This window comes from Dysidea avara, chromosome 4, assembly GCF_963678975.1.
Source record: "Dysidea avara chromosome 4, odDysAvar1.4, whole genome shotgun sequence".
Lineage (NCBI taxonomy): Eukaryota > Metazoa > Porifera > Demospongiae > Dictyoceratida > Dysideidae > Dysidea > Dysidea avara.
Window position 1 is genome coordinate 42,659,660 of NC_089275.1, and position 61,111 is coordinate 42,720,770.

A 61,111-nucleotide genomic window follows, 5' to 3' on the forward strand; every position below is an offset into this window, starting at 1 on the left:
CTCTACCAAGATGCAACTTACACCATCGGATTCTCTATTAACAGGCGAATCCATTGATGGGTAAGTTTTGTCTTTCAGGAATTCCCTAGAAGCTGGGAAAAAGCAAAAACGTGAGAAAAATGAAGACGAACCACTCATCCAATGTAAGGCAACCTAATGCTCATATCTTCTCTCTCCTTAGGTGTACTGACACGAAACAAAGATATTTGAATTTCTCTAGTTTTGGGGATCACAATGATACCATAGTTTTGCTGTTATCACTTTGCTTCATCGTGAAACAAGCTCTCAAAATGTTTACGATTTTTTCGATTTTGTAAATATTTCACCCATTGCGTTTATTGCATTCTACTGTAAAATTAGGCTTGTGCTAATATATGGGGTTCTTGCAGATCCGGTCACATATAGTCTAATTAGTGGAGTGTAGGCCTGAGTCAAATATGCTTAATATTTTGCCAAAATGCTTTCAGGAGTTTCCCACAATTTTCACCTATTATGCTCTTCAGGTGTTCCCATTATGCTTGCATTATGCTGCTAGGTTAGGAACATTTCTTACAATTCCCTTGGAAAATTTTAATCAGTGAATGCTCTATTAGAGTATTTCACTACAAAGTGACTGTTCTATTAGAGAGTATCAATCTAAGGAGCTATGTACAATGCATTTGAGTGCTCTATTGCTAGTTGCAGTTTCTACTGATTGCTCTATTAGAGAGTATCAATCTATTTTTATGGAAGTAAACTCCATAGTTTGAAATATCCCCCTAATATGCTAGCATTATGCTGGCATAGCACTCCAGCCTATTATGTGTTTTATTATGCTGGCATATTTGACGCAGGCCTAGTGGAGTGCAAAAGAGACAAATTTTGCTAACATTGTGATAAAAGTACAAGGAAGTTGAGTTAGGTATATGAGATACAGTGCCACATCAAAATCATTGCCTCTCAACATATTACAAAATACATAGGTTGTGAGGTTATGAAGCCATACAAAACCATTCAAATATTTTTTGGCTTACAAAGCATGGATTTGTTTTAACATCAATCAAAATCTTTCAATGTGGTACGTATATAAACTTCCAATAGAAGTACAGTGTAATCTCAGTTATCCGAACCCCTTGGGACCAGGGGTAGTCCATAAGTCTGAAAAGTCCGTATCTCTGAAACTGTGTATACATATAACCTTAAAATAGCACAAAGAAAAATTAAAAAAAAATTAATATTACTACTTTAACAGAACAGTCACTACTCTAATAGAGCAGTCATTTCCGTAGTTAAGTTAAACGAGAATTCAGATAAGTGGGGTCCGGATAACTGAGGTTCCACTGTAATAATGCTTCTTAACATTATAACCTAGTGACCTGGATAAACACCTCCCTTGATTTGGATCTGGTCTCTGCTTGCCTATGTACCAAAATGCTAAGTGTCAGTATATGCTTACTATTGAAAGCTTTTGTGGCTTCTGCATACATTTTGTATTTCTTCTATTTGTTAAATTCTTTGTGCAAAACATGCATGATTTGTAATTCAGAATTCCATGAATCAAGTAAATGTACCAAGTTTGGTGTTTTTATCAAAAAGTGAACATTTTTATAGCCTATCAAAGAGTACGGTAGTACTGTTTAAGTAGGGATCACCCAAACTTACGCATACTGCCAAAAATGTCACCTTTTAAAAACCAGCTAAGAAACATCTTACGAGATGAAAATCAGAATAATTCTAATAGTCCATCTAACATCAAATGTAGCATTAAAAACGTACTGGTGGCCGAATATAGAATTTTTTTTAAAATCGCCAATACTCGAAATTTTGTTTCACTCACTCACTCACTCACTCACTCACTCACTCACTCACTCACTCACTCACTCACTCACTCACTCACTCACTCACTCACTCACTCACTCACTCACTCACTCACTCACTCACTCACTCACTCACTCACTCACTCACTCACTCACTCACTCACTCACTCACTCACTCACTCACTCACTCACTCACTCACTCACTCACTCACTCACTACATTCACAAGCCTAGAGGCCAAACAAAGCAATGCATGGCTACCATTTTACGCCACAATAACAAATTCACTAGTGGGATGTGCCTATTGGGGTTCCGAAGAGTGTGTGTCCTCTGCACCTTGTCTTTTTATCTTCAATCAGGCTACTTGTGTTCTTCTTCTTCATCCAATGAAGCCATATTGAGGCATTAATTTTCCATATCAACACTTTCTTTAAGCAGCATAATAGACGTCACAAAATTATTTATGGTGCTTAGACTACACTACTGTACGAAGGTACTGGTACCACATACAGTAGCTACCTGTATCTTCACGATAGGTTACAAGATCACGCCCATTCTTTATTCTACATAATTATTACCATCTATCGATCGAGATCACAATGATCACAGCCCTTTTACGCTAGCTACATTTGTGACCACACACCTTCAAGTTGGTAGAATGACTCAAGATACTCTAATACAGCAGTCACCCTAACAGAATAGTCACATGTTTATAACTAGCTGTATGCTTTAGCAAAAAAAAATCTAAACAAACTAGTATATTAAAAATTATAAGCTAAAAATGAAGTAGGGATCCAAGCGATACAAAATAGTGAAACAGGAGATGAACAATGGTAGCTATTACAGCATAGCTCAGTGGAAATCCCTACTTTGGCATGGTGTAACAATTATTTTGTGTTCAATGTCAAAGTAGGGATTTCCCACTAAGCTATGCTGTAATAGCTACCATTGTTCACCTCTTGTTTCACTACTTTATATCACTTGGATCTCTACTTCATTTTTAAATTATAATTTTCAATACTCTAGTAACTACTACAGTAAATAGAATAGTCAAACGATGTTATAGAACATGTTGTTGCAAATGCATGCTTTTATATAGGATGATTCTGCTTTAGGTTGATTCTGCACAAGATTGTATACATGCATAGGTGTACTTATTGCATGAGAACAGTTTACATTAGGAAAATTAGTCATGCACTCATGAAAATCACCACTGGCACATGCTTTTACCAGAGTACCACCCAGAAAGCATATGTGTTTTTTAAAAATTATTTTATTATTACTACGTACTTAGAGATTTATACACTAGCTTTGGTACCTACGTACCCTACGCTCAGGACAATTTTAGATTCACGTTACTTTTTAAACTTCATATGCATTGCAGCCAGTTCTTATACTTAGTTGTCGGTTTTGACTTCATAGATTTAAATAACCACCATTTTGCAGCTTGGTAGTGCTGATGTATGCATGCAGATGAAGCATCACACAACATACATACTATTCATGATATAGTACATAAATTTGAATGGTACAGATCATGAATGAGTACAAAACATAAACTATGCTTAAAACAAAGTTGTTAATCATCTGGTAACCTACAGAGTTTTAGCACAATTTACCAGTTCAGAGTACATGATACTCAATAATGCACAATCAGTCTAGTAATATTGATAACCTCTAAAGTCAATTCTGAAAACACACATACATTATAGCACTGCACTTCAGTAAAATTGTACAATGAAATCACAATTAATCTGTCAACTTTAAAATCCCTAAATGCATTATGAACAATTAGTAGTCATCAAACCTACGATCATCATCATAATCCCAGATGTTTAGCATCACTAGTTGGCCATTTATGTCTTTTATGCAGGGTGTACTATCAATACCAATGTAACTAAACTCTGGAAATGCTTCTGGATCTTTGTAGAACTTATCATGAACAATACGCAACTGGATGCTGGCTTTTCCAACATATCGATCACCAACTATTATAATCTTGAATGCATTATGGTACTCAGATCCACTGCTCGCCATTTCAAAACATGATGTTCCAACACTGAGGAAGATTTCACACTCTGTGTTGAATAGACATTAATAATTAACTGTAGGGAAATATTAAAAATTTTACATTTAAACACAGATCACATAGCTTATGATAACACTTGGAATCTAATCAAATTGCATAGATGTCTGATCAGCAGCATGTCCGCTGATCCTATCAATAACATTTGGTTGCTAGGAGGTGATATGCATTCTTATACAAGTATAACGAAAAATTAGAAATTTTAAGTTTGATTAGGGATCATAAATAAAGTAGTGAAACAAGGGAGGCCGCCTACACATGTTATACAAGTGAACATTTAATCTCTAATTCAATAACTGAATTAGGATTAAATGTCCACTAATATATCTGCAGGTGTAGGTGACCTCCCTTGTTTCCCTACTTTTTTTCTATGAATCCCTAATTGAATTTAAACTTTCTTATGCTTGTTTTGATACATTTTGTAACACAATTTTGATTGGTAAACTCGTGCACAGGGCCACCGAGAGAATGTGCCCAGGGCAAATTTAGAATGTGGGGACCCAATTATTGATATAGCTACTGTAGGTAAAACCTTTAATATGCCAACCTAGAGGGGTCTGAAGGCATCCCCCAGGGAATAAATTGTGAAAATTAGACCCTTTGAGATTGAATATGAGAGTGATTTCAATAGTGCATTCTTCGCATTTTAGTTACGTGTTTCTGACTCCCTGTATTCACAGGATTTAAGCCTTCTCACAGGTAACTAGTGGGATAACATTCACAGAATTTTATTTTTTATTTTTTATTCCTGGGCTAGATGGACTGCCCTTGCCACCACCCCCAGCACTAGGTGTTAAAGTGCTGGACACAGAATAATGACTGCTGTACTAGGGTGACCGCTATCTCGAGCTTGCATATTTTATAGCAAGCTTGCTGCCATATGCATGTTTACCACCTATGAAATTTTTAAACACTTTACCATTATTATGTTAGACAGTTTGTTAGAGTAGCTATTATAACCGAACATTTGCCTGACTGCTGTATTAAGGTGACTGTTGTATTAGAGTATATTAGCTTTGATGTAAATGTCACAAGCACCTTATATTTAAAGTAATGGCAGGGGTTTATCTAGGGGGGTGGGGGCCTGTGCCTCCCTGGGTTAGCTATTTCCCCCCTAGGTTTATATCTAAAGCCTTGAGAAATGGAAAGGTTTAATTGATCCCAAAATTGTATAATCAAGTGGTCAATATTCAATGGTATTACAGTAAATTTCACCAAAATTGAATATATTTATACCTAAATTTTCAAAATTTTCCTTAGGGAGCATGCCTCCAGACCCCCTAGATGGCTTACTTTGCTCCCCCTTCCCCCCAGCTTAGCATCTATAGTACGCAGCACCTGGAAACTGAACTCGTGCCCCAACTATCAATTACTGACTCAAAAGAAAGTGGCAGTAGTAGAGAAATAAAGGAGAAAAAAGGTAAGTTCATCATGATGCAAGCATTGCATAAGGCATGTCTCAGGTTATAGCGATGCTAAATAGTTAAGTATTCTAGCCAGTAGCCTTAACAATAGTCATGCAAGTTATATGCTTGGCTGAAGGCATTACGATCAGTCAGTCAGTCAGTCATACAGGCAGGCAGGCAGGCAGGCAGGCAGGCAGGCAGGCAGGCAGGCAGGCAGGCAGGCAGGCAGGCAGGCAGGCAGGCAGGCAGGCAGGCAGGCAGGCAGGCAGGCAGGCAGGCAGGCAGGCAGGCAGGCAGGCAGGCAGGCAGGCAGGCAGGCAGGCAGGCAGGCAGCAGGCAACAGGCACTTAAAAAAAAAAAGTTAGTTTTAGGAATTTATGCAATAAAAAATAGTGAAACAAGAGATGAATGATGGTATTACAGCGTAGCTCAGTGGGAAGTCCCCACTTTGGCATTGAACAAAATAATTGGTATAGCTAATGTGCCAAAGTAGGAACTATTCCACCGAGCTATGCTGTAATAGTCATGTATGATATTCATCTCTTTATTCACTACTTTTTATTGAATACCATAGATCCCTACTTCATTGCTAAATTAACATTTTTTAAAAATGCTAATTTGTTTAGTTTTGCTGTAGTACAGCTAGCTACAGTGTAACTTGTGACTTGTCTATTAGAATATCATACATGACTGTTGCATTGGAGTGACTGTTGTATTAGAGTATCTCAAGACCAAGGGCAAACTAGCTAGATCAGTAAGGGATGGGGTCATCTTGTTTACTGTTAAGTAAATAGCTAGATTGTTAAGAGGTGTGGTCTCCATACTCTATCACTATTAGTCCACCTAGACCTTTATATTGATGGGGTGGTCGCGAACCTATCATGAACAGGATCCCAATTGCAAAGTTGCAGATATCTAGCTAGCGTACCTCTTATAGTAGTGCTGGGACTGAAGCGCAGCTCTGAAATAAATCTGTGGTATCTAAATATGCTGCTGAAAGAAAGTGTTAATACAGAAAATTAATACCTCGAAATGGTTTCATTGGATGAAGAAGACATGCAGCCTGATTAAAAATAAAAGAAAAGACAAGGTGCAGAGGGCCTACACTTGTTGGAAGCCCAAAAGACAGATCATCCCAGTGAGTTTGTTGTGGCGTAAAATGGTGTCTGTGTGCTGCTTCGTTTGGCCTCTAGCCTTGCGACTGTGGTCAGGCAGGCAGTGAGACTAAAATTTCAGTTTTGGTGATTTTAAAATTCTATATCCTGCCACCTGTAAGTGTTTTAATTTTGGGGTGATCCTTACTTAAACAGTACTTGATAAATGGGAAAAAATTTAATCATACAGTACAATAGTACTGTATAGTAGGGACCATAAAGGAGTGGGTGTGGCCCATTAAAAAATCACCCAAAATCCAGCCCCACATTTCCCTGATGATGATGAGGCAGTATTGGTTGGGTAAAACTAAGCCCAAGCAAGTTTTCAGATCAACTAACACTTTCAACAATTGCAAGTTGCTACAGAAGTTAAAAAAATTCTACTGATTGACTGAGTAACTGACTGACTGACTGAGTAATCGACTGACTGATGCCTTCAGACAAGCATAACTCAATAACGGCTAAGGCTATATAATTTATGGGATTGATTTTCACTGTTCAATGCTGCTTCGGCCCAAGAGGTGCCTTTTGGCTACCGCAGTACATACAATGCATTCTTCATGGACTTACCAGTGTCCTCCTTCATCTTTGCTGACAGCAAAAAGTGTCAATTTGGCAGTAGCATTTGATGGCTTCCCTTTGTAATGGAAACCGTCCGTATTTTCTTAGTGGCTACTTTTATTGCAGAGGTGCTTTTCGAATAGTTCTTGATTCATACTGCTGTGTAATGGGTTGAACATAGCTGACAATGAAACATAATAGATACTTAACTTTTCAGATGATAATTAATACAGCTGGGGCATGCAGGGCCATTTCTTTTGAGGTATACGTGAGTTTATCAGTCATAATATTATTCACAAAAGAAGTTAACAAACAAGTACACTAAATAATTATTCGGAATTTTCAACTAGAGTAGGGACCATAGCACATTAATAAAAAGCACTGCAACAAGCTGGAGTAGCGCATGATATTAAATCATAGTAAAACAATAAGAAGTGTATAATGGAAATGCACAGTAGGGATATAACACTTCTTATTGTTTTACTGTGATTTAATATATGTACTACTCCAGCTTGTTTCAGTACTTTTTATAAATATTCTATGGTCCCTACTCTAGCTGAAAATTCTAAATTTTTATTGTACTTGTATATATGAACACTTCAGTCACGCTAAAAGAATTTTTGGGCACAAAGTTAGCGTGAAGGAGAAAGATAAGGCTGTTTTTTTTTTTTTTTTTTTTTTGGAAGATGTTTTTGAGTAAGAAAGCCTGAGCATGAATGGTTGTGTTTTTCCACCCAAAAGCTCATATAAGTGCAAGTACACTCCCATCATACAATACATTAATGGGTAACATCACTTATACATAAGTAACAGAGAACAATTGAATATATTGCTGCATAAGTGCCAAATACATGGCATTACAATACCACTGAATCACTGACAATACTTGCGATTGGTTTTCAGTGCATTTTAATAATTAGATTTTTTACTTGCTACACTTACAGTACGTATGTAGTACTAGTGCTGAAAATTTAATAATAAATGTGACTGGATTTTGGAAAAATCACCCTTATGGGCGCATTGTTGATGCAGAGAAAAACGTATTTCAATAATTTAAAGCTTTGTTACTCACCAGCCTTGGCAGCTACACGTTTGGATTTTTCTGCAAAGATGGAGCAATTTACAACCTCTAAGAGCAGCTAGTGGCCAAGGTAATCCCTATAGAGTTTCCCGCCATTTTAGATAGGTTTTTTCACTAGTGTTGCTGTATCACGAGTCCTCAAAAAGGAGTGGAGGGTGGCGGGGTGGGCAAGAGATAGACTACAAAATGGACGAGAATGGTAAATGAAGGCACCAGACCACAAAACAGCCTATCAGAGGCAGGGAATAGACTGAAATCTCACAAAACAGACATACATCACACATTCAGCTCCCTGCTCGTCTGTCCAGAGTGCATGAACCCCCCAAAGCACTTCCCTGTTGTTCACAGACCCGCACAGACGTCTGGAGTGGCTATACAGGCCGTCAGAGAATGGTCCACCAAAAGCAGACCCGACAAGTTGAAGGCGAGTTTGATATGGAAATTGTTAGCCTGATAGTGCAGCAACTTCATGCTGGTGTTATCTCACTTTTGCCTTTTGTGCGCACATGGTTGATTTTGCTAAATCTGGTCTCAAATTACAAGTCAGATTTAAACAACAAACAAGTCACATTCAGCTATGTACAAACAAGCCACTTTGTAAAGGATTCAACTACATTATTAATTACTATGTAGAGAGTTCAACTTCGTAACAAGTCACATAGGCCAACTTTGGAGCTTGCATTACAAGATATCTACTCAAAACAGCCAAGTTGTGAGGAAAGGTATGGACCCCAAAATGGGTAAAATGATGTGAAATCAAAGGTGGTAGCCAAGAAATGGCTGCACTGTCAACGACAGCATCACCACATCATTATTAAAATTTATTGACTTAACATTGTTGCAGCCATTTCTTGCCCATCATTTTTGACATTTTTAAATTTTACATTTATGGGGCTGTATCCTATTTTCACAGCTTGGTTGTTTCGAGTAGATATTCTTTCCCTAATGGAGAAGCAAAAAAACCTCCCTTAGCCAAACAACAGCCATTCAAGCCTGCAATCCTTTTATGATACTAATTGAGAAACACATGAGGGCACTATTTTCATTGGAAAAAGAACCCGAATCATATGGCTCCTTACTAACCTCAACAGTCTTGACCAAACTACCAAATGAGCTTAAGAAGAACCTAGCTAGAGAGCATACTAACTCTGAGTAGACGACTGAAATACTTATGAACAAAATTTTAAAGGAGAGCTTCAGGTATTTGAGACAAGCATTTACCATGGAGCAGGAGCTTCAGGGTTTTCTGTATTACCTGACACATAGGCTTCTACATTTCCTTTCACATAGCAACTCACAAACAACCACATCACTACACAAGCCAGTCTGAGAGAAAACCACCTACATGTGCATACTGCAAAGAACATGCATCCTTTGTTAAGGAAAATCATTTGTGTTTCAACTGTTTGGCACATCACAAGATCTCCCAATGCACCTTTAAGTACTGCTGTCGCAAATGTTCCTGAAAACATCACACTAGTCTTTGTACAACAAACACCTACCCAGCTTGAGGGTCACACAACACTGAAGCAGCCAAGGATGAGAATAAGAAGGCTTCAACTGACACAACGGCTTCTATTATGACATCAAGTAATGCTGTACAGCCATGTTTGTTAAAAACTGCTATCGCTCCAATTACCTTTGCAAATACCACCATTAAGAGTAACATCCTATTTGATGAAGGCTCCCAAAGGTCCTTTATTTCACAGGATCTAGCACAGAAACTTGGCTTGCAATCACATGCTAGCAGAAACACCTTCCTATAGAACATTAGACAAGGCCACTGTATCAGTGCAAACTATCACAGGACATGCACACAATGAGAATGAGAATTTCAAGATATCAGTTTTGATCAGAGCTGACCATTATTGGTACTTTGCGGAAGATCGTGTAATTTGTGGAAATGGCCTAACTGCAGTACAATCCAGATAGGGTTATCTTCTATCAGGACCACTTCCTTCAGGAACACATGTGAGTACCACACTTGTCCATATATTTCATGTTAGTGCTACCTTTACTGATACAACCTGCCATTTAGAGAAGTCTGGTAAGTACAAGTTTAGAATCTGCGGGTGTAACAACTTCACTATGGAAGACAGCAGATCAACAATTATTGGAGTCATACAGTCATACATTGATTCTTGTGTCACCCCTCAACATACTTTGTAAGATTTCCATGGAAACCAGAACACCCTCAATTACCATCAAACTACAGTGTATGTGAGAAGAGAACCAGAGGACTAGTATGAAAATTAGCAGCAGACCCCAGCCTATTACAAACATTCGAGCAGATTATTAGAACAGCTACAGCATGGGTTTATTGAGAAGGTCACTGCTGCTTCCAAGAAAGCACACTACATCCTACATCATCCAGTTAAGAAGCAATCTTCTACTACGTACCCCAATCAGAATTGTTTACAACTGCAGCTACCGTTTGTCCCCATCTCATCCTAATCTGAATGATTGTCTGATGGCTGGACCACCATTCCTTAATGATATGTGTAGCATTTTAATGTTTCCATGTCTACAAATATGGCTTCTCTGCTGACATAGAAAAGGCTTTTTTACATGTTGCCTTGAATGAAAGTGATAGAGATTTTACTCGCTTCCTATGATTATCAGATCACAAATATCCACATAGCAAACTTCAAGCCTACCAATTTAAGGTGGTACTATTTGGCTCAGTAAGCTCACCATTCATGTTGTATGCAGTACTACACCACCATCTAACCAGTAATCTGTCACCAGTATCAGAAGATATCCAGGCCAACCTCTATGTGGACAACATTATCTCAGGGTGCCATTCTGAGGAAGCAGCAATCCAGTATTACAATAGTGCAAGAATAATTATGGCTAAGGCTAAGTTTAACTTTCGTTCCTATAGCACTCAGCTTCAGACAACAGCAAAACAAGATGGAGTTGCAGAATTAGGTCACATTGTCAAGATTCTTGGACTACAGTGGAACATTCATTCAGATACTCTCTTTCTTGCTTCAAGGAACATTTCAACTGACACCCAAAAGAGATGTTTCACAAGATTCTTCCCGTATATTTGACCCACTAGGATTCATAACTCCAGTCATTATTCAAGCGAAGACCTTCATTCAAGAACTATGGGGGCACCAAATATACTGGGATGAACTCCTTAATGATGACCTGAAAAGCAAGTGGATAGCCATAGCTAAGAACGTGCAAGATGCTACTGTTAAATTTTCAATCCTCAGACACTATTCTGGACTCAATCAATCAGTCTCAGTGACTATCCATATCTTTGCTAATGCTAGTACAAAGGCATATGGAGCAGTTGCCTACTTACTCCAAGATAATCAAGTCTCTTTCATAATGCAAAAGACCAGAGTAGCACCACTCAAACATTAACATTACTCAGGGTAGAACTGTCAGCAGCTCTACTAGCTTCCAGACTTGCAAATTTCATTTTGAAATCCCTTCAGTTTCAATTCATCTGTGGTTGCCTAGTGGTTGGACAGCCAAATTGTTCTACACTGGATTACCAGCACTAAGAAACTTCAGTCATTTGTGTCAAACCGCATTAAAGAGATTACCATACTCTTTCCTGCTACTTCATGGCATTTTTGTCCAACTACAGAGAATCCAGCTGACCTGCTTACAAGAGAAATTAGTTCACAGCAGTTTATCTCATCCATCCTATGGAAATCTGGTCCTCAATGGTTAGCTTCACCTCAACAATGGCCAGTCTGGCCAGCCACAGACATACAAGCTGCAACAATAGCTTTTGAAGCAGACACTTCAGTTTCAGAGTCCACCACTATCCAAACCACCAGATTATGCCAACTAGTCAATATCAACAAGTACAGCAACCTTACTAAGCTATTTTCAGTCACTGTTTCATATTCAGATTTACTTTCAACTGCAGGAACCCTTAGCGATTGTGCAGTAAGCAAAGCTGTACACTTAGAGATAGTTACAGATTTAACTGTGGAAACCTTCCTACAAGCCTTTAGAAGATTCAGCAGCCGCAAATCCTTGCCTAGGCTCCTAATTTCAGACAATGCCCCTACCTACATGTCTGCAGCTGAGGAGTTACAGCTGTTGAATTCGTCCCACTCACTAAGAACCTTCACAGAAAGGATGTCATTATGGAGATAGATTTGTACCCTCGGTACGGTTTTTTTTTGGGAAAGACTGATTGGTTTGACTAAAACAGCTCTTAAGAAGGTACTTGGACGAACCTTTGCCACCTTATCCTCACTTCAAACTCTAATAGTGGAAGTAGAAGCAATACTTAATGATTGTCCCACTGACATATGTATCCCCAGATGAGAGAGATCCAGAACCGTTAACTCCAGCACATCTGTTATATGAAAGAAGAATAGCATCCCATCCTCACCCTATGTTGAAGATGACTATGATGAACTTGATGACCCTAGCTATGGAACTGAATCAGACCTCGATAAGAGAGCTAATGCACAGGCACTAATCATAAAGCATTTTTGGAAGAGATGGAAACTTGAATACCTGACATCACTACATGAGCTCCATAGGCCAACTGGAAACAATATACAGAAGGTGCAAGTAGGTGATGTAGTTTTAGTACACGATGACACTCCAAGAATTAGAAGGGACCTAGCAGTTATTGAAGATGTCATCAAAGGGTCAGATGGTCTAATTAGAGCTGCCAAAATCCGTACAAAGGGAGGAAAAACTAATTACCCGATAGCTAAACTGTATCCCCTTGAAGTATGCTCTACTGAATGTACAGATACACTAAACTCAACCCTCTTGACTTCAAATCTGATGGAAGATGGAGATAAAGAGAGTCAGTCAGAATTTCGGCCTGAGCAGCTTTGAAGGCACACCAGAAGTTCTCTGAATTGGCTAAAGTTCTAAGGACGATGTCGTGAACTAGTGATAAACGGACTTGGATTACTTAGTTCGTTATTACATCATTTATCACGTGTGTATATGGATATTGATGTAGTTAATTTAGTTGCTGCTACTAGATAAGTTGAAGTAGTGTGCCTGAGCGCGTGGTGTGTTCCTTGGCTTGTATCCTTCGACATCGCGAAGCAAATAGATCTGCACGCGCGCGTACAGATAGATCTGCAACGCTTCCAAACGTGTCAATCGAACCGGGCCGGGTAAAGCAGTTGTTCGTCGTATTTTCATCCCTTCCCCCACGTACGCTTTGTTGATTCAGTGCCCTATATATTAAATTAGCAGTCAGTCTGTTAAACTGACATTAAATAGCACCTATCAAAACACACGCTTACTCTAAGTATTTATAGACACATTATTACCACTTCTAGAATACGACATACCTTTAATTTGATCAAAGATAGACTGACAGGCTTGCTGAAAGGACACCGAAGAAACAGCCAGGGAGTCCGACACCAACTGGAATCCAACACAAATCACTTGGAATCCCAAAATAGAATCTGGAATTTGGGCAAGAATTTGGATTCCCTGATAAAGTGGAATCTCACCAAATGTTCTATCTGTTCTATAAGTCTGATTATTTCCGTATAAGGTATATGTGGGTATTACGAGTCATTTAAGTTTAAAACATTCCTATTACCTAATAATGTGACCCCAATTTTTCATACTACTTGTAGTAGGCATTTCAGCCCGATTTTTAAATTTTGGAAAAATGGGCTTTTTATATGCTCAATAGATAGAGTATTGATTGCCGATCTCAGAAATATATAGTTTATTGGGTTGGAATTAGCTACTTTGGCATGCACAGTGCTTAAAAACTGAAAAAAGGTACATTTTTTCTCCGGGACTCCCCATACATTTTAAAGGGAAAAATGGCACAATTGAATCAGAAAGCCATCTAGCAATCTGGACTATCTTGAAACTGCAGTTGCTTCTAGCTGCAAGTTTGTACATGTAATGAGAGTAACTTCAGGTCTTATTGGATCTCAGCAATCTTTGTATGCTTTATGGTGAGCAAATACGCTTCACCTACTGCACACTTCTCGATACGATGGTGTATACCCATAGGCAAGTGGCTATCTAAAGTTAGTAAAAACATCACGTTAACAACTTATAAAGGTAAACAACTAAAGTGGAGGTGCCACAATATCTAAGGTGGAGTTGTGGTTTCAATTATGGCATTGTTATGCCGACTTTGAAGTGGTTTATACTTTTGAGCTGATGACACAGCCATCAGAAAATTGCTCTGGAGCTGAAAATCGCTAACCCGAGTGAAGTAACTACGCACTTTAAAGTAAGCACCAGTGACTACCTTCCACCCGACAGTATGTTTTTAAAAGTTTTAAAGTATTCTACATACATTACAAGGCTTGAAAAGATTACAAAACAACACAAAACTTACTTATCTATAACGCGCACGATGAAACTAAGTATTTCATGATGATCAGCATGTGAACAAACCCCACAGCGATTTTCATCTTCATCGGAGCTCGGATGACGGAGCAATCCCAAGTTAAACACGAGTTGTTATTTTGTGCCAGGGTTCTATTGGGGAATATACGGAGAATTTTTTTATTAAAAAATCTCGGATACTGGAATGCCTACTTGTAGGCAATGGTGTGACCATAAACTACACTATCCTAAAATTTCAAAAATTATCCTACCATGTGGTGGGCTGTATGATCTTTTCTCTAAAGTACTGTATGTGCTCCTATTATGAGTCATATGGGGGGTATTATGGGTCACGATATTCATTACTTCATAAGTTAATTATTTTATATTCAATTATGGTAAATGTTGTGGAAATATTTACAGGCACTCTAATGGCATTCAAAACACCATAGTTGACTTGGTTTTTGCACTTTATATCTTCATGCTCCTTACTACATGGTAAGAAGTACATGTAGCTAATCCGAAGCATGCAGTATTCCTGCTTAATGAACTAAGTTATCTCTTAATTGGATTTGCGGTTAGCCTATGATCACTGTCTATGTTGATCTGAAGTAGTATCATCCATTTCTTTCTAAATCTACAGGATTTAACCCTCTGAGCATATTTTAAGCTATGCGACCCTTAATTCAACCTGACCCAAGATATCAGCATATACCTTAGCTTATCTAATCCAAAACAGCCAAGCTGTAAAAAAAAGTGTGCGGCCCTCAAAAAGGCTATGGTCAAAAAAGATGTGAAATCCAAGGTGGTGGCCAAGAAATGGCTGTGATGGTAGGTTAATGGTAAAAATTTTAATAACGACAATCATAGATAGTATATAAAACCACTATCTATGCGACAATTCAGGTGAATTTTTGTGCCGCTTGGTCTTGGCACAAAATTCACCTGAATTGTCATTATTAAAATTTTACCATTAACCTACCATCACAGCCATTTCTTGGCCACCACCTTGGATTTCACATCTTTTTTCACCATAGCCTTTTTGAAGGCCGCACACTTTTTTTTACAGCTTGGCTGTTTTGGATTAGATTTCATTTCTTTTTGTATTTGTATACCCCAAAATAGGCCGGCTTTGGGACTTTTAAAACCTATCTTTGTTTCATTACCACAGGGAGAAGAAAAGATGAAGTAGATGTACTTTAAATATTTTATCAGTAAATGTACAAATTATATATTGATTACAGAAATCTCCATGGCATTTTCTTTGTAACTGAACACTCTACAAGGTGACTTCTTCTAGATGCTCTCTCTACAGGGTGATTTGTTTGTAGCTGAATTCTGTACAGGTGATTTGTTTGCAGCTGAGATCTTTACAGAATGGTTTCTTTGTAACTGAACTCTCTACAAGGTAACTTCTTCTAACTGATCTTTCTACAGGGCAATTTGTTTGTGGCTAAATTTTCTACAGGGTGATTTCTTTGCAGCTGAACTCTCTACATGGTGGTTTCTTTGTAGCTGAACTCTCTACAAGGTGACTTCTTCTAGATGCTCTCTCTACAGGGTAAATTGTTTGTAGCTGAACGATCTACAAGGTAACTTCTTCCAGCTGATCTCTCTACAGGGTGATTTGTTTGTAGCTGAATTCTGTACAGGTGATTTGTTTGCAGATGAGCTCTTTACAGAATGGTTTCTTTGTAGCTGAACTCTCTACAAGGTAACTTCTTCTAACTGATCTTTTCTCTACAGGGCAATTTGTTTGTGGCTGAATTTTCTACAGGGTGATTTCTTTGCAGTTGAACTCTCTACATGGTGGTTTCTTTGTAGCTAAACTCTCTACAAGGTAACTTCTTCTAGCTGATCTCTCTACAGGGTGATTTGTTCGTAGCTGAATTCTGTACCAGTGATTTGCTTGCAGCTGAGCTCTTTACAAAATGGTTTCTTTGTAGCTGAACTATCTACAAGGTAATTTCTTCTAGCTAATCTCTCTACAGGGTGATTTGTTTGTAGCTGAATTCTGTACAGGTGATTTGTTTGCAGATGAGCTCTTTACAGAATGGTTTCTTTGTAGCTGAACTCTCTACAAGGTAACTTTTCTAGCTGATGTCTCTACAAGGTCACCATTTTGTAGCTGAACTCTCTACATGGTGGTTTCTTTGTAACTGAACTTTCTACAAGGTGACTTCTTCTAGCTGATCTTTCTACAGGGTGATTTGTTTGTAGCTGAACTCTCTACAAGGTAGCTCCTTCTAGCTGATGTCTCTACAAGGTCACTAGTTTGTAGCTGAGCTCTCTACTTGGTGGTTTCTTTGTAACTGAACTCTCTACAAGGTGACTTCTTCTAGCTGATCTTTCTACAGGGTGATTTGTTTGTAGCTGAACTCTCTACAAGGAAACTTCTTCTTTCTAGCTGATCTCTCTATAGGGAGATTTGTTTATAGCTAAACTCTCTACAGGTGATTTGTTTGCAGCTGAACTCTCTACATGATGGTTTCTTTGTAGCTGAACTCTCTACAAGGTAACTTCTTCTAGCTGATCTTTCTACAGGGTGATTTGTTTGTAGCTGAGCTCTTTACAGAATGGTTTCTTTGCAGCTGAACTCTCTACTAGGTAATTTCTTCTAGCTGATCTCTCTACAGGGAGATTTGTTTGTAGCTGAACTCTCTACATGATGGTTTCTTTGTAGCTGAACTCTCTACAAGGTAACTTCTTCTAGCTGATCTTTCTACAGGGTGATTTGTTTGTAGCTGAGCTCTTTACAGAATGGTTTCTTTGCAGCTGAACTCTCTACTAGGTAACTTCTTCTATTGATCTCTCTACAGGGCGATTTGTTTGTAGCTGAACTCTCTACATGGTGGTTTTTTTGTAGCTGAACTCTGCAAGGTGATTTCTTCTAGCTGAACTATCTCTTTCCATAGTTGCATGAACTCCCTACAAGGTAACTTCTAGCTGATCTCTCTACAGGGTGAATTGTTTGTATCTGATCTCTCTACAGGGTGACTTGTTTGTAGCTGATCTCTATACAGGTTACTTGTTTCTAGCTGATCTCTTGAACTCTCTTCAGGGTGACTGCTCTATTAGGATGACTGCTCTGTTAGAGTATCTCGATCTCGCACTTGCTGCACCAAGTTGGATTTCGTGTTATAACTCCGTGGCTTTAAGTCTGATTCTTCTACACCATTGATGAGCCTTTCTAAGATGATTACTCCATCTGTACAACCATTTTCAAAACATTACCCCAAGCGGTTTATCTGCATGGTAGGCGTGGCAAGCAGTCATTTTTTATTAGCTAATCTCGATTGCATAATTGTTACACAGTGTTGGTTTTTTCGTTGTATCTTCCTGGTTTTTAGCTCGATTTCTTTCAAACCACAAAAGATGTGAGGTTCAATAGTTAACCTATTCACCCACCGATTTTCAGCTTCTTCCCATACGCGGTTTACCCTGTAGGCGTGACAACATATTGGTGTTATTTTTCGTGAATAATCGCTCATAACTCTTTGCCTGTTTATCGTATTCTAGCCAAAGTTGGTACAGAGATGCGCCATTATACCCCCCTTCTGTGTGCCAAATTTCAAGGCAATCGTATATGGCGTTCGCGTTTTATAGCAGTTTTTGTAAGTGTGCGACAAGAGGAAGAAAAATAAGAAGAAAAAAGAACAAAGAAACTAAGCCAATTTTTGAAGTCGCATATCTCGGGAACGCGCAAAGCGATTTCGCTCAAATTTGGAATGTGGAGTACTGAAGTTGGAGGGAGTGTCCACAACAAAAATCGTCTTGTTTCGTCAAGGAAGCACAGAGCTACGGAGGTGCGAAAATTACGTTTTCTTTCTTCCTGTCAATATACTCACGGGTGTTGCGCGCCGGTTTCTTGGGCCGCACGACACACTACCGTGTGTCTTGATTTCTTCCGTATATTATCACGTGCAATGTGTTGCAATCCGTTTACTGTAGGGTTTCCACTCAAAATACGAAAGTGCTCATTTATATTATTTGTAGCGATTTTCACATAGGCCAACCTTTAAGATATAACAAACAAGTGTTAATTTGTTGTTAAAATATCTTTAGCGCTTGGTAACAGCATAGTTTTAGAATGCGTAAATGCTCAAAAAGTGGTCACGTGACCAAAGATCCCACAATAGTTCGAGTTACACACTTTGTGCATGCTACGGAACTACAAGATGTAGAAAATGTTACTGAGGTAAGAAACATGACAATTGTGTCCTAGTTCACCCTATGAACTGGCTTTAGCCATAATTATTGTTTTAATATCGCCTATTGAATTGCTGGTCACGTGACCACTTTTTGAGTATTTACGCATGCTAAAAACTACACTAATACCAAGTGCTAAAGCATTTTAACAACAAATAAATGGTTGTTTGTTATATCTTAAAGGTCAGCCTGTGTGAAAATCGCCAAAAACAACAAAAAGAGACACTTTCATATTTTGAGTTGGAAACCCTAACCGTTTAGTCTCGTGAGTGTCTCGACAGGTAAGTTATAATTACCGGAATAGAAACCGGAAAGGAAACGAAACCGGTCTATATATTTCAAGTTTGGAACTTACAGTGACGGATCTAGGAATTTTCAGAGGGGATTCAGGTTCAGGAAGTTTATAGTCCAGCTCATAGGCGGCGGAAAGGAAGGGGGGGGGCTAGGAGGCCTATCCCCCCCCCTCAGAATGATATCACGCAAAATTATCCTTCTTGGAGTAGGGCTGAAAACTATGATCAAGATCGAGATACTCTAATAGAGCAGTCACTCTAATAAAGCAATCACAGTATTAGAGCAGTGTGTAGCGAGCTATGTTAGGATTTTTATGTAGTTTATCAGTATAAATTCGTAGCTGGTGAGGTGGGCAGCTATTGTCAGCTGGTTGTGCTCTTTTTTTTTTTTTGGTCTTACCTTACCAAATGAGACAATGTAGTGCCTCAGTTCATTTCCGCCCCTGGTCAGCCCCCCCTCATATCAACTACTTCCTCCGCCACTGAAGCCAAGCACATGAACAGTTTCTATATGTACATTCAAGCATATTACTGTAAAATCGGTCAACATTTCTTAGCATCATGACACAGGTAGCTGGACTAAGCAGGTCAGTTTGTGGCTACATATCTTCCTATACAGTGACCTGATAACACACTTGGGACTGTAGTTCCATGGCCCCATTCCTGCCTAACAGAGGATCTATATATCCAGTGATGCTCACAACTCTTACCAACTCTGCAGAATTGGAGTCCATAAAAACTTGTATTTTTCTGCCCCATATTTATCAGCTATCACAATACACCAAAACTGAAGCCACAAATATAATCACGATGACGTAAACCTCAAACCAAAGGTACTCTACCTCGCTCATTTGGTTCCTAAGATCCAATAATATCCACTCTGTATTTCTGAACGTCTTCCCAAGGGCCATTCAAACTTTCTTCTGTTTCAATGGTAAATGTACTGTCCTCATCATTTGTTGCTCTTACCAAGTGATAATTGGTGACTATACCACAGTACCACCATACCAGCCAAGAACTCTGATACTAGTTAAAGTGAACACTGAGCTAAAGCCAAATATCACCTCTAGAGTTAGAAACAGAGGATATAACATTATATTTATTACTGGCCATTCATAGTAGCACAGGTCATACCTGATAGTAAACTCCATCTCCTGGAATTATAGTGAACAAGTTACAGACAGACACACAAACAGACAGACAAACACACACACACACACGTGAATAGTGTACCATCTAGCAGGATGGTATAATTTTAGTTGAAAAATTTTGCCTTGATTTCTCTCTATAAGAGCATTTGTCAACCATAAAAGCGTAGTACATTGTCATGTCGCCAAATTAAGTTACTTTCAAAGGTGCTTGGTTGCCACTTTCATGGACATCTTGATTGCTTGATTCGCTGTATAAAAGCCCCTTGATTAAGTCTTGAATCAACTGACAGTATAGATGTGACTACCCCTTGTTGTGGTATTTGTTTGATCCCTACTACATTAAGGTGTGCCACAATCAAAATACACCAGCAAAAAAATCAGATAGTTGTCAATGTTTCTTGGGGATCAGGCATCTAGCCTCCATGGATTGTGCTTACAGTGTAACAAGGTGCAGAGAGATTAAGTACTGCCTGGTACGTTTATTCAAGTACTGGTACTCTGTGTGTGAAATCTCACCTTGGTGATTTACGCCAGTACAGTCACGTGTTTTAACAACATTTATGACTGGATTTGCAAAAAGGTACCTTTTCCACACAATTTACATACTAGCAAACAATTTAATTTTAATTATGCAAGACTCAGAACAGTTGAGTGTAGCTAGTACGTGTCAAGTTTATAGTTTGTTCAAGTTCAGCTGGATCCTGAAACTAAAATAGCTAATAATTAAAAGTAGATTTTTTCTCAAGAGAGTTAACATTTCAGCCCACCAGATGATTAGTGGTGATAGCAAAGGTGTCAACAACAGACACACACAGTTTGGTTCCATTACAAGTTCAGGAAAAGCCTGTAATGGACAGTGCATTTTATGGCTTCTCCATAGGAAAGTATGGTGAAAGTTTTGATTGGCCATAAATATTATGCCAGACAAAAAGATTTGAAACAAGTTTAGTGGATCAAGCAGTACTACAAATTTAATGAGCCAAATTTCAAGATCGTATGTAATTGCATCCACAAGTTATTAAATGTTTCAGAGGATCTGCAGCTCAACACATACATACTGGTCTGTTAATGAAAGTACTTAAGTCAGGTGATCCAACAACATACTCTGGCAATGAGTTCCATAGTCGAATAGCTGTAGGCAGAAATGAGTTAATGAATTTGATGTGGTGATTTCTTGTTGGGATTCTAGATCTTTGAAGATAATCAGAGAAGTTTGCCGATACGCACTGTGACAGTTATTATAAAATGGATTTAAATCTCCTTGGGGTTATTTATCCAATAACTACACTTATACAGTGAGTATGTCATATTCCTACAATAATGTACTACAACTACATGTAGATAGAGTATGGACAGTGGTAACAAACAGTTTGTAATAGGCTAAAAAGACATAATTATATCACATTTCTTTGCTGGAGTGTTTGAACCCTCCACAGCACATCCTTGGTGTTCACAAACGTTTATACAGTATACAGACAGGTACCTGGCATGATTATACAGGCTGCCAGAAAACTGAAAGCAGACACCACAAGTTGAAGGTGAGTTTGTTGTGGAAATTGTTAGCAGAACATCATATTGGTTTTATCTCAGTTTAGGTTATTTCACTCACACGGTTGATTTTGCTGAGTCTAGTAACAATTGTGTACCAATCATTTGGGTGACCTATTGTGAACCACTATCAGGGACAGTGGGAGCTTCAGTCATGCAATCCTCTGGGTGGTAGATGAGAAAAATAGTTTATATCTCTGGAGTTATATGTAAAACCAAATAAATTTGTGCACTCATATATGTAAATAGCAATTTATTTGATGTGTTAAGTGATCAAAAAGTTTGGATACCTGTGCTTAGATAACTGAGGTTCTACTGAATATCAGTTGGTGGTTTCATATTTACTAGTGCCAGTAAAGTGATCTCGTTTAAAAAAACATGAAAGAAGGTTATTGTTTTTATGTTTATGCTGTGGTGTCACGTGTCTAGCTAAACACTTCTGAATCAATAATCCAATCATTTCTTTATCTGGTAGAAGTTACACCTACATAAAAGATAATTTACCTCATGTGACTTTCATTCAATTAACCATATATTTCAATACCATAATATTATAGTTACATAAAAAATTTGAGGGATGTACATTTTGGGGTTAGGCCTGCGTCAAATATGCCAGCATAAATAACATAATAGGCTGGAGTGCTATGCTAGCAGAGTGTGCTTCACACACTGTGCGGTCACTTTTACCAATGCACCACCCCCACCCTCCCTCCTTAGCAAAATACCCCTGCTTCTTTAGCAATCCCAACTGAATTGAAAATACTAGCTATCTTGATTTATTACCCTACCAAAATCAATATAATTATAGTGACACAACTAGATTTCTCACCTGGTTGCTATTCTCAACAAATTTCTCCGATTTGTAGTGTGGATTTTCTGACTGAAAATATGGGAATATACCCAAATTGTCTGCATATAAATCATTCACAATGACCACATTATCATTTGTGAGACAATCTACAGCTGGTTCTAATGGTGCGGAGTACTTCTCACTGCTATGTATGAGATTGCTTTCTTCAGTTTGACTTTCTCCAGTCTGATTATCTTCATTATCCTCTATCAAAATGAACATGAATATACATAATTATTGTAGACTATGTCTGGTTATGAAGTTTGTAAGACACTATGTCCAAACAAGTGATGAGCTTAACATACAGTAGTTTGTAAATTTGCTCAACTGTTAACACTGCTTAAAGGTTTTTACTGTACAAAGTTGTTAAGCTGTTTTACTGTAGTTGTACCCAGTTATACTGATAGTAAAATATCAGTAACTTTTAGAATATGGAACATGTTGTTTTCCTAAGTATAAAACTCTCAGTAAAACATCAGTGAATGTGCACGTGGTTTACTGAAAAGCTGTTAAAAGAGTAAATTCCAAAGTGTTACATGTACTGGGGATATACTATTCTAGTAAACTAAGAAACTTTAAGCAGTGTAATGCTGCTATTATCAATTTTACTGTTAATAACACATTTTATTGCTCATCCCTAGTCTGTGATCAGTATAGTGAGGCAGCATTTCAGAGCGTTGTTGGTTTGTTAATCACAATATCCAGATTAGATACCTAAGTTTGACCAGTTATTATTATTGCTGATTCCTCAAGTGAGAAATCGCACTTTTATCTACACTGCTTTAGTCTGTCCAGCTGCATTGTGACAGTAGGACTTATAATATGTAAATCTACCATCATTAGTCATGCAGTTTATAGTCTGGTGCTACTTTTCTCTTTGATGTATATTATTTTATTATTACACTGTTGTTGAATTGTGAATTTGAAGAGAAGTACAAGTAAGTTTTATTAGGAATCAGAGCACTTAAAACAGAATTTATCTGCACCCGAAGACCAGAGTGCACTCCTGTGATCTACTTACATTAAACTCCTCCTTTTTTTCTTATACTTGCACAAAACAAAAGCATACAAAACTATATTTGAGTTACCTGTAGGTGTGTCAGAAGTTGCTTGTGTAGCAGAACAATTCACCTATACCAGCATATACATACGAGTAAACAGCACACAACTTTGCATTAATAAGTATTACAATTCCTCATATGTGACCAGTCCTGCAAAAAATTGAGCATGTGAGTACATAAAATTAAATTTGCCTACTTTTTCAAGTTGTAATGACTCATAACTTTGTCATCATGTTAAGGCTACACATATTTTGTCACATATTGAATATTTACTTGACTTTATAATGCAAGATACATAATGTAAATATTCTGTCCCAATACTAAGATATGACCTGTTGTGTGATGGGGTGTAGGTTGTGCCATGTGCCCTGCGTATATTTGCACATTACACATGTATATACTGATTATGTAACACTTTGTGTTACCTAAATTACTGCAATTGGGAGGAACATGTCATGCAACATACGTGTAGTGAACAATGCTTTAGATCATAATTATTGCTAATCGCTATGATTTGAATGATGCAGGGCATGAACCCTCACATGCTACAAACCTGGATGACAAACTACACAACATTATGATTGGGCTTAATATCATTAAAACAATGTTGAGCTCAAGTGTCACTACATGTTAATTAGAAGTCTCACCACTAGTTGTCATTGTGCCTGGCCAATCACGCTGGGTAAATTTCTGAAAAGTACTATAATATTTCATTCAAGGTCTGTTTTTAAATGTGGTAAGCTACTGTATGTATACTAATTTTCTCTGTGTAAAGAGGAACTCCAAGCAACAGCTACGTATAACTTTTCAGGCATACCTGACTTAAGTTTGGCAAATCAGTATGCTAAGCAGGTTGGTAGCATGAGGTTGTTGGTGGATAAGAGTTTGACAAAATTTAACATGTAGCCAGCATTGAAGAACATAAAATAGTTAATGATTATTAACATTAGCAAATTCACTTCGAATTGTAAATTTGTCAAACTCTAGTGACGTAAACTCTAGTGACGTCAAACGTTTGTCATTTACAGTGTACTTTAAAATGTACATCTATAAGAAGTTTATCTTGTATTACCAGATTGCTTTCACCCATTGGGTGGCTGGAGGCAGACTATTCAATCAGCTTTTCCATGCACGTGCACTGGAATTATGCATATAAAATACGTATATACAAGGTATGCCACTGTATTACCAGAAACAAAAAACTGTATCCATGCTTTTTTTTCATCTCACAAGACATTGTCAGGAAATTTAGGAAATAATTGTATAGCTTCTTAGTGCCTAAAGCTATGAAAATTGCCAAGAACTATCTGCTTATTGTATAAGATTCTAATTTCTGAATTCTGCCCTGTGTTGGGCATGAAAGTAGTATAAATTACACGAGGTTCAGTAGATAAACTGGAGGAAAATAAAATGATGAAAATCGGTCTATTAGTGAAGTAGTTAAATTGTGGTGAAAACAGGAGTTTGAATTTTATGTGTATTATATAGAATCCAGGTTATCACACATTTGTCCTAATAAGTGCTATATATTTATGAAAACTTGATGCTGTTAGCCAATGAAATTGTCCAGAGAACTCCGTGTGAGAGAATTACAAGTTTATAGGAACACACTCACTAGATGTAAACTGCTAGCATCATGCATGTATGGCGAATTTGTGTAATTTTTAGTAAAGAACTGGATCACTCTGGTTGCTTCCATGGGATGTTGTTGCTGAATGCTAATCAGATTGTTTTGCCACTAAAGCACTATGTAACTTGTACTATTCTAGGCAAATGCATAGTATTTTAGGGGCAAGGCTTCTTTTAGTTTTAGATAGCTAATGAACTTTGGTATATTTGCTTGCACAGATTGACCATTCATCAATGGCGGATCCAGCATGGGGCATTTAGGAAAATCCTCCCCTTCCCCCTTGTGGAGGAGCCATACTCTTTTGATTGAAATGCTAAACCTTGTCAGGCCAAAAAATCATTTAAAATATGCATATAATTACCACTACTTCTGCAAATTGACTCACCTGAAGCCAAAGTCAAACCAACTGTCAAGCAATCTATCACTCAGCACCTTCAGGCACACTAAACACCTCTATAGCCTTGTAAACCGTTTTAAAGATTCACAACTATCTGTAAAGCCCAAAATGGCAAAAATTAATGGTAAGGTACTTTCCTGTTTAAAGCAGCTAACAAGAGAATCGTTCTCCCAACCACCTACAACTTAGCATGTTTGTGCCCCTCCCCTTGGCCAGCTACTGGATCCGCCCCTGATCGTTAACCATGCAAAGAGCATAAATTATGTTCACAGACTAGCGGATTTATGATCCTGGAGAGATTAATAATCTCATGTGAGATTAATAATCTGTAATGTGTTGAATAATCTGTGATGTGTCACACAACAGCATTATAGCTTTACAAAAATAATGTAATGCATATATAATTGGCCAGTTATCATGGTTGGCAGGCCATGGACATAAAGTGTTGAATAAAAGTGTGGTGGTTAAATCCAGGAACAGAAGTTAAACCTAACTAGGTTAGAATCCTTAAATATGAAATTCAAGGCAACATGGCTACATCCTAAAACTACAAGCATAGCAAAAATTGAAACCATACACAACTTACATGTTTATCTAACCTCAGTGTAACACTGTTTTTGCTTTAAAACATATCATAGAAGGCATGTGATAACACGTCACAGTATCAACACATCAATTTCAGCAACTGTCACACTGCTTATGAAGTCAAGAGCATCAAAGGTTGGCATAGAAGCTAGTTAAACCACACCTACACTCATAGGATATCTTGTTATCGACACCTTGGCCTTGGCTTGTCTCAGCCTCAGGTTGCAATCCTACTCATGGTGTAACTATACCTCATGCAGTGAAACTCTTAGTACTTTGTGGATAGCTATGTCACTAATTGTGGGTGGCTGATATTGCATCATGAATCCAAGTGATAACACTGCTTGCATTTTAGTGCTTAGGTGGCTTTCAGTTATAATTTTTGGCCTACATGTACACTTTAGCCTTCATTCCTATTTCCTTTGAAGGTCAGGTAAAAGCAAAAAAGCAACATCGATCTATTCTCTTATGGTGAGTACTGCTAACTCTGCCCCAATGAAACCCATGCATGAAGACTGCCAGACAAAAGTCATGGTGTAATATAGCTAGCACTGGTACTCTTTATCATGCTGTGTTTACAATACAATTCTCACAGCAATGCTTTATAACTACATGTAACCTCAAAATGATCATCATTACTATCCAGTGTGTTGAATGAAACAGCTGCAGCCAGCAGATTCTCTAGATACAGTAAGATATCACCCTAACTTAACACTTTGTAGAAAAAATGAGATCAAACTATTACCACATTCACTTGCATTATCTTCACTATTTGATGAAGTCTGGACAGCAACACTACTAAGATATTCATCAACAACTGTATGTGGAGTATCCTAAGGGGTATAAAACTACATGACTGACATATGCTCAGAAAGAAACCTAAAGTTACTAGTGATTCTGGCAATTCACTTGTATGCTTACTTCTTTTCACTTATGTACAAAATATTTACTATGTACGGCTTGAGTAATGGCTAAAAGTGCGTGTAAACAACTTACTGACATTCTTGAAGGCTGAGATGTCATTGATGAAATGTTAGAAACAATGTAAGGTAACAATACCAATAGGCAGCTCCCTCTAAAATAATAGATGATATTCAAAACCACAAAAAGCCGCATACTACCCATGTCATATTCCGTGATGGGGAATTCCTGTAATGTATCGGAGAAAAGTGAGTCTATGGATGAAGTGTTTTTGGTAAGTCTTTACTGAGAGTTTTATTCTGTATAGCAATGTAGTTACATATTCAATGTTAAATCTCAGTAGCCTATAAGAACAGTGAACAATTTCCATTTAATGCACATCATGCATGTGCCTAACTGATACCTCCAAGAAAGTTTCATACAAATAACCTATATCCAGATATGGAAGGATGTAGTGAAATACCCCAACACAATATTATAATAGCTAGCTTACTGACATAGCTGGACTGATAGCTATAGTTTCAAAATAAGTGTTACCTGTTTGTTCAACAATCTGACGATGTAGCTACACCCTATAGCTTATAGTGCTATATTTTCCAGTAAGGAAATATTTTTAGGTACGCAGTTTTTCTGTCCATCATCTTCTGCATCACTTAGCTATCTCCTCTTAATGCCTGATTGCCTGTTAATGTTAATAAAATGCACACCAAAGTGCAATACAGCAAATAACTGCACAACACTTGCTTGATTTATCAATATCAAACTGCTTATTTATTCCTCAGCACATGTACAGCTCTAAACAAAGTAGGTCTGCAGGGTGAAATATACTATCAGTATACACAGCAGTTTAGATTCTAATTGTACTGTAATACTGATAAACAACTTTATTTGCTCCTTGATCCCTTCCTATTAAGCACCAGCCTATTATGCTGGCATAATTTTGAGCATAATAGGTGCCTGAAAGCATCAAGCATAATGCTAGCATAATAGACAGAATAATTGTCATACTGTAAGAAAATGCATGCCGCAGAAAAAGGTTGACTTACAATAATAGAATGGTCAATGCCATTAATGTGGCAGTGTGCAGTAGTTATTGACACGACTGTCATTATAGTTTAAAATGCAGCCAATTTCTTAATGCACAACAAGTATTTTTACATTTAACCAGTTGTTCATAAGCGAAAGTTTATCATTATCCATTAGAAAGTAACAAAACATTGGAACTGTGGCAAAAATTTTGAGCATAATTATGAGCATAATAGGTAAAAAATTTTGAGCACTGCAACATAGCATAATAGGCAAAATTAAAAGCATAATAGGCTGGTGCCTACCTCCTATTGTGTTCAGAGCACAGCATAATTTACAACACATGGTGTAAAGACTGTTTTGTCAACCCACTTAGTTACCATTTATCAACTACCAAAAAATTTCCGATACCATTCCTCTGCTACAACATGGTGGAACTCAAGTCATGAAATATATTCCAATTGATTGCAATTATAATTCCTTTGTATTCTCTGTTAAGGACTTTTATCTCAACACTCAAAATAATTAATTTTAAAGTGATTGTAATTAGTTTTTTGTGTTTGTATGGCTGCCCATGTTTTTGTTTTTGTACTCTGTTGCTTGTATGTGTGCTCCAGTAGGGAAGAACAGCTCTGCCGGCTACTGTGAGGATAAACAATAAATCAATCAAATCATATAATACCAGTGTCTTCACCATTCTTAAATGAATACATAATTATATGTCCAGATGACACCGAGTTGTCACTTTTTTAACAATAGAAGAGAACATTGTGTGGGAAATATGAAAGTGTATGTATGTACAATTGAATCATGACTGAACTGCATTATAATAGCCCACCAATTTACTGAAACTTCATGAAGTACAGTTATGACCGGGGTCTCACTTATGACAGTAGCTAGCTACAGTGGAACCTATCTAAGCCGATTGCTACCCATGGAGATCAAATTGATCCATTTGAATTTACTGTGCAGCATAACAAAAATGGCTGTGCAAAGGGCATTGGGGCAAATGGCCCACCCTTCCTTCCTCTGCTCTTTCCTTTTAGGTAGATCTACGTATCCAGTAAGGGCAAAATCATTTTATTACTCAGGTACATAATAACATATTGAATACTTAAAAGCAAACATATCACCTCACATCTAACACCTTCCTGTATACTAAGAGCATCTAAAATAATTATCGAGTGGCAGATGTTTAAGCCATTAACAGCTTTTGTAGCAATTTTTAAGAGTTACAACCTTCTGCAATGGCAGCTAGCTAGCTAGCTATATAATACTATCTGGGCCCCCTTGGATCTGAGCTTGTTTGTGCCCCTATCTTTGCCAGCTCCTGGATTCACCCCTGTAAAACTGAAGACCCATTTTCACAAATCCTACAGTAAATGTGGATAAGGAGGATTGTTATGCAATAAACTCAAACATGTAACTACAAAAACCAACTGCATTTCTACCATAATACTACACTCTTCCCTATTTTAGTTTATACTCTCTCTACAGTGCTGCTGCATGCATGTGCAATGTAACAGATGTCAAGTATATGTTTGTGTGTACATAAGTGAATGTTTCTTTGTTTGAGAATTTGTGTTTGTGTCATCATACAAAAGGTTACACATTCCTACACAAAAACTCCTGCTTTGGCCAAATCTTGCACTATTATTTCTGTGATTGATGTAAGACTCTTGATTTGTCTGAGAACCCCAATCAATGTGGACCAAGATTTAGGGGAAGCACCTTTGTCAGTGGATAGCCAATTTTCGAAAAGTTCCACACAACATTTCAGTGGATCATCGTGACATTTCTCTCTAATCAACGTTTTATCCTCCATCCCATACTCCAAAAAATCAGCCACCAAACTCCAGTCAGCTGCTATCCTGGGAATCACCACCTCATGTAGTAACCTCATTGCTGGTCCTATATATTGAAGTACACATTAACATTATAATACAATGTATACAAGTATATTGTCACCACAGTGAAATATCAAATGTGTAATAATTATTGCTGTCAGCTATGCATGAATAATTGGGAATTGTCACAAAGTCAAATATTTGGTCACAGTTTCCCAAATAACAAACATAGCGTGAAATGCTTATGGGGGAATTATAAAATGCAATGGGTTTGATAGACATTGGTGGTTCTATATGACTTATCTAAATCACCGTGTATCATTGCTACAACAACAATAATGGTATCATACTGTACAATAGTACTGTATAGTAGGGACTACAAATGGCCCATGAAAAACATCACCCAAAACTCAACCTCACTATTCCCTGACAATGATGAGGCAGTATTGGTTAGGCAAAACTAAGCCCAAATAAGCCTTCAGATCAACCTGAACGCTTTTAACAAGTTTCTATGGATTTTTTTTTAAATTATTAAACGGAATTTTGTACTGACTGACTGACTGAGTAACTGTTGCTTTGAGACAAGTGTAACTTGATAATGGCTAAGGCTATGGGCTTGATTTTTTCACTGTTCGACGTTGCTTCAGCCAGGCACGTACCTTTTGGCATACTGCAGTACATACAATACATTCTTCATGGACTTACCAGTATCATCCTGTGTGTCCCATTTAGTGTTCCACTGATAATCGGATCGATATCGAATTGGAACCGATATTGGGCATTTTGGTATTGGTTATTTAGGTATTCCAATACCGATTAATAGCCACTCACGCCAATCGTCATCATCATAACTATCATCATAAATGCTATGCTGGAAAAACTTAAGATATCAGTACCAGGCTGCAAATAGCGTTGAGCATTATTCTAGCATAAAAGGTGCAGGAATTGCTTTGTTAAACATTGAGGAACTGCCGCTACTTACTATGATTGCATGAAAAAGATCGAAATACTCTAATAGAACAGTCACTGCACAATAAAATATTGTAATAGAGTAAATTGTGTGGCAATTATTGTTATCATTATCTATTTGTGACTGGATTTTGGAAAAACGATCCAAATCGCACATTAGAAGTTTCGAGATAAACGGTTTTAAAGAATTTAAGCCAGCATAACTCTCCAAGGATAGCAAGCACGCGTATGAAATTTACACAAAAGATGCATCAATCTGTTATACCTTTCAAGCCAATTCCAGTACTTGTAGCTGCTTGTACACTTTCCCGCCAAATAAGATAGAAAATCTGAGCAGTTGGACGAGCGAAGTAGTATCACGAGTGCTCACAAAGGGGTGGAGGCTGGGGGGTGGCGGGGAGGGCAAAAGATAGTCCTCAAAATGGAGGCAGACCACGATTGGAGTCCAGACACGAGATTACAGGGCTGTGCTGGCTCCTTAGTGGCTGATATGTAGCAAAATCTACAGAGAACACGTCTGACCAACATTATAAGGCTGTCCACCAGTAAACCACTGATTCTTGCCAAGCCAGGTCCTTCACAAGGCATGAAACCGCCATTTGGGCACTCCACACCACCCAGAAAAGACGTCTATTAAAACCAGCCTCGTGTAGTTTGAGTAGTGCTGAGGGTCAAAACTTGTAGTAAGATAGTGTAGCTATCCACTGGTGGTGTTAGTTTGATTTTGCCTGATGTGCAATTTGGTTCGGTTCTGTAAAATCTGGTCACATTTGCTGATAGGTATTGGATCAGTGGGTATTTTTCTGTATCGGTGGAACCCTAGACCCATTCATCTTTGCTGACAGCAAAAGGTGTCGATTTAGCGGTAATGTGTGATGACTTTCCTTCATAACAGAAATCGTCCATATTTTCATAGTGGCTACTTTGATTGCAGAGGTGCTTTTCGAACAGTTCTTGATTTGTAATGTTTTGTAATGGGTTGAAAACAAAGCATAATGGATACTTCACTTTCAGATGATAATCGATAGCTGAGGCTCACAGCACTATTTTTCTTTTGATGTGGTATGTGTGGGTTCACCAGTCATAACCATTTAATTTTACCAAACAAAATTAACAAACAAGTACACAAAAAATTATGGAATTTTCAACTACAGTAGGGACCATAGCACATCCATATAAAGTACTGAAACAAGTTGGAGTAGTCCATGATATTAAATCACAGTAAAACAATAAGAAGTGTTATATCCCTACTGCGCTCAAGATACCCTAAGGAAGAACACAGTAGGGATATAACACTTCTTATTGTTTCACTGTGATTTAATATCATGCATTACTGCAGCTTGTTTCAGTACTTTTATTGAAGTGCTACTGTATGGTCCCTACTCTAGTTGAAAATTCCAATATTTTGTGTACTTGTAAGAATGAATATTAGTGAAATTTATTGACAATGGAGTATTCCATGTAATGCTAATTACTAAATTAATATTATTTAAAATTTACGCTAACTACACTGAACTACATGAATAGAGTATTTTCAACATGCTGCATTTTGTACACATCAGTACATCACATACTTTTGATAACTAATTGATCGGTTTTCTTGACAACAGTCAATGGAGCCATATCATCAGTTGATTCTGTGTACAAGCACATAATTATGACTAGATTTTCACTTTTATGATATGCACATAAGTGCATGACCCACTACACCATCCTTCCCTTGTACAAGTACATACAGCTTATAGAGATAGCTATAATTATACACTGATTTGTAACAAAACTGATTATGAGTTAAAATATAACAATACACAAAGTTACCAATTTGCTTACCACTTTCAGCTGGTGGATAATTTTCATTATATACAAACCACATTAATTGTGAAGCTTCCAGTTTTTCACGGAACACACTGTTGATACTACATTCAGCATAAACTGTAGAAGTAATTTTTTCTGGTAGAACAGCAATATGATCTTCAGTGGTTTTACCACACTGACACAAAAAGCCATACTGCAATCTTTCATAATCAAAATTTAAGTGAATACAAACTTCTGTAAGAGCATATACCAGATAATTGTAAGCCTTAACATGGATAGGAGTTGGAGAAGTATTATCAATGTGCCTCATCTGCACTTCAAGATACGACACTTTATCAAACAATGACAAGGAATAACCATCAGGTAAACTGAATGTGATCAAATTACTGAAGGTGTGGTGTACACCATCATGAGAGAAATGAGGGTGCCAGCCTTTAGGTGAATGTTGTAGTAGTTCAACTATCAGAGAGCAAAATAATCCTCTTGGTAGGAGACCAGAACGAAACTGAACTAACAACGGCTGTCCTAGAAGTTGTCCATAGTGAAGAAGAATTTCATCTCTTTGTTGCAGAGTAAAAGTAGGTAAAACAAAAGGTATGAAGTATTCCTCTTTCTTCTCCTCTACAATTACAGGAGCAATGATCCTCATGTGGACAAGCAAAGACAAAAAGAATTCTTCTTTGATGTCTTCTTCCCATTCAATGTGCTGAAGTAGATCCTTTGAAAACAGACCTTCATATTTTAGTTTCTGAAAATAATGACGGTTGTGAGAAGCTTGTTGAAAAGTGACACATATGATGCTACTCAGTTTATCAAACCACCACTGGTGGTCAGCAATGACATAATCACACAATCCTGGAACTTCTGCAAAGTATATCAGCACACCCAACAGGTGGTGGTACATTAACACGCTCCTGACTTCTTCTTTATCTGAAATTAAACCAGTTTTATTGGCAAGTGCAAAACAATCATCAAATGACATGTATGACTTCTGCTTTTTAGCACAAGCCTGTCTAATTTCTAGTTCCAACAACATCCAGATTATCGGCAACTCATAAACTTCTTTTTCTCTAGCTAGAGCTTCAATCTTATTTCGAATTACATTTGCTACAGGATCTTCGCAATATTTTGAACCAGCAGTAGAATTGTCTACTGAAAACAGAACACTTCCTTCTGTAGTCTGCCACACAGCAGCTTTGCTGCAATGCGTTACATCTACCAGAGTAGCTAACTGATCTGCCGTTTTAGTTCTAACTTGTATTGGTACTTTATCTGCATGAGTACCCACCAAGCAAATGTAAGAGGAATTGTTTGTGCTGGAAATTGGTGCTAGATGTGGAATTTTCGGATGTGATCTTTCCAGTGCATCATTTGCAGATGACATCAACAGCTTGATCATATCCTGGTTAGAGTAGCTCAAATGATATGGTGTAAATATGTGCTTTCCATGTTGGCTGTACTCCACCAATACTTGATCATCGAGGCTTTTGGATAAATCATGAACAACAAAAGTTACTGTTGGGTTAATATTGATTGTGGGTAACAAATGAACGTATTGTGGGTGACCCCCAGTGTCTAGCAAAGTAATGATGTTTAATACTTCTCCTGGTTGATGTGTGAATGTAGATTGGGAGGATGAATTAAGAATGGCTTGAAAAGTGGACAGACTTGGACCTTTAACTGATTTCACAAACAATCCAGCAACCCATTGCTTTAAAGATACTTCTTGTTGTAGAGGATGTTTGTAGGATTGTTTGACTATATCTGATGGTGAAGACTGCAAAGACTGTACGGAGTCTTTAGTAGATTGTTGGGGGTGAGGGGCTGGCAGTGATGATTCTGTCTCTGTTGGAAGTAAAATTGATTTCAGAAAACTGGTCTCAACATCAGAGCCAAGTTCAACCCAATTGATAGTGTCAGGGGATCCTTGAAAAGCAGCCATTTTACAAGATACAGCATGATTACTGTGAACAAATTTGGTGCTGTGGTGATCTTTATTGATTTTCTTTCTCAACAGCAAGTTAATAAAACTGGTTTTACCAGCAGCTCCTGATCCTGTAAAAATTAACTTCAAAAATCTCACAGGAAGAGTTCCATGTTGTTTCTTGGCCTTATTAATATTTTGCTGCAGCAGCTTGGCCCTATCAACACTTGGTTTCTTGCTTGCATTACTTTCTTTTACCTAAACATGTATAAAATATTAAATACATGAAATAAAATATTAAATACATGAAATAAAATATTAAATACATGAAATAAATTATTAAATACATGATTGACAATATCTACATGCATAACTTAAGCCGCCAAATATTGGCTGGTATGTGTTATCGTCAATTTCTGTTCCAATTATCAGCGGCAATAAAATTTGATGTTCTACAGATAAATACAGAGTGAATTGCTTCATGCATGCTTTATTGTGTGCTATAAGTGCTGTTATATCGCTCCAAATCATCCGTAACAGCTTCCTGAAGTTATTAATAGTAAAAGTACATTGTTGCCAGTTGATTTATTTTTCTGCACATGCAATGTAAGTACTGTAACACTGGTTTCTTTCAGGATATGCCACGTGGAAGATCGAGCAAAGCCAAGAAGACCAAGAAATATAGCTCCTCAGCTCCACCTAGTGTAGAATCCCCCAGAAAACATCTCATATGGTTGAATGAGAATACGGAACAAGCTATGGATGCTGTTAAATGGGTGCAGTGTAAGAAGGGCAGCAGAGGAACACAAAATACCCAGAACAACATTGCAAGATAGAATTATATAGGGAGAGCAGTTCATGGAACTAAGCCTGGCTCATCACCATATTTAAATAAAGAATAAAAATTTGATCTATAGCAGAGTTTATTGAGGAGGTTTCAGATATTGGCTTTGGAAAACAAGAAAACAAATTAAGGGTCTGGTGTAGAAAGCTGCAACTCAGAAAGAGGTATGAAAGAAAAATAAGATCAGTGATGGGTGGTTTAGGAGATTTTTGGATCAACGATCTCAGCTTCATCACGTGACGCAAGTTGTGGCTAGGGTCTTCCTCCTTGAGTGATAGACCCGGGATCTGCGTTCTTCGTGATTTGGGCATTCTCCTGACGTTGTTTAACGTGAACCTTTAACACAGAGTCATACTATGGTCGCCCTTCATCTCCATCGTCATGGCGAAGCGTAACTTATCATCTGCTGGTGGTTCTACCCCTCCTACCAAGAAGGATAAACCCAGTGAGGTGTGTGTTTCATGTAAAAAACAGATTTCAGAAAATAGTCATAGTTTGTTTTGTGAATGTTGTTCCGAATGGGAGCATCGTAACTGCTCCGGTGTATCCTCGGAAGTTTATGACTTACTCAGTAACGACCCCTGCCCCAATATCATGTTTTTCTGTAGTCTCTGTCGGCCAAAGGTCACCCTTGCTTTGAAGTTTTTTAATGAGGTCCAGGACAAACATGCTCAACTGGAAGCAAGGCTGGCACAACTTGAAAAGAAACTAGCACAACCCAATGACGATAATAGTGCCAGTGTTACACCTGGTAAACTTGTTGAAGTTATCAATGACTCCCCACTTCATGGTACCAACAAACAACTGCCAACACATCCCCAAGGCGCAATCATTCTTCCCAAGCCTCCACAGATGGTTTCTGATAGGAAATTTAATGTAGTGATATAAGGAATCAAGGAATCTCCTCCCAACACACCTAAAGCAACTCGTCTAAATTGTGACCTGGAAAATCTGCACCATACCTTGTCCAATATGGACAGCTCACTTAACACATCATGTATCCAAGACTTTCACAGACTTGGAAAATTCAACACTACCAATTCCAAACCTCGTCCCTTATTGGTCAAGTTCCTGAGAGCCTTTGATGCCACACTGGTCTTGTCTAAATGAGGCTCTCCGCCGTCCTCGATTCTCGTCAAACCTGATTTGACACGAGAAGAAAGAGCTATTGATTCTGCCTTCTTAAAGACTAGATGGAACTTAATTCAGAGTGGCACAGATAAGAAGTACATCAAGCTAAGAGGCACCAATATATACATCAACAAACAACTTTATGCCAGATTAGACAAATCTAAAGATGGTTCATTTGTGGTTAATATCATCGATACCAATCTGCCCACCCCTTCCTACTCACAGGATACCACACACAGTAATTCCACCTCCATACCCACACATACTCAACACTCAACGACTTCTAATTCCAATAACCCCGAGCCCATGATCACTGCAGCTTCATCTGCATCCAACAATAACCAATGACTAGCTTCTGTATTTTACATCAACGCTAGAAGTATTGTAAATAAACTTGACAAATTTCAATCATTGATTTATGCTAATTCTTATGATATTATTGGAGTGTCCGAAACCTGGCTGACCAGCAAGATATACAGCAATGAAATTCTTCCACATGGCTATTCAGTGTACCATAACGATAGACCATCACGGGGAGGTGGTGTGATGCTTGCTATCCATAACAGTATTCCGTGTCAACTATTGGCATCCCCTGTAGATATCGAAATCATTTGTGTTAAATTGAATCTGCAACATCCAATTACCTGCTGTGTAATCTACATCCCCCCTAACTCATCATCCTCTTATTATGACTCCCTATTTAGTACTCTTGCTAACATCTGTCACAACCCATCAGATATCGACAATGTCCACTTCCTCTTCCTCGGAGACTTCAACTTCACCGATATAAAATGGAATACCTTAACAGGTCAATCTCACGTATCTCAACAATTTTGTGATTTAGTTTTTGACATCGGTCTTGATCAACTCATAAATCTTCCAACACATATCAAAGGCAACACCCTGGATTTGCTTTTAACCAACATGGATGATAGTATCGATTCTATAAAGGTTCATTCCGTCCCTTACTTTTCCCGTCTGATCATTATAGCATAACTTTCAACTTGTCGTTTAGTAAACCACCTGTCAAACAAGTTACCTATTATTCTTACAATTACTCTAAAGGAGACTACCAAGGACTCTATGAACATTTGTCATATCACAACTTGAGTAGCTGTTTTCTGTCACACAATGTTGAATTCATTTGGGAAACATTAGAGCTGATTATATCCAATGCTATGAGACTATTCATTCCTTTTACCAAAATTCACTGTAATAACCAACCCTCCTGGTTCACTGCCAATATTAGACATCACATCAAGTGCCTGCACACTCTTCGCCGCAGGTATAAGCAACATCCTACTAGACATCTCGAAGAGAAGATCAAATTATCTCAAGAGTCACTCCAAGAGGAAATTGCTAACAGTAAAACTAACTATGAGACATGCCTCATCAGAGAGTATGCATCTCACCGCAACAACAACATTTTCAAGTATATCAGGAACCTTACCCAATCCAAGAGCTTTCCTTCTGTTTTACAGTTTGACAACGAAATTGCTGAATCTGACACTGATTCTGCTAACATGTTCAATCGCTACTTTCATTCAGTTTTCTCAGACTCATCTGATCTATCCAATGTTGATAACCGTTTAGAGCCTACTGATCACATTGATTTTATTTCAATCACAATAGAAGAAGTATATGATGCCCTTGTATCTTTGGACCCTACCAAAGCACCAGGCATTGACCTTATTTCTCCAAAAATTCTTCAGACATGTGCTCCAATTTTGTGCCAGCCGTTGCACCATCTTTTTTCTATGTCTCTCCAATATGCATACATCCCCTCGAGTTGGAAGATCCATAAGATTGTACCTATCTTCAAGGCTGGTGATAAAACTTCGGTAAAGAACTACAGACCCATCTCATTGCTTTCCAGCACATCAAAGGTACTTGAGCGATTAGTGTATAATAAAATAGTAAATCATCTGGTAATTCAAATTAATCCCTGCCAGTTTGGCTTTATAAAAGGAGCTTCCGCCTTACAACAGCTTTTAACATTCTTTGACTTCTTGACCAACAGCCCAACGCAAATTGATACTATATACCTGGATATACGTAAAGCCTTCGACACTGTTTCACATGGAATCCTACTAAATCACCTCTGGTCTTTTGGCATTACTGGTACCCTATGGTCATGGTTTAAATGCTACATCACTGACCGAGTACAGCAGGTATCTATCAACAATACCTTATCTGACAGTGTACTACCAGTTATATCTGGTGTCCCCCAGGGAAGTATTTTAGGTCCCCTGTTATTTCTAGTTTATATGAACAATATCTCTTCCAGTATAGAAGTTAGTCAAGTATTGAAGTTTGCTGATGACATGAAATGTTTTATGACCATCTCGTGTGATGAGGACCGCATCAAGCTCCAGCAAGATGTTGACTCTATTATTCACCAAACATTCCTTTCCAATCTAACTATCAACTTTACCAAGTGTGTACATGTTCCCTTCAAATCAACGTCCAATACCAGATACCTTATTTCCAGCACAGAAATCAATTGTCAGGAGACTCAAAAAGACCTGGGAGTGATTGTCTCCAGTGACCTGAAGTGGACAAATCACTACAATTCTATAATATCTAAAGCATATAATCGTTGGCTCTGATACGACGTACTTTTTGTTCCAATCACTACCCATCAGTCAAGCTACATCTGTATATTACTTTAGTTCGTCCTCATCTTACCTATTACTCTCAGTTATGGCGACCGTACCTAATCAAGGACATCTTATGTTTTGAGCGTATTCAACGTCAAGCAACCAAACACATCTTGAATAATTATAATATCAGCTACAAATCCAGGTTATTAGAACTTCATCTTCTACCATTCATGTATATCCTCGAGATTCAGGATGTTTTGTTTGCGATCAAGTCACTTAAGTCACCCACAAGAAACTTTGACATTAATAGGTACATTACATTTACTCAGGGTCACACCAGATCCTCTACACATAATAAACTCAAACATCGTCTCCATAGTACAAACTTAAATAGAAACTCTTATTTCCATCGCCTTCCTCGTTTGTGGAATGCTCTTCCTGTAATCAATACCAATTTATCAATTGCAACCATCAAGGCTAAACTAAAGAAATTTATGTGGAATCATTTTGTAACTCATTTTGACGATGACAATCACTGTACCTACCATTATCTATGTCCGTGCAGCAAATGTCACGATCTCTCACCACCATCAAACTTTCAAACACTATAGCTAAGTTATAATTAGTTAAAGTAATTATAATGTATGTATAACTTGTGTTTTAGGCTGCAAGCACCAGTTGCTTGCAGACCCTTGGCATACTTGCCATAAAGTAATAATAATAATAATAATCTCCAAAAAGGTACTGCTGATATGGTCCGTTTAGATGCAATGAAGGAGAAGCACTGGAAAAGCATTTCAGTCTATTGAAGAACATTCTGGAAGAAAACAATTTGATACATAAGCCCAGTCAAATCTATACTGTTAATGAATCAGGAGTACCACTTACTTATCGGTCCCCCATATGTCTTAACAGAGAATATCAAAAGAAAGTGAGATATTGTTAGTCAGGGAATACTACACAGGTGACTGTGGTTGGTTGCAATCGTATTAATGCTTTAGGGCAAGCAATTCCTGTCTTTGATGCCAAAAATCTGAATTGATAGTGGACCAAGAATGAGGTACCAGGAATAACATATGGGTTGAGTGACAGTGGATGGATGGACATGGGACTCTTCAAAAAATGGTTTTTAAAGCATTTTCTCTAGCATGATAGCTCAAGTCGACCAATCCCTTGACTCCCTGATGGTCACAGTTCCCACTATAATTTAGACGTGATTAACCTGGCTAAAGAGAATGGTGTAATCATGTTCACTTTAGTGCCACACACAACCCATGTAATGCAACCACTAGACACGGCAGTGTATGGACCTTTAAAGACACATTAGTATGATTATCTTCAAAAGAATCCAGGAAAGGTAATTACCAAGTATCTTTCTAATTAAGTGTTTTCAAAAGCATGGCATAAGGCTATATATTTCTCTTGAAAGCATATTAAGTGGTTTTCTTTTTGGAATATACCTATTCAACCCAAGCGTAATTCTAGATTAGAATCCTGGTAATTCTAGAAATAAAGATACATTTTCAAAGGACCGAGGAAGCCGTAATTGTGAACAAGAAGACAATGAGAATATTGAACTGCAACAACCTTCGTGGCCAAAGAGGAAGAATGCTTTCATAGGCAACTTTTAATTTACATGATCCAAGATACATTTCCTCTCTTCAAATTAACCACCCTGAGGCAGATTTTACTATCTATTCCACTGAAACCAGCTTGCTTGATATTTCCCAGACACTAGTCCTCCTGATGCTGTTACAATTTGTGATGATTCTTATGCCGATTACACCAGTTTGAAAATTCTGAAACAGGAGAGGCTAGTGCAAACATGACTAATTCTGACATTACTAGTACTCCAAGTCGAGAAAATGCTTTTGGAAACCTGACTCCAACTACTCCTTCAAAAGATTCTGCAAACCATACAGGCAATGTACGTAGTGAAGCACAAGTTAAACGTCCTAATATCATGTCCAAATATCTTTTTCAGTATGTGCCAGTTCCCCCCAGAGAAGAAGAAAGCATCACATACCAAAGTTACTGGATTACGGGTACTCACAAGTGCAGAAAGAATCGCCATTTTGAAAATCAAAGAGGAAAAGAAACAGAAAGAAAACAAAGAGAAAGAAAAGTGAAAACAAGAACGATTAAATAAAAGAAGGCAAAAGGAAGAACAGGCTAAAAAACAAGCAGAAGGCAGAAGAAAAGAAAAGAAGTGTTACTGCAAAGAATACTAGTACACGAAACAAGAGATCTCCTATTGATAATGTGTTAACTGCTGTAGCTACTGTTACAGAGGAAACAATTGATGATACTACAATATCCAATAATGGTACTAGTACCTCGGTATCAGTACAGTCCTTGTAATCATGTTTCAAATACCTTCTCCAAGTTTGATTTTTTGCACTTGGAAATGAATCACATTCCATAAATTATACTTTTTCTTTGACTTCCCTGAAAGTCTAAGTATGTTACCATAGATCGGGAAATATTCGACAGTAAGAATATTTCGTGGTCGCCTCTACCAACGGAAATAAATTACGCGAAATATTTTCACCCTTGAATATTTTCTATTTGTGAAATATTTTTTGGAGGTCGAGCCATCAAAATCCCAAGGTCGAAGCACTTGAGCATAGATTATCAAGAGAGATCTATGACTTGAGGAATGAGTACACTGTTGGAGAAGTAAGACTAATGGCCTACCGTCAGGGTTCCAATATCTGCTAGAATAAGTTCGCATGTCACTGTAGCCACAAATTTAATATATTTATAGTGTCTAGCTAGCTAGTGGTTGAGGCTGACCTCTGTCACAGCTGGGCATCCATCACAATTGCCTGTTCAATGTACAACAGGTACCTGTATATCAACTTTTATCGTATCTTGCATGCTCATTTCTGGACAAAATTATTTGCTATACAGAAAAATTCATTGGTAAAATATTTTCATGGCTTGTGCTGTCCGCAAAAATATAACACATTGAATTTATTTTTGAACTAAATTATCCTGAACGAAAATTTCCTAATTTACAGTATGTTGAGAATTTTTTCTAAATTTTTAAATTTTGTACAAATTGTGTAAAACCAATTTTGACACAAACTAGGGCCCAAACGAACTTGGATTGTCAGGGTTCGAACATTCATCAACTAAAGTTCACGAATCTTTCGAACTTTTAAATGAAGCTGATTCTTGTTTACAAATTATAAATCACAGCATATTAAATGTTAAATGCATGTCTCACACACACATGCAGTTGTACTGACTCGACAGTTTTACTGAGAAAACTTGAAATCGAATACCAATTGAAATTGAATACCACAAGTAAAAATGTTTGTGATTACTAGGTTTTAAATACATTTTACTACTGCTATACAGTTGAGACAAGTGACTGGCACCGCATAGAAACCTTAAAACCACATAGAGGCATGGCGTGTGACCACCACTAAATCATCAACACATAACTTAATTAAATTCGTAATACCATATGTCTGGCCTCCCCCACATCATTATGGAACAAAGCAAAATGGATAGCTAAACTATATCACTATCTAATTAGTAAGTATAGTTCGAACTGTTCAACCCGCATTCGAATGTTCATTCATTCGATCGAACGAAACTTCGAATTCACCTAAGTTCGTTTGGGCCCTAACACAAATGACAGACTATACCTTACTTCTAACAGTGCCTATATTAGCAGCATACTGACCTTCTCAGCTTCTGGGTTTTTTTTGACATTGTTAGATTGTACTTGATGTAAAAGTTTTCTTGCAATCATTTCAAAAAGTTCAGTGACTCCTTGACCTGTTTTTGCACTTATTTCCACATAGGCAAAAAGTTCGAGAAAATCTGCATACTCTTCAACATATATCCGATCCACCACTCTTTTATTTGTTTCATCTATCTTGTTCGCAACAACTACAATAGGAATTTCTCTATCAAGAAAATAATCATGCCATCTGCATGCATCGTTGAATGATTTTTCATCACAGCAATCATACACTACTATCACAGCATGTGCATGTCTGTACAAATCTAATTCATAACTATCCTGTACAAATGACAATTTGTATTACAATACAGTAAACAGCAAATGTTAATTTAAAAAACATGGACACAAACTTACAAACATGTACAATGCAGATGTTCTATACACGATCACCATAAATACGGTAGTTTCAGGCCAATAATGTGTGCTATTTTTAGAGCAAATGATATATATATAATACAACATCAATATCGTGTCCTGTACAATAACTCCAATAGCAGCTCGTGGTATATTTTTGATATACTATACAGCAAACCATAGATACTAGACTTATAATAGGGATTGGCAACGCACTATAAAATTATTATTTTCGTAAATTAATGCTCGTTTTGCTGTTTTGCTGGTGAAGTAAAAAATGGTGGAGCCTTTGAGTGACTGGCACTTGAGCAGGCGTGCAGTGCACGTATTCTTCGTGTGTTAAAGCTGAAGCTATGGCTATATGAAGTACATTGGATGGGTAAGTTTCTTATTTGTGTGTTTTAGCGTGCTGTCATTTTGTTGTTTACTGTGAAGTTCAACGCTATTTACCGTTGTGTAGTTTTTTGAAGTGACACAACGTTCCTAAATGGTGTTAACATTTCCCACCCTTTTATTTTGACCTTGGAAGTGTTAATGGACCAAAATTTCTAACAATAGGAGCGTCATTTGAGGGGGGATGCTTATTTACGGGGAATTTCATAGCGATATTTGTACAAGTTTGTGTAGTTTTACTGAGCTTCGTGAAGTACTGGGTGAAGAGTTTCCATGGTTCAGTACAAATGTTAACTTTGGAGAACGTTAGTTTATGAATCCTTCCTGTTACTTTCGTGTATGCAGAGTTTAAAATGAGCAACAGAAAATTTCACATGTATAGTCTTGGCATCAGAACTGAGAGAAATTACAAGAAATTCAAGGTTGGAAGACCACCTAAGAACCAGAGGGAAGAACATTACAAATAATGATCTAGTGTGTGCTCTTTAGCAAAGGTCTCAAACTGGGTTTTTAGAATTACGTTGATGCTATTGCTAAAAGCTTTGCTTTAATGTGTGTGTGTGCGTGGCTGCTATACTATTACCAAAAGCTTTGCTTTAGTGTGTGTGTGTGTTTGTGTGCGTGCGTGTGTGTGTGTGTGTGTGTGTGTGTGTGTGTGTGTGCTGCATTACCAACACATAGGTGTGGTAAAAAGAAAACAATGAGTGACATGTTTTTCGAATTTGTTTCAAACAAATTACCCTCCTCATGAATATAATTATGCACATAATAATATGACTTGACTTAATATGACTTTTACCAACTACCTCTATATACAATCTAATGAAATTGCATATTACACAAAAGTATCTAATCTCCTTTGGTATTAGTCTTACGTGCCAGACATTTTGTTTGGGGACTGCAAGTAAATTACCTGGTCACTGTTCTCCATATTCCATGATCACAGCTGGAGTGTTGACAGGGCTAACTCTACACATTGTATAGTTCACATTATTTGCACATAAAATAGTTGAATGTGGATTACAGCCTTTTTTTTTTGCTGAACTTTGAAAGTACCGTGGGCTTAGGTTCCTGACTTCTCCAATACAGAGTTGAATCTGGTTCACTACGCATATGTAAATTTATCACTTTTAGTGCAAAAAATATGATGACGTAATTTATTGTATTTTGGGAAAAACTGTGCAACAGAAACCAGGAGTCTTTCCTGCTGCCCACATAAAATATCTGGCAGGAGAAATTACTCTGGTGTAATGAATTATTTGTGGTGTGTTTATGTAGTAGTCTTAATTTGATTTTTGATTTATTGTAATGCTAGGTAAGCTGTTAACATCTGAGTGAGCAGTTGCAGAACCAACAGACCTGCTGGCAGACTAGATGGAGTCAGAAGTATAACACAAGACAAGCTACAACAGGTCCATGCAAGAGTAGAGCAAGAATCAACCTCCTAGTCGGATTTGCAATGTTTACATCATGTAGTTTCATATGACATGTAAATAATAGCCTGGCAAGGTGTTGCTATTTGTAACTTTGAGTTGTATGGCACATGAATCAAAGTTGTATAGGGTGTATGAACTGTACTATGTTTGATCTTGTGTGAGTACTGCCTCATGGATACGGGATGTCCCTCATTGTTGAGACCAAGGATGATGCTTCACTGGTTCAGTTGATGGTCTCGTGTACATAATAGGTCTTAGAGCTCAGGAGCTGTAAAAGGAGGGGCACACCCAGTCCACTACAGTACCTCATTGAACTTGAGTGGTCTAAACTGATGGAGTGTAATCATCAATGCTGACTTCAAAGGTTCAGATATACTCTAATAAAGCAGTCAATAACTCTAATAGAACAGTCAGTTGTTGAAGTGTGAATAATTTGTGGTTCTGTATAGGTAAGCCAGAGAGATGTGAGGATGTCCTATAGTTAAATTCATGCTTTAGCAGATTAGCTACAGCTTCTTGGCATACTTTTGTCCAGATACAATATGGGAGAGGGAAAATTGTTCCGTCCCAGATTCGCCATTAGAAAGATGGCAAGAGAAAGTTATTAATCTCAGCTGCTTAACTCTCATCTATTAGTCTAGTCTTCTCACTGTCGCAATGCGAGAGATAAAGATGCAAGGCACCTTCACTGCACTCCATAAAGACGTAATAAGGCAGGTTTCACTTCTGTACTGAAATTCCATCACGCATGCTAGTAAGAATCCCTAACGGAGCTACGTACCTTTAAAGACTAAATCTTCATTGAAACATATGAAACATTCTCAGTAGCATAGCGGTCAGCTGGTCAGTAGTGACTTGAAATTTCCTAAGAGTATTACGGGAAAGCAAAACGCGGATTATTTCCGTTTACGCCTCCGTTGCCAATCCTTATTATAAGTCTAGTATCTATGAGCAAACTAGCCAATAGAATTAGTATATCACTTGTACATTAGATATACGCATATGATTTGCTAAAATTTTTTGATAGTGTTTAGTTTTTTACCAGTTAGGCATGTCTGACTTGACAACTACCACTACCATAGTAACCGATATCTGTTACGTAGCAATCGTTGCTAGGAAACCACTACTAATTCTACAATTGATTTTGGTACCATAGCAATGGTTGTTAAGTAACCACCAAAAAGCTTGTAACTAGGACAGTTTTACATTTTGTTCCCTAGCAACAGTTGCTATGGATTGTTGGACCAATTTGCAAGAAGGTTGCAGGCTGCAACACATGTGCATACTCCTTGAACATGCTAACCACAAGGAATTACTTACCAGCACTAATAATGGTTAGAAATTGCTGTTACTGCTTCCAAGTGGGAGACGAGATATTGTGTTAACATATTATACTACAGATATCACGGTATTCAAAATATATACCAAAAGATATACATAATAGGAAAGGGTGCTATAGTGCAAGGCGAAATGATATCTAGTATAACATATATATATATTCAGTATATAATAAACTTCTGTAAAATATATCAAATACGTACTTACGTATCGTGGTATTAATGTAAATTAAAGTAACAGCCCCACCAAATGCCCATGGTAGCTCAACAAGCCTCAAGTACAAATTACCACGGAGTGGCACAGTCAAAATCTGAGTACATCAGCACATACACTGTCACATGGTTACCCCATAAATATGGGATCAAACATGCCAACAGGTATTAAAAAAAAAGAGAGAAAGGCGGTATCAAAACCAATATAACTAAATATCAGTCTATGCTAACAATATTGGTATATCGCCCAATCAGTTAGATAGTCAGTCAGTCAGTCAGTTAGCATAAAATTCTGTTTAAATTTCAAAAATTTCATAGAAATTTGTTGGAAGGGTTTAGGGTCGCTCTGAAGATGTTTATGGGCTTGGCTATGTCTATCTAATTCTACAAAGCTGTTATATAAGAAAGGTGAAGTTGTTTTCTGGGTGATATTGTTGAACAAGAAAGCCCAAACCATCATGATCCCTGTAGCACGGTTACATCTTCAAGGACACATACGTATTTAGGTGCAGGTTTAATTTCTTCACTATTCAGGGTCACTTCATCCCAAGACATGCCTTTTCACAAACTGCAGTATGTACAATACACGCATCATGAACTACTGTTTATCCTCTTTTGTGTCCCAGTTCTTTTTGTTGACAACACAAGGTATAGGTATTGATTTACGATAGCATGACATGGCTTCCCTGTTGCTATGTTGACTACAGTGGTCCCTCGATTATCCAAACTCATTGGATCCTGAGGGTGTTCAAATAATCGAAAAGTTTGGATAATAGAACCCTATTCATTTACATGCAGAGCCCAGTACAAATACTCTAATAGAACACACACTTTAGACAAAATACTCTAATAGAACAGTTACATCCATAATTCAAAAAAATTCGGATAATCAATGGCCAGATAATCGAGGGACCACTGTATTAGTAGAATTAAAAGTAGCTTTACTACAGCCTTCTCTTTTAGTACTAGAAACTTGGGTGGTGAAGTTACCCTTGAAGTCAACACGACTCTAATCACTCCATTCCTTTCATAAGCATACCTTAAGCAATTCGATTATGGGAGGTACCATTTTTAACACTGTAGCTACATTTATCAGGATGAATGGAGAAGTCCACTAATATCACGAAAAACTATTTTAGCACACAGAGTGCTTTTTAAACAGTAGACAGATTTTACCGAAGGACGAGATAGGTAAGCTTCTATGTAGAATGATTATTTGTGTGTGGTCCATATGCGAAACCAAACCTGGTCTTTGTACTGTTGTTGTGCTATAAATACAACAGCCTTACCAACTTTAGCACTTTTATCAAAAAGTAAATAATTTTTTTTCACATTACTGCTTGATCCACTAAATAGAATAGCCAAATGATATAATAGAACTGCTAAAGCAGGTCACTGCAAATGCAAGCTTTTAGGATAACTCTGCTTGAGATTTTATGCATAAACATGCTTACTGCACGAGAACAATTTACATCTGAAAAATTAGCAATGCATTATGAAAATCACCACTGGCACACCTTCTCAGAATACATGCTTTTATTAGTACATTACTAGACAAATATACACTAACAGTACCATACATTCAAGACAATTTCAGATTCAAATTACGTAAAGCTTCCTATACAATATATTGCAGCCGATTCTTAATTACCTAAGTTTTAAATCCTTACAAATACTCTCCCTTTTTGCAGCTTGGTAGTGCCGACGTATACAGATCAAGTATCTCATAATATGTTAACATGTTATTCTAAATAAATTTGATTGGTATAGAATTTGGTCATGAGTAAGGTACAATACCACAACACACAAAATAGCATAAATCATACAGTAAGTAGTTGTTAATTGTCTGGTACCCACAGAGTATTAACAACATTTTATCAGCTTAGAGAATTATGATACTCAATAATGTACAATTAGCCTAAAGTGTAATGGATGTGCATTAGAGTAACCCAAAATATCAATTAAATAACAATGTTTCATTCTTAAAACACACGTAGTTATAAGACTATGCACTTCAGTAAAACTTATGCAATGATATCACAAGTACTCAACCAGCTTTAAAATTCCTAAATGTGTTATGTACAATTAGTAGTATGATTTGCTTACATAAAATCTACGCTCATGATAATCCCAGATGTTTAGCATCACTAGTTGGCCATTTATGTCCACTTTTATGCTGCCCCTCTCATTGTAATCAGACCCTAGAAATTCGTATGGATCTCTGTAGAACTTATTGTGAACAAGGCGCAATAGGATACTGGTTTTTCCAACATATCGATCACCAACTATTACAATCTTGAATGCATAATTGTACTCAGATCCACTGCTCGCCATTTCAAAACATGACGTGCCAACAATAAGGAAGAATCCACACTCTGTATCTCTGTATTGAATAGACATTAATAATAATCAACTGTAGGGAAATATTTGAAATTACAGAGCTTAAGATACCGGGGATAAGAACAAGGATGAGAATTACGAGCTTACGGGGACAAGAATTCTAAAGCAAGAATGGGAACGACCAATGGAAAACACCTAATAAAGGTCATCTTATGAATATAGGTTGGATTTTAGTTTCTTTGTGTAGCATTGTTATTAGATCCTTTCGCTAAAACAATTTAAAACTCTAATACAGCAGTCACTTGCACTACATTAAATACTCTAATAGAGCAGTCAAGAATGTTTCGTTTACTAAGATCCCACCTGAGACCTGCATCAAAAGCCTGTGAATTGATGGACTTAATACTGAAAGGTAGCTACTCCTTTGAAACTATTTTAAAATATTCAAATCAGTATTAAACATTAAATGTTTAATGGTTGAATTGTTTAAGTGTTTATGGTTTCAAAGGAGTAGCTACCTTTCAGTATTAATGACAGCTATAGACCTATAGTCAATCATTTTAATGTAGTGAATTAGTTAACCCTTAAACCTGCATAATCCAGAAAACTGGATTTAAACTTAATAAATAAGCATGCCTTGCACAAAGCACTGTAACTTTTGAAGCTTCTATCCTATGGCTACACAATTTATGTCATTCTTCTTGTGATGTAACAAGGATTAAAATGATAACAAGGGTTTTACCCTAATGCTAAATGGTGATGCTAAAACTAGCCGTGAAAATATCTTTTCGGTAAGGAAACACGCTAATTCTTTACATACCTTTATAAAATGGCCAATGACTCGATGGTGGTTGCTCTCATCACCTTGCAACATCTTCTGTTTAATTCATCGTTAAATTTTCTATCACGTTATATATGACCACGTGAGTAAACCCACAATCGAAATTAAACACTTGGCAAGAATTTTGAAACACAGAGATGCGACTCAAAGCTGTTCATCGATTCATAACAAGTCACTGCAGTTACAGTGCTCATTAAACTTCTTTAAGTAGCCCAGTGAACAGACTTTTAATTGTTGTGTTGTTGCAGGCTGTAAGAATTAAGTTACTCCACCTAGTATCGCCATGCATGCCCATATTGTGTAAACACGCATTCCCTAAAAGTTCTCTGCAGGTTTAAGGATTAAAGAAACATTCTGACTGCTCAGTTAAATGCTCTATTAGAGTGCTTCGATCGTTATAGCAGAAGGATCCAGCAATGCTGCAAAGAACCATTTTGTTGTAAAATCCATGATCCTGTATATCACATGATGACCTTTATCAGCTAGGCACTTTCTGTTGGTCATTCCCATTCCATTCCCGTTTTCCTAGAATTCTACTTACCTGATAATGTCCAGACACCACAAAATTGGATAGATTTCTATTTATAATGCAATTTGTCCGGACTAAGGGTACCATTGAAGCCCAGTTGACCTTAACCCTAAGGGCTGAGGTGGCATGTCTTCTATTAATAATAATAAAGGTCACTTGGTTGCTAGGGGATAGTGTAAATTCTTACAACACAAGGGAGTGACCACAAATGTACCATAGTCAGTCCTGTAACAATAATACAGACATGTGACATATTCAGGAATCTACTTGTACTAGTATGGTCCCACCCATGCCTTCATAAAAAAAGTAAGGTTTTAATGAAATAAAAATCCCATTATGCATTATATCAGCTCTATGTGGCAAAGAAATTCTGTGTTGCAGTGAAATTCACATTGGGAATACAATAATTTCAATTTCAGTTATTTATAGAGAAATCATCTGATGAAACCTGCAGTTACAGGTATGTATGTATGCTGTCAAACTGGCTGAGCCTGAATTCCTTTGAAATGAAATGGGGTTTGTTTATCGTCAGATATTTACTTTTTTGCAAAGGGGTAGGCGGCACCAGACTACCCACACACTGCCTTGGGATTTGATACCTACGCCTTGCAACACCTCTGGGGCTTTTCAAGCCAAAATATTTTATAGAGTCTCCTATAGGACAAGCTTCTTGACCCCAATATCTCCCTATATGACTTGAGAATGGTAGCTAGTCTAGCTCGTGGCCAAGTTTAGTTTGGCTATTAGTGTGTGAGGGTGGAGATTACGCCAACGCCAACACCACACAAAAAGAACAAAAGCAATATGGGGGTGGGGCATGGCTACTGGTGCTAGAAATTGGTAGACACTTAGGACTGATTACACTTTGCTAATCAGTGCCCGTTTATAAGGCCATGCAGGTAAACTTGATTACTTGTTTCTCATCCACAAAATTTGGATTCCCATGCGAGTGGAAGGTCATTTTTCGTTATTCATTATTAAGAAAATGCTCCAAATCAAGCTGTCTGTTACTATAGAGATTTGCTACAGCCTTTTGAGAACTAGTACTTACATTTTACCATCATTTGACATTTCTGAGGTGCAAGTGACATTTAGGGGGCATCTCCAAACTGATTTAGGTACGCTTAACATCATAATGACGCTAACTTCAGACCCCCCTCCTTAACGTCACACTATGAAAACAATGCATTGGCAATAGGAGCACAAAACACAAGGGGGTGACACGCAGGCACTCACTGTAAGTAGATCTGAGACCGTGGTCAAAGTCTAAGTCAAAGGTCAAGGCCACCAAAATCGTGCCAATTCAACAGTCAAGGGTAAAAGCTTCCAACCCACAGTCAAAAAGTGCTGAAATATCGTTGCTAAGTCACCAGCCAAAGGTCAAAAAGGCTCTTAGTCACAGGTTAAAGTGAAATTTCCGCCGGTCAAGACTTTGACCATGGTAGCAGATCTACCTACAGCGCGTACCTACGTGACACCCCCTTGAAACATTATATTCTTTACCTGAAAACATAGTCTATAAATAGTCTCGCGTGGCCAGACCACTTTTTTCTCTTTGTCATTGGGTAGGGAGAAAAAGGATCTGGAACAGTTCGAATCCCACACTCGTCTTGGCACTCCCCGGATAATTGGGAAGTGTTAACCAAAGAAACGTGAAGCGTTTTCAAATAGTAGCCACTTTTGTCAATCAATTACAAGTGCGTATTTATAAACCTATCAGCATCTAAAACTGCCTTTGAGGCGATAATAGATTGAATCGATTGTTAGTTGTTTAAGTAAGTTAAGTCTTTGTTTATTGTTGTGCTGTGGCATTCTTGTTACAATGGAGTTTAAGCGCATGGGTTGCATACTTGTGACGTAGCCTCCTGACATGTCAAGACGATTGTGGGATTCGAACTGTTCCAGACCCTTTTTTCTCCCTACCCAATGACAAAGAGAAAAAAGTGGTCTAGCCACATGAGACTAGTCTACAAACAGTATAGCTGCTTAATCACATCACTTTCTCTGTTCCTAGCTGTTTACACTATAATAAAAATTAATAACGTCATGGGCTGAACCCGCCTTAATCAGTTTGGAGATGCCCCTTACCGTGCTGGAAAATGATAGCCAGCCTTCTTAGCATCAAAATACGTGTGCACGTGAATGATAACAGCAATAATGAAATTAGAGGAGGTGGGCTACTAAGGGATGCGGGCGGGGATGATAAGTTTGCCTGGCCTAACTTCATCAAGTTGATCGATAGCCGTCAGTGTGTAATGAGTCGAAGCAACGTCTATCAAAACACATGCACATACTCATAGACAAAAACGACGTACCTTTAATTAAAGCAAGAAATGACACCGAAGAACAGCCCGAGGAACAGCCTTCAGTGGAACAGCCCACCCTAATAATAGTGCCCACCCAATCACGTGAGGGCCACTAGTCTGGCCGGCCGCTCTTAGATTAAAGGTACGCCGGCCGCATCAGACTATGCTCATAATCGTTTTATTATTAAGGCCACTCCAAGTCATACCTTAGTTTCTGGTCACTCCCAAGCCTACAAATGGATGCGGGCGGGCGGATGATCAGGACTTCAGGACTATAGATTCTACTGTGACAATATACTGTATGGTATTATTATTAGCTCAATTTAGCAAATTCATGTTGATTTTGTTTTTAGTCAAACTTAACCAACAACATAAGTAGTTGACTAGTTGTGCTTCGGCAAAAAATGCACTAGGAAAGTTGTTGATGGATCATGGCTAGCTATACACTGATGTATAGCATTTAAGTATATTTATTTATTTATTTAGAATATACTATAGGAAATGTTTTGCTCATGTAGCTACTTATGCAATCCAAGTGAAATAAATGTCTCATTAGCTATGTCAGGAAAGTATTACTATGACTTATAGCTAAGTTGTTCAAATGATCATGATCCAAAATGAAATTTAACTTCTATTTTCACATCAGAAATTCTTCATTCAAATGTGAAGTCTTAGCCCACTAGCTATGCGTTTCCAGCCTTCTATTCAGTAAACCTTGAGGAAAGTAACTGTCAAAGTTTTGAGTCATTGAGTGCTCCAGACTAGTGTTCTTTAGTGATCATCTGGGAATGTTTAAACTATAAGGGTTTCTACTTGCCAATCTAATTTTAGTTATGGAAAAGTTTAAGTTTAATTAAGCTCACCGAATGTTGCCGGCTTTCCATACCCCTGTAGTGTTCAGTGATAAGGAATTTGAAGTTACTAGACTAATCATTAGAGGACTACATTTGAATTATAAAGTTAAAGCTATGGCCCATCTGCATGGGCTAGTAGTTAATACTACTGAAATTACTTTGGTTACAGAAGCATTAGTAACAGTTATAATCTGAACAGCTGTGATTCCTGAGCACACCAGCAGGGCTGACTGCTCAGTAAACAATAATAATAATAATAATAATAATAAAAGCTATATAATCAAGGACAAAACTAGCTATAGTTAGAAACATTTTATTAGTGTGACATATATACCTAATATTAAAGTTAAGAGTAGTGTGACTGCTCTATTGGAATCCCTGACTGCTCTATTAGAGTATCTCGATCTTTTGCAATAAAAAATAAGTGTCTTGCTGGGTCACATGCACTTAAGCACCTGTACTATTAATAATAGTCCTCATAAACTAGGGTTCCAGGTTTACCATGCGGGCGGGTGACCAGAAACTAAGGTTTGACTTGGTGTGGCCTAAATGCTATCCCACTAGGGACCTGTGAGAAAGCTAAAGCCTGTGAATACAGGGGTCTGAAACATGTAACAGTAGCGATTTCCAACCTACTTAATTTACACACCTGAACTTTGTATCACTGCTGCTCGACTCCACTCGTAGAAGTTATAGAATTTCTTTTGCGACTCGGTTACTAATGAATTAAAGTTTATAAAAATCCTGGAGTTTTAGAAATACAGCTTGTATTTCGTTGACAGCTTACTATTTAAAATGAGATTTCAAAATCTTCCAATAGAACTAATACAAAATTTTGCGTACGAGATTTTGATTGGGGATTTACGGCACCGTAAACCGCCTTTATTTGAATGCTTTTCCGCGAAAATCTGATAGCTACATTGGACTGTTGACCCGTCATTAGCAACTCAGGTATGCTGAATTTGAATATTCTATCTGTTTTTTGATTTGATACTTGTTTGTCACATTTTAATGCTAAAATCAGTGCTAAATTTGTGTCTACTGGCGCTGTAACCAACAGTTACACCTTGTTACACACTGTTGTAGATTGTAGCAACACTACTGCATAAGTTTGAGTAGCTATAGGCAGTATATAACTGGTTGTTTTGCGCGGAAATGACTAAATTGCTGGTTTAACAGCCAAAAGAATAACAACTATATGTATTTCTGTATTCTATAGGTATAATGGCTTACAAAGCAACATATTTTCCTGGCATGCATTGCAAAAATGCTGGGATATCTATTGAAGGGCTTATGGATGGTACTGTTCTTAAGCTAAGTTGCAAGGATTTCACAAAAGGAATTTTGTGCGAGTTGAATCAATACAGAAAGGCTAACAATGTACCCTGGCAAGAATTTTATTGCTGGATGCAAATGCTCACAGATGAAACAGTGCCTAATTTGGCAACATTGAAGGTTACTTTAACTAGGTTAGAGAAAACATGTGTCAAACTTAGAAAAGAGAAGCAACGCAGTAAACTAGAGAAGTTACTAAATCAAACAGCACCAGTTACAAGCAAAGAGCTTTCAGCTGATGATGCATCAAGGTATTCTGCAGCAGATCAAGTTCCAACATGCAGCTATGAAACAGAAGCCTTGAAGAAAGCATATAAAGAATTGACAGGTGAGCTACATGAGACAGAAGCTGCTTTAAGTAATGAAAAGCTAAAGGTGGAGGAGCTAAGCACTAAGCTTAGTAAATTAAGCATTCGTAACATCAACAAGAAGATAAAGAGGAGAGACGATAAGCTTAAAGACAGTCAGTGCTGTATAGATGACTTGAAGAAACAAGTGGCAGCTAAGTCTGCAGCAGTAATTAAAATGGAGAACAGACTTCATTCAGCTCATTTAGGAAAAGAGTGTTATCGCAGCAAGCTTAATCGATGCCTGAAAGGGTTTAGTGAATCTGGAGTTGCTATCGAAGAAGTCACAGACCAGCTTGCTACACTTGAAGAGAAGTATCAGTTGAAAATTAATGAACTTGAAGTTGAAATAGATGAACTTCGCAATGAACTGGGTGCGGTAAGATTAGATGAAAACGATATGGAGAGTAAGGCAAGAGATTGCACCATTGAAACACAGGTACACAGTCAGCTTTATCTTGATAATGTTCGCCAATGCTGCCTGGAACTCCTCAGCATGAATGTGGGTATTCGTCAGGTAGAACCAGTCATTAGGTCAGTAATATGGAATATAGCAAATAAAGAAACTGATAAGTTACCAAAGCCATCAACACTGGTAAGAATGTTGACTGAATTAAAATGTCTATCGTATCAACAAATAGCAGATGAGTTGCAAGGATGTGAAAATGTAACACTGCATGCAGATGGCACATCTAAATTTGGGCAACATTATGGGTCTTTCCAGCTCTCTACTGATAGCACTGCATATTCTCTAGGCTTGTCTGAAATGCTAACAGGGTCAGCACAACAAACCTTAGATTTATTTAAGCAGATTTTAAGAGATTTTGAATATACCGTTGGTTCACAAGCAAAGAATAAGTTACTCAGTAGCATAAAGAATACCATGTCTGACAGGCATATCGTGCAGAAAAATTTCAATTGCCTCTTAGAAGATTATCGTGCTTCAGTACTTCCTGAAGTAATTTCATCATGGAATGATCTTTCAACTGAAGAACAAAGTAGCATGTCCTCTCTAAATAATTTCTTTTGTGGGCTGCATTTGTTAGTTGGAATGGCTGATGCTGCAGCATCAGTACTGCTACAATGGGAGGCAGCCCACTTTTCTGAAAATCCCACAACCAAAAGCGTACTGATACGCAAATCAGAATGTGGAATTATTAGACTTGTTCGTACCACATGCAAAGCTCTTAGCAAACACGGTAGCGAGCAAAGTGGGGTATATCAGTCATTTACAGCATACTTACGGTCAAATCATATACAAAAGAATCCACCAGCATCATTTCGAGGCAATAGATTCAATATTTTATTTTATGATGCTGGTGCAGTATACTACATTTCAACTCTAATCAAAAAATTCTTCACTGAAGTATGGCAAACACCAAATCAACTGCTAAGAGCAGTATTGGCTGATGTGCAGGTGTTAGAGTACGTGGCAGGATGCAAAGCACTTGGACTTGTGAACAAGATAGTAACAGGTCCATTGTGGCGTGTCCTTGAATGTCAGGAAACAACCATCTTGAGCATGAATGAAAAGTTTACCCATTTAAAGAATTGTTTAGAGCAATGGTCAGAAGATGCCAACACCGTACTATCTGGGGAAGCACTACTGTACAGCGACTTCCCACCAACAAAGGATTGCATTTTTGAGTCATTAGTAGCTCCTAGTGTGTATGATGCCACAGCACAAGAAATTCTTGAGGTACTATTTAATGCATTTTCATCTTTGATATCTCGCCTTGTAGCTGATCATTTGCCTGATGGTAAGTATCATAATCCATCTGCTGTGCTAACTGCTGAGGTAAAGTCGGTTCCTACAACTAATGCAATTAGTGAAAGAGATTTTGCTAAACTTGACAGGTTTTTACGTGAGAAACCAAATGCTTCTACTTTATCATTAGAGGCAATGATAATGTTTACCAACAATAAAACTGCTGCTTGGCTAAGTGCTAAAACATCGAAAGAAAGAGAGGAACTCATGAAGAAAGCTCGAAGCCTTAGTCCTGAATTTAAGCAACTTTACAACATCAGAAGGCAAAAACTTTTGGAAGAGCGTGCTAAACTTTTGCGAGCCAAAAGGTTGCAGTTGGAAAGATTGCAAGCGAAGAAGGTAAAGGAAAAAGAAGACTTAGTGCAAGGAATTTTAAGATGTGGTTTGTGGCAGTCACAGCAAAAAATCGAAGAAGGATTAGCAAAACTCAAGACCAAGAAGGAGAAGGTTGCAGCACTTAAATTACAACTGGATTTTAGGAAAAAGGTACTAGAACAGAAGCACATAGACAAGACCTTGTTCTTTCTCACTAAAAATAAAAGACAATTAACAATTGTTGAAATCAGTGAAAACCTTTGCCAGCTACTAGATTGTACTGCACGTTCCATACCAGAAGGATCTGATGCTATTGTCAAGAACTGTGAATCATTAATTGGAAAGCAAATTTACCACAAGTGGAAAGATGTTGATGGCGAAGAGAAGTGGTACAAAGGTCAAGTGCTTGGTTTGGTTCCTGGAACATCAGAGTGGTACAATGTACAGTATGATGGAGAAAATGAAATTCTTTCACTAAATTTGTTGGTTGACATTGATAAGGGTGATTTAGAAATTCTCAATTGAGTTTTACAGCATGTATCATTATAATGTTATTGTATGTGTGTTCATTCTGGTAAAGAATGGCTGCGCCGATTACCATGAGGTTAAATCAATAATCAATCAATAGAATAATATCAGTGAAATTAAACAATTTATTAATTTTTCCTAGCCGGCAGTACCTGATCAGTACTTCACCAAACCACTAGTTGAAACATTGCAATGCCATGACCATAAAGAATACCCTGTGCATAAACTTCAGTACATTGTGATTAACAGGCAACTGTGCAAGAAGAATCATTCTGTCAAGTTTTTTTATAAAACAAGCTACAAGACTGAAAAGGCACTTCATAATCTTACATCATTCTTCTTTGTATATCTGAATCACGCCTAATGCTTCTTACAAGGCTGCCTCATTATTCCACGCACGTGCATTCGCTACACGAATTTCTAAATAGTGCACACCATGCGATTCGAGGTGCAAGTCTGGGAGCAGCCACTTCCTGTATTGATGGTACAAGATAAGATTAGGTGTGTCTCTTGTTATCTATTATGCTATATTATTGTCATGCATAGGCGCACTGATGTATCAATTAAGGTCCAGAATAGGGGAAACCCCCAGGGAAATCCCTCTTAATATGCTTCAATTAAAACTGCGTGACAATTATTAAGGTGCAGAGTATGTATTATTACTATAGAATGGCATTTTCATGCATAGTTGTTCTGGGTTTTTATAATAATATCATTATACAAATGCAAATAATAGGGGAAAACCCTTGAAGGACCTTTTCTATGTTTCTATTGATCAGTATTAAATTATGGTCATTTTGGTGAAAATTGTGTGCCAATAGCATGTTTTAAACAGGATATATCATTGAAAGAATGTGGGGCATCAGCTGGTGCCATTGGTATAATGTAAAATGGTTTAAAATGCTGTATGCTAAAATCTCTGTAGTGTTACACTCTTGTGCTTGTAACTTTGGATAAGAAAATGCTATCAACATGCGGTTTGCACCAAATGAACCCTCATAAGTTGCTTAATAAGATAATTGTATTAATACATTGGAATTTCAAACATTTAATTATAGTTGGAAATCCCTAGTAACAGAAACGTTGGAACATCTCAGGGGTTTTACTCTTTTCACCACCTTTCATAACCCTTACGTAATATTAAGCTCAAAAGCATCCAGACTTCCTACTGTAGTTGTTGCTCTCTCTCTTCGACTTTAGGGCACGCATCTAGTAGTTGCCGCAAGTAGTCGACTTTAGGGGATGCGTCCAGTAGTTGCCGCGAGTAGTAGACTTTAGGGGAAGCGTCCAGTAGTTGCCACAAGTAGTAGACTTTAGGGGAAGTGTGAATGGAATCAAGGGAGCTAGCAGCGGTAGCATAATCGGTAGCACACTGGACCATCACACTGGGATCCTGGGTTCGATCCCCCTTCAATACTGCACTTTTTTTTTCGCCTTTTTGGTTCACCGTTTTTTGTCTAAGTTCTGTAGGGTTATGAAATAGGGTGAAAAGAGTGATACCCAACATCTCAGGGCGCGGTGAGTTTTTAATTAACTAGTTAAAAATTAATACTCTAGCTATATACGTATAGCTAGCTATAGCACCATATAATCCCACTCAGTGGGATTAAATTAATAATCTATGCTAGCACTGCCATAGAATGGTAGCTCAAATAGAAGCTAGTTATACAGTAGCTACAACATGAATAGAAAACAATTAGCTACAAAAGATAATACTTTATGCTGCATTGAAGGCCTGCCACCAAATTATAAAGAAGATAATTACATTATTTGCTATCCTGCACTTGGACTAGCTAATTAATTTCTTTTATTTATTGTTTTGTATCCATCCTTGCCACGTCTACTTTGACTTTGGTCTTTGTGGTAACAAGTGACTGAGGAATTGTACATATTATTTATCTTGATGGTTTCAATAAAATTAAATAGCTAATTAGCTATATCATTTAACTATTGAAATTAGGGGTAGAAACAATTCAACAGCAACTATAGCAGGTGTAAAGGGAATGATAAATACATGGATATTGGGTTAAAGAGGTCTGTAAAATGATTCCAAAGGTCTGGTGTTTGCAGATCAATGCCTTGACTGCATGCATTCAGTGTGAATCAATGTTGATAGGGAGAAGGGCATTCCACAGCCTAGGGAGTCAATTGATGTTACAAGTTGTTCGAGAATAATTGTGGAGCAATTTCCAATTTGTGAATCAATTTCCAATTTGTGAGCTGTAGATGATCTTATCGTTCGGTTACATACCTGTAAATTTGTAATATACTCATGCAATTTAAACAAAACGAAGATTTGAATGTACTTGTATTCCTTCCTAACCAACTAGAAATAGGCTTTTAGCTTAGTTTAAAAGTTTCAAACATGCCCCAAGACAATGATTTTGACATGGCAACATATCTCAAATGATTTAATAGTATACGTTACTCATTGACAACTTACGGCACAGAAAAATTTGGTGCTTTTATCACAAAGTGAAGGATTTTTTGCTTAGCTGCTCTTTTATAACAAATAACCTGCTAATGAGTTTGTAATGCAGCTTCTGTGGGTCAATAGCCAGTGATCCACTTTTGGGAGTGATATAAATTATCCAGGCACACATACTTATATGGCTAGATGGCAAGCTGTCTCAGTGTGGATTAACCACTGGTCTGGGATTTTTCTGTATTCATCATAACCAATCCCTTGACTCCTAGGCATATGTTTCAAACATTTCCCAAAATTATGTGGTCAGGTTCATCATGGCTGTAAACCATCTATATAATGAAGGTTTAATGAGGTGGAAGCAAATGATCACGAGACTTTGCAGCACTTTTACTAAATTATGAGGGCAGAAATGGGAATCAAGAAATCAACTATAAGTTAGTCTAACATTTCCTAACCATAGAAGTACATTTCCTATAGTTATTAACTATACTGATACTATGCCCTCCAGCTAGGGGTTAGTTGGGCTAATTTACAGTCGATTCATTGATTCACATTTCAGTCTGCCCTCATGCTTTAGTAAAAGTGCTGCAAAGTTTAACTTGCTTCCATCTCACAGATTTGCTAAACTTTCATTATATATATATATAGATGGTTTAATTTGTTTTACTGTTTTGCCAAAGGCTATAGGCTCTCAGCCATAATGAACCAGACCACATCATTAAATGCTTGAAACATGCCTATTGGAACCAAGGGATCAAATTGGTATGGTCTTACTAGTTTCTGGGTGTCAGAGGTGCGTCTTGTGCTTTTCTCATTTGTAGCACTATGTGA

At 37.6% G+C, this 61,111-nt stretch overlaps 3 protein-coding genes across 3 annotated transcripts; 1 reads left to right on the forward strand and 2 right to left on the reverse strand.

The window, feature by feature from the left end:
- Positions 1-21,933: 21,933 nt before the first annotated feature.
- On the reverse strand, positions 21,934-27,786 carry LOC136254088 (uncharacterized). The gene is made up of 7 exons (XM_066046744.1): positions 27,575-27,786; positions 27,113-27,191; positions 26,862-26,949; positions 26,736-26,797; positions 23,532-23,574; positions 22,423-22,649; positions 21,934-22,077 (listed from the first exon to the last, which is right to left on the reverse strand). The coding sequence occupies exons 2-7, from the start codon at positions 27,137-27,139 to the stop codon at positions 22,072-22,074; spliced, it is 453 nt and encodes a 150-aa protein (XP_065902816.1). The 5' UTR covers positions 27,140-27,191; positions 27,575-27,786; the 3' UTR covers positions 21,934-22,071.
- Positions 27,787-29,436: 1,650 nt separating this feature from the next.
- Positions 29,437-52,809, reverse strand: LOC136252234 (uncharacterized). Its single transcript, XM_066044635.1, has 6 exons — positions 52,715-52,809; positions 48,796-49,072; positions 42,894-43,235; positions 32,710-34,876; positions 32,454-32,516; positions 29,437-29,974 (listed from the first exon to the last, which is right to left on the reverse strand). The coding sequence occupies exons 2-6, from the start codon at positions 49,021-49,023 to the stop codon at positions 29,679-29,681; spliced, it is 3,096 nt and encodes a 1,031-aa protein (XP_065900707.1). The 5' UTR covers positions 49,024-49,072; positions 52,715-52,809; the 3' UTR covers positions 29,437-29,678.
- Positions 52,810-54,783: 1,974 nt separating this feature from the next.
- Positions 54,784-57,849, forward strand: LOC136253874 (uncharacterized). The gene has a single exon (XM_066046534.1). It carries the CDS (start codon positions 54,784-54,786, stop codon positions 57,847-57,849), a length of 3,066 nt encoding a protein of 1,021 aa, XP_065902606.1.
- Positions 57,850-61,111: the final 3,262 nt, after the last annotated feature.

Bases quoted from the DNA above. Each gene is read 5' to 3' on its own strand.
- LOC136252234 (XM_066044635.1), bottom strand. From the start codon at position 49,023: ATGGCGAGCAGTGGATCTGAGTACAATTATGCATTCAAGATTGTAATA. The intron at 43,236-48,795 runs GTAAGCAAATCA...TCATTTGTACAG, and splicing joins ATCATGAGCGTAGATTTTAT to GATAGTTATGAATTAGATTT. The intron at 34,877-42,893 runs GTCAGTATGCTG...ATACATGTTTAG, and splicing joins AAAACCCAGAAGCTGAGAAG to GTAAAAGAAAGTAATGCAAG.
- LOC136254088 (XM_066046744.1), bottom strand. From the start codon at position 27,139: ATGACATCTCAGCCTTCAAGAATGTCA. The intron at 26,798-26,861 runs GTAATAGTTTGA...TACTGTATCTAG, and splicing joins AGATAATGCAAGTGAATGTG to AGAATCTGCTGGCTGCAGCT. The intron at 22,650-23,531 runs GTAACTCAAATA...TCATTTTGATAG, and splicing joins AACTTCTGACACACCTACAG to AGGATAATGAAGATAATCAG.
- LOC136253874 (XM_066046534.1), top strand. From the start codon at position 54,784: ATGGCTTACAAAGCAACATATTTTCCTGGCATGCATTGCAAAAATGCT.